The following is a 72,089-nucleotide window of genomic DNA, read 5'->3' as shown; positions in this document are numbered from 1 at the left end:
TCCACATCCTTTCCAGCATGTGTTGTCACTTGAGTTTTTTATCTTAGCCATCATGATAGGTGCAAGATGGAATCCCAGAGTTGTTTTGATTTGCATTTTCTGCTGGTAAAGGATGTTGAGAATTTCTTTAATTGTTTCTCTGCCATTCTATATTTCTCTGTTGAGAATCTCTACTTAGCTCTGTAATTCATGTTTAATTGAATTATTTTGTTTGTTGGTTTCTAACTGGGTATTGTTCATTGTGTGCAAGACTAGGGAAATCATCAAAATATGTAGTGTTATCTGCCATAGGAAGTGAACAGTTTGTGTACAGAGATGTAATTATAGCCAAAAATCTCGGATTTTAAGCACTAGTAGGGGTATAAAAATTTCTGAAGTACAAATGAAAGTATTAAAGAAGGATCTACAAAAGAAAATGTCAGTCTGTAACAGGATTAGTGTTACTCTGGAGTCACACACATGTACATAGGGTCTCCAATTTTTCTAGGCTCTCATTTCTGCACATGTCAAGTGGATATCACTCTGTTATCTGCAAAACTTATAGGAAAGGTGGGGAAAGAGGGGGAGAAAGAGAGGGAGAGGAGGAAAGTTGATTTTGCACTGTGGCAAGACACTAAGATACTCACCTTTCTAATTTAGGAAAATCCTTAGTCTTCAAAGTTCTTAGGAAATTCACTGGAAAATCTGAAATTTGAAACAAACAAAATGTCATCTATTTTGAAAAAACAAAAATTCTAGTTATAGTGTACACTTATCACTATGGCAACATACTAACATAGATCATCATCAAGACCTGCAGAGACTGAACTTGAACATAATCTAAGAGGTCACTAAACTAACCTAGGGAAACAAGATAAAAACTGTCAACAAGAAATAAAATTAATAATTGTGAGGATTATGATATAACAGAAACATGAAAAGAAATAAGATACAATGTGGAGATCACTGAGTAGAGAGTTATTCAGCTTTCCCTAAGGTTTGTATGCTTTCTATTGTTTTTATTGTTGTTGATATACAGCTTTCATCCCTGGTTCTTTGATACTATGAGGTAACCCAGTCACAGAAAAACAAATATGGTACATATTCACTTATATGTGGATGTTAGCTGTTAAGACTTCAAGCAAGACCCAATCTATATAACAATAAAGATTAGGTTTAGAGTAAGAGAATCAAACATGGGCATCCCTAGGAAGAGGAAATAGAATAGATAGTTATTCATAAATGAGGAAGGTGACTGTAACAGAAGAATCTAATACAGATGGGGGGAGAAAAAGGGACTCAAGAAAGAAAATACTGGGACTAAAAAATATTTGAGAAATCATATGGAAATATAGTAGAACCTTTCTAAATTAAAAACATGTATGAGGGTAACCTAAATGAATTTGCCAAATACTAAGAGCTATAGCATCAACTAGAGATCTCTCACCACCAATTGAGGCCTTAAGTGATGTGAATGGGTTGCATTTAATCCAGTTGTTGGTCAAATGGTTCCCATGGGAACCCAGAAACACCTCAGGATATTTCCAAGACCATTGGTTGCTGTTTAGAAACTGACAGTAGGTATCAACTGTTGGGAGAATATCTTGTGTCTGTGTGGCAATTTCATCTGTCAATAATAAATCTGATGACCAATAGCTGAGCCAGGAAATAGGAGGTGGGACAGCTGGCAGCAGAAAGGATTCTGGAAAGAGCCAGGCATGGGAGATTCAGCCAGCAAGATGTGAGGAGGATGAATACCTGAGCACAGGTAACCAGCCATGTGGCAGAACGTAAGATTAGTATAAATGGGTTATTAAGTTATGAGCTCATCATAGAAGAGTCTAGACATATGGCCTAATACTTATAAATAATATTTTGAGTCCTGTGAGTCATAATTCTGGGAACTTGAGGACGGGAGGGAAAAAGAAAACCTACAACAACTAACTGCTGAAGACAGTATCTACACAATTCATTGAACATGGAAAAATCAAGCTGGTGCCTACCTAGAGCCTTTATCCCTATGGAACAGTATTTATGGTACTGGGAGATACTATGCATGCTACCAAAGGAGAAATGTAAACACTCAATAAAGCTACAGACTCTTTTTATTTATGGTGATGACATGCTTGCAGTACAGACTTACTTAAGCTTATAAGAGTAACTGACCAGTATCTGATTGAATGTAAGGCTTGAATGTAAGGCTTACTCTATGAGAATGAACCCATTCATCATACTACTGTGGTGATCAAGCACCTGAGACCCAGTAGGCCTTGTACCTAGAAGAAAATCAAATTCTACTACTGTTCTGCTGAAACAATGTAGCAACAAAATGACCCCAAGTACATTCTGCTATATTCGTAGATCAGTCAGTGCCTTGCTTAGCTCTCATTGGGAAACTTCATCCTGCAGTAGATGGATCTGAATTCAAAGAACCACAGCCAAACAATAATCAAAGCATGGAAGACATGGAAACATTCAGCCCTAAATGGGATCACTCAAATCACTCCTGTAAGGACTTAGAGAACCCTGTAAAAGAGGAAACAGAAATGTTTTATGAGCCAGAGGGGATGAAGGACACCATGTATACAGAGCCTTCTAAATATAGCGGACCAAAATATAGATGAACTCACAGAGACTGCAGCAGCATGCACAAGGCCTGCATGGGAATAAGATAGATGAGGTTCCAGTGTGAGAGGGGAAGAGGACAGGAGCACACATCTTTAAGTCAGAAACTATCTCCAACTGATAACCACTCACAAATGAAAAATTAGTTCTCTCCAGCAGATTATCTGTAGGGAAACCAACCACTCTTGTGAGAAGTGTATGGCCAACACAAAGCTATCTCACTGGCATCTTTGTAGGTTCTTTGTCTCATACTGTTATTGTCAGGCCATATTATTTTTAACCTTCTAGCTTCTTAGCCTGTGTATTATGGCTGCAGGTTTTGTGATTTTAAGTGATTCCTGTGAGTATAAATCCATATTTCTGTATTTATGTTTCTCATGCTTTTTCTTTGGCTCTTTTTCTTCCATTTGTTTGGTTGATTGCCTATTCATTTTTTTTGTCTTATTTGATTTTATCATTCCTTAGATGCCTGTTTGTTTTTCAGTGAGAAGGGAAAAGGGTGTGGATTCAGATGGGAGATGAAGTGGGGAAGATCTCAGATTTCAGGGAGGAGAAACCACAACCAGAATATATTGTATAAAACACTATTTTCAATAAAAGAAAATTCAGTGTGTCATAGATAAAAGCATAGGGGTTAGGAAGTCAAATATTTCTTATAATTTTTTTTCAGAGACAATTGCAGGACTCACAGTTTATACTATTGACATGTTTATACCATTTGGCTTTTCAAAGTCTAGAGTGATGAATTTTAATGAATTGTTTCTAGGAATTATGGTATTATTATACAATGTTATTTTCTCAATTGGAGGTCCTTCCCTATCAGTGGACTTGGAAAGGGGCAGGGAGGAGACCAGGGAGGGAGTTGGGGAGGGGGAGGGAATGAGGGAGCGGGATACAGCTGGGACACAGAGTTAACAAATTGTAACTAAAAATAAAAATAAAATAAAATAAAATAAAATAAAATAAAGAAATCAAATCTGTAGCTTCGGATCATCAGTTAGAATAGTTCACTAAAAAAGGGTCTTAAAAGTGAAACACGTGGTCAAATGCATAACTGAGAGTCTTGTGAGACAATATTTCTAAATATGGTTCCACAGAGCTCAAAAATTAATCAGTATTATTCTATATGATCCTTCAGTAAATTGTGTCTATTTTTGAAGTGCTAGATACATCATTGTTATAGAAGAAGAAGATGCTTTTTCAGATATTTGAATTCTATAAGACATAGTGAATTTACTAGAAAATGAAATATCAAATTGCTGTGTCCATTTGGCTGCTACTTGAGGGCACATACTGTATATACTGATCAAGGAGGTTAGGTTAAACGTTGGTAGTCTTCATCTTTTAAGTGTTTCCTATGGCCAAACACTGTCTCCATACTGGTTATATATTCTGCACCCTAAGTGCAGGAACGTTCACTCATTTACCAACTAATGTACGGTGAGAAATAACAATGACTACATTAAGCAAAAACTCTTCTGCTTGTGGGACATAGAATGTAGTAAAGAAAAAACAATAACTAAAACAAAGTCAACTGATATATTTTGCAAGTATTTTGTACAATGTGATTGTGCTAAAAATTGAGTTTGTTACTATAATTTTTTTAACTTTAGCAAACGTATGAATTTACGACTTCAATAATAATATATTCTTAGATTCATTTTTTGTTCATGAATGCACATGAAAACTGAACATCCACCATATTTTTAAATCAAATTTTAGAGTACTTTTCCATATCCTTAAAGTTGATTTGATATTTATTTTCCCAGGTTTTGATTCCTTTTCATAGATACATTAGCAAGCATTGCAACTGTCAAAGGTGCCTAAATTTAGTACTTACATGAAAGCCTGAAACTAAACTTTAGCTATAATTCTCAGATCCCTCTAATGAAAATTATCTTGGAAGCTCATTTTTTGTAGTTATTTGGTATTTGAAAGATGAATGCATTCACTGCTTCCCACTGTGCTCCAATGCAGAGATGAGAATATACCAAATAAAGTTAGCCCCTGGATGCTAATACACATTTTTCAGTATTTCATAGAATTCTTTGTTAGTGTCCCCTGAAGAAATGCGGAAGGCAAGCAAAGAAGCAATCAGCTAAAAGCCTTATTAAGCAAGTGAGGTTTGAGCAAGCATTTCAAACACTCAAGATTGATCCCTGAAGTTTCTCAGAATGGGAAGCTGCCTACAAACAATAAGCCCGTAGAGACAGACTCAAATATCAAATGGAAAATTGGGACTATCAATATGCCAGAAACGCAAGAGGAAGGCATGATTCCAACAGTCTGAACAATGGAGTGCATGATTTAGAAGCCTTGCCTCTGCCCTAGGAGTAACTCGCGCCTTTTCTGTACCATCTGTGCACCCTAGGGCCATCCAAAACCAGTAAGGTACGAGCAGACTCTCAGACACAGTAAGAAATCACGAAGTGTGCTCTCTCTCAACTAGATCAGCAGACTTCAGAAATAACCATATTATCTACATATCTAAATACATGGGGGAGATTTTGAGGCTATACTGCAAAATTTTAAAAATAATAAAATATTTTCTCATGCTCTTAACTTTCAAAATCATTAAATTTTTCCAATTTCACCACACTCGAAACCATGCCCTCCCCACAGGTGAGTGCACTCAGAAAAAAAATAAATAAATAAAAAATATATATATATATATATTTAATTTTTAATTTAATTTTTGTACCACATTATACTTGAACAAGTTATTGAAGAAAATGCTGAGTAAGACAATTTTAGATAAACTGAGAAAGATGCCTACTGAAAATCAAAACATATATTTTGGTGATGAAAGTTATAATGAATGTGTTTTCCATCTTTGTGGTTTAGTTAATCATTACAAAAATCATTATGCAATTTTAAAATAGACATGTGCACCTTTACCAGTAAATGAACCCCATACCTGCACTTGTAATACAAAAGTTAATATCTACATAATTCACTGAAAGATAAAAAAGAGAAGTCTCTTCTGTACTTATTTATATTTGTCCCTGAGAAATATAACTGTAATTTTCGGAAGACATTTTCTTAAACAAGTTAAGCCACTCGAAAAAGATGTTTTCAAGTTGTGGACGAGGCGACATGTCCCCAAATGGAAGACTGGCAGTTTTTCCTATCCACATTCAACTAATGGCTCAACAGCATCTGTTGATTCTCTATTGCTCAACAGAGAGATGGCAACTGTGATAACAACTGGTGTTTGGTTCTGATGTGTCAGAATTCTGCCTAGTATCACTAATGTCATAGAATTCTGTCATTAGGATACAAGTCCCTTATGTCAACACTGTTACTTTCTCCGCTTCACAGAGGAAGAGAACCATGCCTTGATGACACTAAGCTGTTCAATAATAAAAAGCCAACAAGGAGTATATTTGAATGCAATTGCAGACATTGTCTAGAGAACTTCTGCCCATTGTGCATATAAACACAATTTTAATTTGGAGGTGTTCTTTTTTAGATAAAGTCTCAAATACAATCTGTCTGAGCTGTTCTACTCTTACGTTATATGTAGCTCAGTGAATCTGGAACTCTGCAATTCTTCTATTTCTGGCTAGTTTGACCATGGCTTACAGATAACTAGTTTTTAGATAACTAGTTATTTTCTGTCTTTACAGTTTTCTCTGGACAAATGAAGAAGACAATTATTTATAGTCTATTTGATTTTTGGTGGATTACAATTTTACGTTTAGAATTAAACTTTCAACTGGAACTTTATAAAAATTATTCCGATATCAGTTTTCATTATTATCATAAATACACATGTGTTTGCCTCCAGGTATGAAAAAGGACACAGGATGATTTAAAAGTAACTAGGCTATTCTTTCTCTTTCTGGGAGTGGAATATATAATAAGGGAATTTCTTCAATGTTGAAAGAAATGAAATGGTCAATTATTTTTACGTAATGAGGGTAAAATTCTATACCAGATGAAGTTTCCAGATGGCAAATAAAACAAGAAGCCAAAGGTAGGCTGGCCCAGAATATGTCTTTGAAGTAGTTATATGGGAATAGAGTTGGAGGAAAATGGCCATGTCAGCACTGAGGTTAGAGAAAATATGCCTGGGCTTATGGGGCTCTTAACCTAACCAGGAAAACTAGGAATAATAATTACAACTATATGAGGATATCTGTAAGTCTTTAACTACAAATACTGTGGTTTGAGCTTCATTCAAAATTGCATGCCTGTTTGAGAGGTTATAAACACAAATAAATAATACAGTATAAGTTAGTATTATTTCTTTCAATAGCATTCATATATGTAACATTTCAAGGGCACATAAAGATCAAAGCAACCATAGAATCTGCCTTTTTTTTTTTACAGATGGACAAATTGACACAAATCACGACTTAAATACAGCATATAGGAGTAACTATATCTGTAAAATTTTGCTATAAACTAGACAATGAGAAACTATGTTTATAGTTTTCTTTCTTCTTTAAGGCTCACTGCTTCTCCGTTGTTCTCCCCTCCCACCTCTATCATATAGTTATTAAACCCAATAACTGAAACTAGCAGGTCTTGTTGATTAAATTTATTTGTATTCATTGATTTCTTACATATTTCTATGTGCTATTTGAGAGTCATAACTATGTGTTTGCATGTCTCCTTTTTCTATCCCAATTAGTGACACATCCTATGAATTTCCAATTGAGTGTGCGTGCACGAGTGTGTGTGTGTGTGTGTGTGTGTGTGTGTGTGTGTGTGTTGACACATTTAAAGAACAGAGGTCAATATACCACAATTTCTGCATCCATTCCTCAACTGAGGAGCATCTGGATTGTTTCCAGCTTCTGGCTATTACAAATAAAGCTGCTACAAACATGGTTGAGCAAATGTCCTTATTGTGTACTTGAGCCTCTTTTGGGTATATGCCTAGGAGTGGTATGGCTGGATCTTGAGGAAGCACTATTCCTAGTTGTCTGAGAAAGCGCCAGATTGATTTCCAGAGTGGTTGTATAAGTTTACATTCCCACCAACAATGGAGGAGGGTTCCTCTTTCTCTACATCCTCTCAGCATGTGTTGTTACTTGAGGGAAGAGCAGCCTTGCTAGGCCACAGAGAAAGACAAGGAAGCCAGTCCTGATGAAACCTGATAGACTAAGGTTAGATGGAAAGGAGGAAGGGTGAGGGGTGTAGGAGATGAAGAGGGAAGATGGGACTGGGAGGGTATAGGGGAAGGGGCCACAGCTGTGATACAAAGTGAATAAACTGTAATTAACAAAATAAAATAAAGTAAAAATAAAACAACTGAGGTCAAGTATTTTCAGTATTTGTCCTTTAATTAGTGTTTCTATGAGGAGTTCTTATACTGGGTTTAAACTTGTAGATGACTGGAAATTATGACCCCAGGTAACTTTTTTTTTCCATCCCTGCTTTAGCCACAGTGTTCTTGCAGAGTTCTACTGGGCTGTTAATATATTTTATTTTTTACTTTTTGGCTTGCGTGAGACATCTCCCCCCACCCCCATGGTGTTGATAAACTACTAAAGTATAGAAATATGCTGGCCACCTTGGCCAGGGAATCAAGTAAGGTATTTTTAACTCTCATTCTCATACTTTAATTTCAATTCCCAAGTCTTATTCCCAACTTGGTAGCAGATCACGTCCAGCAGCCTCTCCTTCATCTCTGCTCCCATACCCAAGAAACTATAGAAGTATAAAATTAATACGCAAAAAATTAGTATCCTTCCTTTATACAAATGACAAAAGACTGAGAAAGAAACCAAGAGGAAAAACACTAGACCCAATAACCAAAAAAGTATACACTGAGTATGAGTCAAGAAAAACCGAGTTTGGGGAAAGTCAAGACATTTATTAAAGCCCATGCAAATTAGCTAGAAAAATGTATCCATCATGCATCCTGTGTTCAATCATATCATCAAAATAATATACTATGACAGAAAAATTTCAATTAGAATGAGCAAAATTCCCAATGGTGAGCATCAGCTTCTTATTTCCACCTGCACCTGAACTTCTCACAGTTTACAAAACTACTGAACTAGAAAAATACTGAGAAGAAAAACTGAACTCAAAATCCCCCCTGTTTTTTTTTTTTTTTTTTTTTTTTTTTTTTGTATCCTATACTGGTGAGCATCATCATTATTTCTCTTGTTGTTGGATATACATTACAGGTATAAACTCCAAAAAAAAATCAAAAGGATGAAATGTCCTTTAAAGATATTGTATATTAAATAGAATTTAAATAGTATTGGACAGACAGAGAATTGCATATGCGCCATAGAGTTCTATCCTCAGCTTGTCCTGTGTTATCCCCTTCCATCTCCATCATATAGTTATTATCCCAGGAACTGACATTGGCAGGTCCTCTAGATTAGATTCATCCAGATTCATTGATTTCCTATATGCGTCTTTCAGATTAAATTTAACCTTATCAATTCCACTCCAGAAATACTCCAGGGAAAGGATGGAAGCAGAAAAACCAGATAGGGGTGTTGCCAAAAAGACCAGACAAAAAAAAAAAGACCCTGGCCTCCTTCATAATTGTAGAAGTGAAGACACAGACTTAAAATCTAGAAATACTATGAGTTAGTAGCATCTGCCTCCAGAAATAATATATGACACATGATTATGGTCAGGAAAACAGAGTAAAGAGTGATATCTAAACACCTAAAAGATATACCTAACAGTAACTCAGAAGGATATGAATGGAATAAATTTCAGAGGAAAAATTAGGTGTTCTCTTGGGACATGTTAAGCGGAAGTATCAGTAATGTACTCAGAGGAAATAGTGAATAATACATGCCAATAAATGAATTGTCCCCCTATAAACCACACAAAGAAAATATAAAAATACTTTGAAAAGTAGTTTTTTGATCTTAATATCTTAGAATTATTTGTGGCATAATAGAGATTATCTACTGGAAACATTCTTAGTTTCTAGGAGTGTATATCAGTGAAATAATTAATAAAATGAAGAGTATATCTTAGTGATAATATAAATTAATTAACAAGTATTTAAGAAGGTAATGGCTGCATTAAAAGGGCTACAGGCAAATATCCGATTCTGTAACTAAGGCTAATTTCTGTAACTAAGGCTAATGAAAGCCATTTCTGCCATTCATATTTGATCTTGTCAGTGCTTATTGGTGGCCTGTTATAGTAAAAGCATCAATATTTAAGATTTTGTAGTTCCCTATGACATAAGAGATAAAATAGGAAGTTGAAGATAAGAGCCTTAGAGAAAAAAAAAAGTGGTAGGTAACCAAAAAAAAAAAAAAAAAAAAAAAACAAACCCAAAAAGGATCATTGGCTTAGGTTGAAATTTTGTAAATGGTGGGTATTAACATGTATTGAGATGTGCTCGTTCTGGTGATTGTTGTAAATGCTTTATATCATTAACTCATTAATCAACATAATAGCTCTAAGAAATATATGCCTATTTTATTACCACTCTATAGATACAGAAATTGGACCCAAGGAATTTAAAGATGATAATTCAAGCAGCTAGTAGTCTGTGGAGCTATGGAATACTGTTACTTACCAAAGACCGAAGAACATCTAACTTTCAGATGAGAAAGCCAGCATTTCTATATAAGATTCTTGTGTCAGGCTCCTGCCTTGTTCCCTCTTTTCTCCTTCTGATGTCCATCCTCTTTGCCTTTCTTAATAGACAAAGTTTTATTTATGGCACACAACATAACATAACATGTTGATATATGTAATATGACATGAGTTAATCAAGTCAATCATTAATTATTTGCTTTATCTTGACACTGATAGTTTGAAGTGATAATTCTTTTTTTCTGTGTATATATGTATTTTATTTTTTATTAATTACAGTTTATTCACTTTGCATCCCAGCTGTAGCCTCCTCCATCATTTCTTCACAATTCCACCCTCCCTCCCTCTTCTTCTCCTATGCCCCTCCCCTATTCAAATGATAGGGGAGGTCCTCTCCCCTTCCATCTGACCCTAGTTTATTGGATCTCATCAGGACTGGCTTCATTTTCTTCATCTGTGGACTAGTAAGGCTGCTACCCCCTCAGGTGGAGGTGATCAAAAGCCAGCCACTGAGTTCATGTCAGAGACAGTCCCCCTGTTCCTATTACTATGTTTTATAAATGTCTATTCACTGTTTGGATAGACATCTTATAAATGTGTATGCACATTTGCATATCTCTAACACTTTACTAAATCTGTAAAATTCTGAGAAAAACTTACTACATTTGTGTATTATTTAATAAATTTGACTCCACAAGACCACTGTGACAAAGTTGTCTTTGTGTTTTAAGGAAGTGATGGCCGTTTGTTCATAAGCAGCTGTGACTGAATTTTCTGGAACTGCCCTCTTTGGGTGACTGCTTATACAGTGTCATCCACAGCATTTTTCTTCATTGTTTGCTTATATAGTTTAACTTATTAAGAAAAATAAATTATAGAATGCTCTGTCATGTTTTAAAGATTTTAACGAATAAACTTCCTTTTCTGTTTTTTTTTAATTTTTGTCCACAATTTATTCAGTATATATCCTGATTGAAGCCTCCCACTCAATTCCTTCAGTCTCACCCTCCTTCCATCTTCCCCTCATCCCCTTCCCATAGTCCACTGAAGGGAGTACTCCACTATTATTACCAGCCCATAGCTTGTTAAGTCTCATCAGACTCCTTCGATCCTCTTCCTCCTTGGCCTGGAAAAGCTGTATCATCAGGGAAGAGTGATCAGAGAGCAGTCAAGTTCATAACAGAGGCAGCCCCGCTCCCCTCATTCTGAGATCCACAGGGATACTGAACTGCCAATTTGCCACATCTGAGCAGGGGCCTAGTTCTTCTCCATGCATGGTCCTCCATTGGTGCATCAGTCTCTGCAGAACCCCCTGGGCACAGATCTTTTAGTTTTGTTGACCTTGTGGGGCTCCTATCTCCTCCATGTCCCTCTAATCCCACCCCTCTCTTCCTCCATAAGACTCCCTGTGCTCTGCCCAAAGTTTGGCCCTGAGTCTCAGTATCTGCTTTGATCCCCAGTTGTATGAATCCTTTCAGAGGACCCTCTATAGTAGACATCCTCCCTGTTTCCTCTCTTCCATCTCTTCTTGTGTCTAGCCTGTTTGACATTCTGAATGAGATAGAAGCATGGTCCCTAGGGCCCTCCTCAGCGTTTAGCCTCTCTAGGTCTGTAGATGGCTGCCTTATATTATACTGCTAACATCTGCTTATTAGTGAGTGTGTACCATGCCTGTCTTTCTGTTTCTGGGTTACCTCATTCAGGATAATCTCTTTTAGTTCCATCCATTTGCCTGCAAATTTCATGATTTCCTTGTTTTTAATAGCTGAGTAGTATTCCATTGTGTAGATGTACCACAATTTCTGTATCCATTCCTCCATTGAGGCACATCTAGGTTGTTTCCAGATTCTGGTTACTACAAATAAAGCTGCTATAGTTGAGCTAATGTCCTTATTGAATGTTGGGGCATCTTTCGGGTATATGCCCAGGAAAAGTATAGCTGGATCTTGAAGTACTACTTTTCCCAATTTTCTGAGAAAGCACCAGATTGATTTCCAAAGTGGTTATATGAGTTTGTTCTCCCACCAGCAATGGAGGAGGGTTCAAAAATATTTTAAGTTTTAGATTGTTTTGTCTAGGATCATACTTTCTGAATTTTGGATTTCTAAGAGTTTACCCTCAGGGTTTTGATTTTTCTAGATTTCTTTTTTACTAGTTATTTAAAATTTTCTTTTTTTTTATGGAGAACTTTTTTATATGCTCATATGTTCATAAACAAAATAATAAATAAAAGCAGTGTGAACAAATCATTGCATATCTAAAAACAGTGTGCAAAAGCTATCGTAAATTATTTTTGTTAAAGAAAAAAGGTTACATTTCACAATCTTTGAAGTATGATACCAACATAAGACTCAAGATGCCAAGGCCAGGCGTGGTGGCATATGCCTTTTATACCAACACTCTGGAGGCCAAGGCAAGCAGATCTCACTGAGTTCAAGACTGACCTTGTCAACATAGTATGCTCCAGAACATCCAAGGATACATAGAGAGACCCTGTGTCAACACACCCTCCCATCAGCTCTTTCTTCTTTAGACCTTTCAGTCATGCACACTCTTTCTGTAACCTCTTTTCTTAGTCTAGGCATCAGAAATTAATTTCATCAGAAAATTCAATCCCCTTTTTCGTATACAATAGGCTGTAAGTCAACAGAAGAAAGACAGTTCAAAGTACCAGCAAACATGCACAGCGTATGTATACCTGTGATTCCAAAACAGCAGGTTGTAGAATGAAGCTCTCCCTCCTACTTGCTTGGAAATTTTCACTAGTTTATTTAAAATTTTCATACAATATGTTCTTATTTTATTCATATCACTATTCTCCCCATTTCAAATCCCTTCCCTTTCCTACTCACCTACTCAGCTTCCTCTCATTTTTACATTTCTAAAAATATATGAATTACCTGCAAACTAAAAATATTGCACAACAAAATTAGTCAGAAACAACCTCTGTCCATCTCAATTAATTTCTGTACAACTAGAATGAGTATTCTGAAGCTATGGAGCTTGACATTTGGTTTTGCACATTAAACATAAAATATACTTTATGCATTTTATCTATCACCAAAATAAAAATCTAAATTAGAGTTAAAACTAAAAACAAAAATTAGCCTTATAATCCTCTTTTATGACTCAGTTGTCCCTTGTATACATTCAGTTCTTTCACATTTAACCTTCCTTGCTCTTATTCTGCATGTTTTGTTTGTTGGATTCATACCTATCAATTTCAAGTTGTTCTTGTATAGAATCTTGGATATGTGGTTTTCCACTAGGCTTTTAAAGAAAAGAATGATTCTGCTTTTCCAAGTAAGTATCAATTGTCAATTGCTCCTCTCCTATGCTGGAGGAATATATACTCACCACAGCTCTCCATGCTGGGATTTTGTCTGCGTTGGACTTGCACAGTACTGATGCACGCTGTCAAAACAGCTCTGGGTTCATATGTACCACTGCCCTGCTGTGCCCAGAAGATGATAGTTCCTTGTAGTTATCTACTTTCTCTGACTCTCACACTCATTCTGTGCCTTCTTCCTTGAGATTCAGGAAAAGGTTTGTGATGTGTGGATGTATGGATGATGGATGGTTGGCAACTTCACAGTCTCTTATTCTCTGTTCCACATACATTTATGGGTCTCTGTTAATTACTATATTGTAAATAGAAATTTCTTTGATAGATATTGGCAGATTCATTAATCTATGGATATAAAGATAAGTAATTAGGAATCAATTTAATACTCTTTATCTAGCAGAATAATAGTATTTGATTCTTCTACAGGACCTATGGAGAACCTGTCTACCTAGGAGTTTCTGACACACAAACTAGTGCCAGCTACTGAATTCACTTTGTGAATCTGGACTTAAATCCAATCAGAAAATTATTGCTTAATTCAATGATGTTCAAGCCTTTGTGGCAAAAAGTAGGCAGGTTTTGCAAGTACCTCATGAGATTTGGGACAATCATAGAAGATTCAAAGATTCTGTGTTTAATATTCCCTTGAGATTTTCAGAAATCCAAGAAATGGATAATTTTGCTTTGAAAAGTGAGAGAAAAATTTCTAGGCTTGATGCTTTTGCTTGGTTAAGTAAGATGAATACTGGATCAAAGCCAGTTCACTCAGTCTTGTTCCTCCTCACATTGTGTTCTGACATCATGCAGAAATAGATTGCCTGCAATACTCATGCATGAAAGAAAGTATTTTGCTGTGCCTAGAACTTTTATCTCTGCCACCTATTCACAACTCAGTGTCAATTCTGAGAAGTAACCTAATTAATCTAATGAATGTAAAAGAACAAACCAGAAAAAAAAAGAAAAAAATGCAGAGGCTTCTTTAAACATGTTGAAATTGTTCTGTCTACAATGTGGATTAAATGTCAAAAGCAGATATGTGTAATGCAATTGTAAACTGTCTTATAGAAAGTGACCTTAGGGGTACAGAAAGTGCTGTTCCAAAAAATGGACCTGACTTTATGATCTAAAGGGTGACTGTTGCTTTATTTTCTCTACACTTTTGCATTAAGATTCATTTAAGGTTGTAGAAGTATTGGATATCTGTTCAAGATAAGTAGCATCCATAGTTTAATACATACAAAGCAGTTACTCTATCAGGATCTGATTTAGTTGGTGACATTCTTAAGTACCATGCACTTAATAGTGTTACTCCAAAATATCCCCCTTTTGTACTGTGGATCAGGATCATCTTTAAAGCATTCCAAATGCTATTATTGATAACATAAATTTAAAAGCACTTTAGAAACTAACATGTCACAAAGAGAATGTATACAGGGAGATCAGAATAAAGAAAATGGAAGATGTTGTATTTAAACTGTATGCCGAGTACAGTGTCTCATCCACCCAGTACTTGTCACCAATGATTTTTCCAAATAGAATCAACTTTATTCTCCATTAAACACTGGATGTGATGGTTTCATTAAAATGGCTTGTGAAATTCCTTGCGAAATCTTTCAGACCCCCGAATGAATAGGCAATCTCTTAAATTATAGATATGTAGCGTTGATAAGTTCACTTTCCCAAGCACTAACCCTTTTGGTCCCATGATAGAAACTTAGCTTAAGGCACTTAAAGCTAACATGGCAGAAAAAATAATGGAATTTATAAAATGTAACAATAGATTGTAGTTGACTACAGGCTGAGAAGGAACATTTATTCATAGGGAAACATGAGCACGCTTCATTTCATTGAATGACTGAGAAGAGGGAAAGATGCAGATATGTGAGCTGATAGCACAGCAGGAAGAGAAATAAACTAAAAAATCATTGGGGATAAAGTCCAGAGCACTGTGGTGTGAGCCATGATGAGAGATTGAGAACTGCCAGGTAAAAGTTGATCCTAAGAGTACTGCCTGTGCCTTGCAGAATGCTTAGTAGAGAACAGTGAAAATCTATGGTGTCACCACAGTGTGCTCCTTAACTTCCACAAGCAGTTACACAAAGAAAAGTAAGGTCATATTGTAGAAAATTGGGGCTGACATATTAAATCCAACATTTTTATTCAGTCACATCAGTAAAGAGTATGTGTCCATAATTCAGTAAAAACATTAAGATGACAGGGAGATGTTGATTTTAAATATGAAGTCTATCTCTTCTCTAAAAGAAGAGACAATTTTAAAATCTCAACATACCATTTTCTAAAATGAGTGCAGCTTATGACTCTATTTTTCTCCACTCTAATAATGGCTTACAAAATAATATAATTATTTGCATCAAGTTTCTGGATAGACGATTCCAGAATACAAAGGAAGAGACTTTATTGTAGGAAACAGAAAGAATAATAAGTAAATAATTTATGAAATGCATTTTGTGTGGACTGAAAAGTAGAATAGTTCAATATGAAATTGGGAATAGATAAAAAGCAGGTTAGACTTAACCATTCCATATAGTTTGCAGGCATGAAAATACCACATCAAACTGCATTAAAACATAGATGGAATATGAACAAACAAGCAGCTAGAACTTTAGATTAGAATAGAACCACATTAGAGGAAGTGGTCACTAAAGAGCTGGAGTGATGGCTCAGAGGTTAAGAGCACTGGCTGCTTTTCTAAAGGTCCTGAGTTCAATTCTCAGCAACCCACATGGTGACATGGAGACTCACAATCATCTATGATAAGATCTCGTGCCCTCTTCTTCCATGTAGGCATACATGTAGGCAGAACACACACACACACACACATATGTGTGTGTGTATGTATCTATTCAATAAATAAATTTTAAAAAGAAAATAAAATTAAAAAAATAAAATGCAATTGTATTCTCAATACTCACCAAGGAAGGGGCAATACAATCAGGTAAAGAAAAAGAGACAGAGGCTGCTAGTCAAAAAGACATACCAGATATAACAAATTCATAAAAATGTTTCACCTCATTATCTATTAAAGAGATGCAAATTACAGCTATCACATCCTACCTATGGTAGTCAAGAGGCTAAGCTAAGAATATGTATAGTCCGTTGTGGCAAGGATTTTGATCAACTGCTTCACTCATTCAATGATGAAGAGACTATAAAGTGGTACAAACATTGTGACAAATATGTTGGCAATTATGATGGTTACTTTTGGCCGTCAACCTGAAGGCATAGAGAACAGTGTAGCAGACAGGCCTCTGAATGTGAGTGACACAGTCTCCTTGGCTGGGGTCCAGGGGAAAGAACTGGGAGAAGCCAGCAGTGCCTTTTCTTTCTGCTTCCTGCAGTATGTGAGTAGCAATCTCACACTACTGTCACTGTAACCAAAGCTGTTCTCCCTCCCATGGCCATGGTTGCAAAACAGAGACACCCATGATTGTTTCAAGTTTGGACTGTTATAGGAACCAAACCCATACTAAAGATTTGTGAAAAGTTTTTATTTTTATTTTTTTTTAACAGGAACACATACTTTTATTTTTATGGGATATGGTGAGCTTTGTGGTACCTTAGTGTTAAACTTTAGGAAAACTTTTATATTATTTGAATTAAATTTGTTATTTATATCACAAATAAATAAATGGTTGTCTTTTGAAGGTGTATGTGTAGAACATTTTCAACTATGTAAAGAGGATTTCAGCTTATTTGACTAGTGGCAGTTAATAAAATTTTATTGAAATGGATGTTGGAATGAGCATGCACTTCCTTAAATTTGATTCGTCAGGTATGTTTAAATTATAAATCATTAAAAATTAAATAGTATTTAAATAGTATTGGACAGCCGTAGATGAGTTTTATATCCCTCTTGCTCAGGCTCAGGGAATGTTGTGGAAAAGGGAAAAGAAAAAAAAATAGACAAACAAAAACATAAAATCTGGAAGATGAGAAGAGCTGGGAAAGGCTACCGACTGAAAATTATAGAGCCATTTTAATCACGATCGTGTAGCAAACAAGTTTCTCCGCACAGGGCCTGATTAGAACTGTGCCTGTCCACAGCCAATCATGGATTGGAGAAGAGCTCACAGGGCCTACCACTCTGTACTGAACAATTAGTTGCTGATGGTTCCTGGGAAAAAGGACAGTCATTGTTTTCAGTTTTATATTCCCTAATGACCTCTATTACAAATGTATGACCACACTGACTACCTTGGTTAAATCAGCTAATTGCAAAAACAGAAAATTTGATGGAAGGAGCAGAGATTGACTGAGGTGGGAGTGATGTAACAGATGACTGAATGATCAACAAAATCAAAAGACATTGCATGCAAATTGTATCCAAATTGTCAAAGGGGCACATTTATTAAAAGTTATTTTTACATAAAATTTCATTCACTCTGCCCATCAGTTGTCCATCAGGCTCAGCATCTGCTTTGACAATCTATACTGCAGAGGTGGGAAATAGTAAGAGCTGGAAGGGACGGGAACTCCACAAGCAGAGCAACAGAACAAGATAATTTGAACACAGGGAACTTCCCAGAAAATCATACTCCAACAAAGGACTATTCATGGAGATAACCTAGAACCCCTGCACAGATGTAGCCCATTGCAGTTCAGTGTCCAAGTGGGTTCCATAGTAATGGGAAGAGGGACTGCCTCTGACATAATCTGATTGGCCTGCTCTTTGATCACCTCCCCCTGAGGGGGGAGCAGCCTTACCAGGCCACAGTAGAGGACAATGCAGCCACTTTTGATGAGAACTGATAGACTAAGATCAGAAAGGAGAGGAGAACCTCCCCTATCAGTGGACTTGGGGAGTGGCATGGGTGCAGAAAGGGGAGGGAGGGTGGGATCAGTAGGGGAGGAGGGAGGGGCTTATGGGGGGATACAAAATGAATAAAGTGTAATTAATAAAATAAAATAAATGCAAAAAAAGTTATTTTTACAATTGTGTATTCAGCTCCATGATAATTATAATGACCAGTAGATTTCTTAAATATGCACACATGAACTAAAAGAAAATAGCTTAATAGTCTTATATTCTAAGTCAAATGGCCACTCTGAAAAGATGTATTTCACTATAACAATGATTTCTTCAGTCTTATGATATGTTTTTGTGATGTGTTTGTTATGCGTGAGAAGAGTGTTCAGTTCTTGAAACTGCAAACCTCCAAGGGCTTGAGTTATTATTTGAAGACTTCACAGTCTACCAGAAATATGATTTCAGAGACCTTGTGGAGATGTTTTCAAAGGCATCTTGTCTGAACTTTAATATAAATGGAAATATTTTATCATTGATTTGACATTTAAAATACATCTTAGCTGGATATAAAATGTACTGAATTACAAACTTTTCTCTGTCAAAACTATAAATCTTTCCCTACAAAATCCTTATATTTGTTATAAAAGACAAGACTAGGTTTAAGATGATTTGTATTCTTGTAGAGATAAGCAGAATTTTCTACCTGAATGAATATGAGTTGGTTTTTGTTTTTCACTAAAATAGAAAATATCTCAAGTGTTTGCTAGCTGTAGGTCTCATCTCATGATTTTTTATTTTACAACAATGTAATTTTTATCTGTATCCTGAGTTCTATAACAGATTACAAACAGATCAGTTTTGTATTACTGCTTCTGTGATTATTTTGGTATTATCTCAGGGACTCTGGCAACTCATAGATTAAATCTTTCTTTCAGACTCCATATAGGCCGTATCATCTGTCATTGTTTTGATATTTTTTCTCATCCATTCTGGAGGAGTGATGCTGGGAGGAAGATTTGCCATTCCTTGCACAATATCAGTATGATTTGCTGTCTCTACTCTGCTTCTGAACTCATTTCCGTAAAAACATCTGAGCTGATATCTCACTGAGCTACATTTCCTAGCCCTTAAGTTCTAATCGGCAAATTGCCAATGGGTAGCTTCAAGAAAATGATTAGTTAAATTTCTTAAATCGATTTGGGAAAGACTACATGGGAGACAAAGCAAAAAGCTTCCTTATTATCACTTAAAGCCTATGATTTGTGAGTCTCAACATCTGTCCTAATACCTGTTGGGTGGAGCCTCTCAGAGGACTCACAGCCAAAGACTGGACAGAGCAGAGGAATTTTGTGGAGGAGTGGGAGGAAGGATAGAAGGACCTGAGGAGGCAAGAGCTGCACAAGAGAACCAACGAAGCCAACTACCCAGGGCTCATAGAGGTTTGTGGATGATGCATGGAGTGAACCTAGCCTCAAGACACTTATGAACCCAATGGCTGGGTTGGTCTTCATGAGGGTACCTAGTAAGTGGTGCAGGCACTGTCTCTGACACGGACTCTGTTGCTTGCTTTTAGTTCACTTACTCCCCCTCACCAGGCCACAGCAGAGGAGGATGCTCTAAGTCCTGATGCCACGTGATATGCCGGGGTGGATTGTTGGGGAGAGATACATCCCTTTTTTGAGGAGTGGGAAAAAGAGAAGGGGGAATAGGGAAAAAAGGTGGGACTGAGAGGAAAGTATGGAAGAGGCTAAGATCGAGATGTAAAGTGAATAAATAAATAAGAATTTTAAATAAGGCTGTATTTGTTACTGCAAAATAGTTTTAGAAAGAGGCACAGAGGATCAGGTTTCTATTATTGATCATGAATATCCGGAGGAATAAAAAGGATAGTGAAAACTTATCAAGTACTTATTAATTTAAATTTATATCTGATATTCCTATATTATATATAGTATATATTATCCTTTGAAATATATATTTCATGCAAAATACATACCATTCTCTGATCAAGTCTCCGCATTTTCCTTTTATCTCTTTCCCAATAGTACCTAATAGCTCTTCCCAGTTCCCCTCCTACTTACATGCTTGATTTTGTGACCAACTTTGAAGTCACAAATTATGGTAATATGAACGATGGCCACATAGGATCATATATTTGACTGCTTGTTGCCCAGTTTATAGAATGCTTATGAAGAATTAGGATGCATGGCCTTATTGAAGAAGGTTTGTCACTGAGTGTCACTGAACATGTCATGCCCAGTCTCAGTCTCTGATTCCAACTCCAGGTCAGATGTGAATTCTCAGCTGCTGCTCTGACAGCATGCCTGCTTGCACGGTTTCACAATCCTGAGCCTGATGATCACGAACTTCAACTCCAAAACTGTAAGCATGTCCCAGTTAAATGTCTTTGTTTATAAGTTGTTTTAGTCATGGTGTCTCTTCACAGCAATAGAATTGTAACTGAGACACACCAGAATCACATTCCTATGTAACACTGAGCATGGCTTCTGCTGAATCCTGGTGATTTCCTGCCATACATATTTCTCAGCTAACAACTTCTCCTGTGAATCTTTCTTGGACAAGCTGCATCATATGTTGCAAGAACAGAGACTTTGGGAGAATATATTATATCTTTAGTTCACTTCTGCTTACCTCAAGACTACGATTGTCTTGAGGTCAAAAGCCTTGATCCCTCCTTGAGAAAACACATTGGTGTGTTCCAGAAGTCCATAGTGGTTCAAGCAGCTTCTAGATTTCTCTTGAGGTTTGTGTCTAGACATTCAGTTGGAATTCCTGTTTCTTGGTCTATACTTCTGTAATAAGTCACTTCCCTAATCTATGACATATCAGGTCTTTTGGACAGACCCTAATAAAGAGATTAAAAATATTTTGGACTTGGGCTTAAAAGAAAAGCAGAAATACAGTTCACAGCATGGTCTTTGCCTTCAGAACACCTGGAGAAAATTTTTAGAATGTCTGTCAAGAAGCAGCTCAAATAAATGATGAAACTCCACATTTAAGAATAAAGTAACATCAACAGGATTGTTTTAGCTAGCCTGGGTTTTTGGTTTTTCCAAATGAAGTTGAGTGTTTCTTTCAAGGTCTGTAACGAACTGCATTGGGATTTTGATGGGAATGAATCTGTAGTTGCTTAGGGAAGATGACCATTTTTGCTTTGTTAATGCTACCTATACAAGATCATGGGAGATATTTCCGTCTTCTAATATCTTCTCCACTTTCTTTCTTCAAAGACTTGAAATTCCTGCCATACAGACCTTTCACTTGCTTGGTTAGAGTTTCACTAAAATATGTTACATTATTTGTAGCTATGTGAAGGGTATTTTTCCCTAATTTCTATCTCAGCTTGTTTACTGCTTGTTTAAAGTAAGGCTACTGATCTTTTTAGTTAATTTGTATCCAGCCACTTTGCTGAAGGTGTTTATCAAGTGTGGAGTCCTCTGGTAGAATTTTGGGGTCACTCATACATACTATCATATCATCTGCAAATAGTGATACCTTGATTTCTTCTTTTCCAATTTGTAATCTTTTTATCTCCATTAGTTGTCTTATTCCTCTAGCTAAAAATTCATATCTATATTGTATAGATATAAAGAGAATGGACAGTCTTGTTTTGTCACTGATTTTAATGGAATTGCTTTGGTTTCTCTTGATTTAATTTGATGTTTGCTATCAATTTATTGATATTGTTTTGGTATGCACCTTCTTGTGGTACTCTTAACAGCAGGAGCAGGGGCTGTCTAACTCTGTTGCCTGCCTTTGGGACTCTTTACCCTAACTGGGCTGCCTCATCTAGTGTCAATAGGAGAAGATGCACCTAGTCTTACTGCAACTTGATATGCCAAGGCTGGTTGATATCCATGGGATGCATCCCTTTTCTGAAAAGAAAGGGAGGAGGAGTAGAAGTGGGAGAGGTGGGAGTTGGGAGAAGAACTGAGAAAAGAGCTGAGAGGGAATGTAAAGTAAATGAATAAATTAATTAATAAAACAAAATAAAATAACATGCTTCCCCCCTATTGCCCTCCTTTTTACCTAACCACTCTGGGTCTGTGGATTGTAGCTTGATTATCATTTACTTAACAGTTAATATCCACTTATAAGACATATGTGTCTTTCTGGGTCTGGGTTATCTCACTCAGGATGATTTTTTTTCTAGTTGCTGCATTTGCCTGCAAACTTTCTTATGCCATTTTTTAACAGCTGAGTAATACTCCATTGTGTAAATGTACCACATTTTTAAAAATCAATTCTTCAGCTGAGAGACATATAGATTATTTACAGGTTCTGGCTATAATGAATAGAACCACATTGAACATAGCTGAGCAATTGTCCTTGTGGTAGGTTGGAACATCCTTTGACTATATGCCCAAGAGTGGTATAGCTAGGTCTTGAGGTAGATTAATTCCAATTAACTGAGGAACATTGGTTTCCACAATGGCTGAACAAGTTTGTACTCCAACCAGCAATGGGCAAGTGTTTGCTTTGCTCCATACCCATGCCAGCATGAGGTGTCACTTGTTTAGTTGATCTTAGCCATTGTGAAAGTTGTAAGATAGAACCTCAAAGAAGTTTGAATTCACATTTCCCTGGTGATTAAGTTTAAGGAGCATTACTTAAGTGTTTCTCTGCCATTTGGGATTCCTATATTGAGAATTCTCTCTTAGATGTGGCCCCCATTTTAATTGAGTTATTTAGTATTTTAATATCTAGTTTCTTCTATTCTTTATGTATTTTGTAAATTGGTCCTTTACCTGATGTGGAGTTGGTCACAATCTTTTCGCATTCTGTAGGCTGTCTCTTTGCTGAATTGATGGTGTCCTTCCTTTGCCTTCAAAAAGTTTTCAGTTTCATGAGGTATCATTTATTATTATATTTTTACCTTAGTGCCTGCACCATCAGTGTTCTGTTTCAGGAAGTTGTCTCTTATGTCAATGTATTCAAGGCTGTTTCCCACTTTCTTTTCTATCATACTCAGTATGTCTGGTTAATGCTGAGGTCTTTGATTCACTTGTACTTGGGTTTTTGCAGGGTAATAAATATGGTTCTTTTTGCGTTTTTCTACGCAGATATCCAGTATGACCAGTACCATTTGTTGAAGATGTTTTCTATTTTCCAGTACATATTTTTGCTTTACTTTTTAATAAAATATTAGGTGTCCATAGGTGTATGAATTTATGTCTAGGTCTTCAATTTGATTACATTGATCAAAATGTCTTTTTTAATATAATATTTTGTTTGTTACAATTTATTCACTTTGTATCCCAGCTGTAATCTCACCCTCTTCTCCTCCTAACCCCATTTCCCCTCCCTCCCTAATCTCCTTCCATGCCCCTTACCCAGTGCATTGATAGGGGAGGACCTCCTCCCCTTCCATCTGACCATAGCCTATCAGGTCACATAAGGACTGTCTTTCATAGTCTTTCTCTGTGGCCTGGCCATGATACTCATTGCTCAGGAGGAGGTGATCAAAGAGCCAACCATTAAGTTCATGTCAGAGACAGCCCCTGCTCCCCTTACTAGGGAGCCCATTTAGAGACTGAGCTGCCAAGGGCTACCTCTGTACAGGGGGTCTAGGTTATCTCCATGAATGGTCCTTGGTTGGGGTGTCCGTCTCAGAAAAGACCCCTAGGCCCAGATTTATTGGTTCTATTGTTCTCCTTGTGGATCTCCAGGCCCTTCCAGGTTTTTCTTTTTCTCCCTTCTTTCATAAGATTTCCTGCACTCTGCCCACAGTTTGGCTATCCTGAGACTTCAGGATCTGCTTTAATACCCTGTGGGTAGTCTTTCAGAGGTGCTGTGTGGTAGACTCCTGCCTTGTTCCTTATTTTCACCTTCTTCCGATGTCTATCCCATTTGCTTTTTTGAATGAAGATTGAACATCTTACCCAGAGTTCTCCTGCTTGATTAGCTTCTTTAGGTATACAGATTTTAGTATGATGATCATATATTATATGGCTAATATCCACTTATAAGTGAGCATATACCATGTGTATTTTTCTGTTTCTGGGATACCTCACTCAGAATGATCTTTTCTAATTCTCACAATTTGCCAGTAAATTTCATGTTTTCCTTGTTCTTAATTGCTGAGCAGCATGCCATTGTGTAAACGTACCACAATTTCTGTATCCATTCCTTAATTGAGGGATATCTGGGTTATTTCCAGGTTATGGCTATTACAAATAAAGCTGCTACAAACATGGTTGAGCAAATGTCCTTGTTGTATACTTGAACGTCTTTTGGATATATGCCTAGGAGTGCTATAGCTGGATCTTGAGGTAGCACTATTCCCAAGTGTCTGAGAAAGTGCCAGATTGATATTGGTTGTACAAGTTTACCTTCCCTCCAGCAATGGAGCAGGGTTCCTCTTTCTCCATATCTTTGCCTGCCGATCAACATGTCTTTTATGTCAATACCATGTAGATTTTTATTACCATAGCTCTGCAGTTCGATTTAAAATTAGTAATGATGCTCCCTGGTAAGGGAAAATAGAATACTTTCTCTGCAGCAAAAGTGAATGGGTGCAGGAACTCATGGCCAGATAGTATGTGGAAAGAGTCTAAATTGAAGGCCTAAATTGAAAGTTTAAATTGTGTCATTCTCCTGGATATCAGGGAACTCAGTGGAAGAGTGGAGAGGAAAGATGGTAGGAGTCAGAAAGCACCAGGAGAATATGACCCATCAAATCAACTACACATGGCTCATATTCGTTCACAGAGGCTGAAACAGCAATCATAGTGTGTACTGGCCAGTTTTGTGTGTTAACTTGACACATGTTAAAATCATCAGCATGCCCACTCTCTCTATATCTCTTCATCATTGTAATTTATGTCTTAGCTAGAGCAATAAGACACCTAAAGGAGATCAAGGGGATACAAATAGGGTAGAAAGAAGTCAAAGTGTGACTATTCACAGATGATATGACAGTATACAAGAGTGACCCCAAAAATTATTCTAGGGAACTCCTACAGCTGACAAATGTGTTCAGCCAAGTAGCTGATACAAAATTAACTCCAAAAAAAAAAAAAAAAAAGTAGCCCTCCTGTATACAAAAGACAAACAATCTGAGAAAGAAATTAGGGAAACAACAATCTTCACAGTAGTCACAAAAAACATAGTGTATCTTGTGTAACTCTAACCAAGCAAGTGAAAGACTTGTATGAAGAGAAAAAAAAATCAACTCCCTGAGTAAAGAAATTGAAGAAGATATCAGAAGATGGAAAGATCTCTCATGCTCATGGATCTGTAGGATTAACATAATAAAAATAGTCATACCTAAAGCAATCTACAGATTCATTGTAATTTCCATCAAAATACCAACATAATTCTTTACATTGAAAGAACAATTCTAAACTTCCTATGGAAAAACAAAAAACCCAGAATAGCTAAAACAACCCTGTATAACAACAGATCGTCTGGAGGTATCTCCATCCCTGATCTCAAGCTGTTCTATAAAGCAACAGTATAGGCTTAGATATTTCACCAAATGTACATTATTTAAATATCTCTACCACCTTTCCAATCCCTGCCCCAAACTTTGGTAGGAGATTAGTAGGAAAAAGGGCTCTAGACTCTTTTTATCTACTTCCTGCTGATTAGGGTCAATGGGTCTTTAGGGGATTACCAAACTCAATTCCAGGAGTCTAGTCTGAAGGCCAACACCAAGTAGCAACAGGATTCAGATATCAGGATAAGTCAGCAAAAGCCACAACACTCAGTTGAATTGCCGCAAAAAGTTCTCTGGAATATCCCTTTCTGCAAAGTTAAATGTTGAAGCACAAAAATCAGCAAAGTGATGTTGATCCAAAAAGTGATGCTTCACTGTCCGTGGACCTCTACATATCGCCTCCTCTCAGAGTTCGCCCACAGATGTTCTCAGCTGGCCAAAGTCACATCCCTCGCATGTGAGAGTTCACAGCAAAATATCATGTGTTCTCTCACCAGTCAAACTCAAGCAAAACATCATGTGCCCAGCTTGTAGCAAAACATCACATGACAAAACAGAGTCTTCAAGGAAACCAGAAATTTCCACTTCACAACAGTAATAAAACTGCATTTTACGGGCATAGAAACAGACTGGTTGAGCAATGGAATGGAATCAAAGACCCAGAAATTAATCCATGCACCTAAGGACACCTGATTTTTTACAAAGAAGCCAAATCCATAAATGGTAATAAAGATAGCCCCTTCAACAGATATTGCTGGTCTAATTTGATGTCTACATTCAGAAAAATGCAAATAGACTGATATTTATGTCACCCTGCACAAAATTAAAGTCCAAGTGGATCAAAGACTGAAACATAAAACCAGACACATTAAATTGTTAAGAGAAAAACTAGGGAAAAGCCTTGAATTCATTCTCACAGGAGACAACTTCCTGAACAGAACACCAAAAGCTCTGACTCTAAGATCAACAATTTCATGGAACCTCATGAAACTGAAAAACTTCTGTAAAGCAAAGGACACTGTATACAGAACAAAATGACAGCCTACAGACTGTGAAAAGATCTTTACCAACCTTACATTTCACAAAGGAATAATATCCAGAACCTAAAAAATAAAAAAATAAAAACAAAAAATTAAACACCAAAAAAACTCAATAATCCAATTTAAAAACTGGATACAGAGCTAAACATAGAATTCTCAACTGAAGGATATCAAATGGCTAAGAAACACTTTAAGAAATGCTGGAAACAGCCCAGATGCCCCTCAACTGAAGAATGGATGCAGAAATTGTGGTACATCTATACAATGGAGTATTACTCAGCAGTGAAAAATAAGGAAATCATGAAATTTGCAGGTAATAGGTGGGAATTGGAAAGGATCATCCTGAGTGAGTTGTCCCAGAAGCAAAAAGACACACACGGTATATGCTCACTCATATAGGCATACAACATAGGACAAAACTACTAAAATCTGTGCATCTAAAGAAACGAAGCAAGAGAGAGGACCCTAACTAAAACAGTCAATCCCCATCCTGAAAGACAAAGAGGATGGACATCAGAAGAAGAAAACAGGAAACAACCTAGTAACCTGCTACAGAGGGCTTCTGAAAGCCAGAAGAAGAAAACAGGAAACAAACTAGGAACCTGCCACAGAGGGCCCCTGAAAGCCTCTGCCCTGCAGACTATCAAAGCAGATGCTGAGCCTGATGGCCAACTGTCAGGCAGAGTGAATGGAATTTTATGTAAGAAGTGGGAAATAGTAAGAGCTGGAGAGGACAGGGTCTCCACAAGGAGAGCATCAAAACAAGAAAATTTGAACACAGGGAACTTCCCAGTCTCATACTCCAACCAAAGACTATTCATGGAGATAACCTAGAACCCCTGCACAGATGTAGCCCATGGCAGGTCAGTGTCCAAGTGGGTTACATAGTAATGGGAAGAGGGACTGCCTCTGACATAATCTGATTGGCCTGCTCTTTGATCACCTCCCCCTGAGGGGGGAGCAGCCTTACCAGGCCACAGTAGAGGACAATGCAGCCACTTTCGATGAGAACTGAAAGACTAAGATCAGAAAGGAGAGGAAGACCTCCCCTATCAGTGGACTTGGGGAGGGGCATGCATGCAGAAAGAGGAGGGAGGGTGGGATCAGGAGGGGAGGAGGGTGGGGCTTATGGGGGATACAGAATGAATAAAGTTTAATTAATAAAAAATAAAAAAAAGAAATGCTCAATATCTTCTGAAAGGGTCCACCCAACACGGGTTCAAAGCAGATGCAAAGACTCATAGGCAAACTTTGAGAGGAAGGCAAGGATTCTTAAGGAAGAAGGGGGTTGGGTTGGGAATAGGAGGACCAGGAGGAGACAGAAGCTCCACAAGGAGACAACAAAGCCCAAAAATCTGGGTTCAGGGGGCTCTGCAGAGACTGATGCACCAAGCACCATGCAAGGAGAGGACCTAGAACCCCTTCTCAGATGTAGCCCATATGCAACTCAGTTTCCATGTGGGTTCCGAGAAAGGGGACTGAATCTGACATACACTCGGTTGCCTGCTCTTGATCACTTCTCTCTGGTGGGGTGACCTTTCCAGTCCACAGAGGAAGATGTTTCAGGCAGCCCTGATAAAATCTGATAGGCTAATGTCAGATGACAAAGGAAGAGGGCACCCCCTTTCAGTGAACTAGGGGATGGAAATGACAAGTAGGGGAGAGGGTAGAGGCACCAGGAGATGAGAGAGGGGACTACAATTAGGATACAAAGTGACTAAATTGTAATAAATGAAAAAATAGATAAATAAATAGATAAAAAAGCCACCATCAGAGAGGAAAAAGCCTCAGTTGAGGAAATGCCTCCGTGTTATCCGGCTGAAAGGCATTTTATCAATTAGTGTTCAATGGTGCAGGGCTCTGTTCAGTGTGGTACCATTCCTGGGCAGGTGGTCGTGGGGTCTATAAGAAATCTCCCTGAGCAGGCCAGTGGAAGCAAACCAGTAAGCCACATCTTTATGTCCTCTGCATAATTTCCTTCTTTCAGGTTCCTACCCTGCTTGTGTGTGGGTTTTTTTTTGTTGTTGTTGTTGTTTTGTTTTTTGTCCTGACTTCCTATGGTGATGGAAAAAATGTGTGGAAGTATAACCCTTTCCTCCCCAAATCGCTTTCTGGTTATGGTGTTTTTGTTTTTGTTTCTTTCAGCAATAGAAACCTTAACTAATACAACCTTTATCTATGACTCTTTGCCTGCTCTTGGGACTCTTTTTCTTATGTTGGGTTGCCTTGTCAAAGCTTGAAATGAAAGCATTTGCCTTGTATTGTATCTTGTTTTGTACTGTTTGATTGTAGTCTTTTGATTTTTTCTGAAAGAAAATAGATTGAGACTGGTTCCTGGGAATAGTTGGTAGGGGTATCTAAGAGGAGTGGGTGGAGGGGAAATTATAGTTGGGATGTACCATATAAGAGAAGAATCTATTTTTCAATAAAAATTATTTATTAATCATAAAATAATAAATTATCAAATAACTATGAAGTTCAACTAAGTATGTGCTGAGAAAGAAAGATTTCCCATATATCCCGCTAGCTTTGACCACTAGGCTGACATTCTTCAGATATTCTCCTGTGCATTTTTGGAAGACTTATTTATGCTAAGCAGTCATTTCAGAAAAGTTTCTTTACCAAGAAAAAAATATACTTAACTTGTTGGCATTTCATATAGTTCAACAGAGCCAAGGGAAGGTTTAATGTTAAGTTACCACACTCCAGCCATTTCCAGATTAAATAGATAGATAGATAGATAGATAGATAGATAGATAGATAGATAGATAAACTTATGGGACAAATCATGGCTCATGGCCAAACAGCCACCTAAAAACCTTTAAGTCTCTAACTCCGAATCCTCACATAAACGTCATACCTTAATTCTGTAGGTATTATGTGAATTAGAATACATTATATTTCTGGAGTGTTTATTTTAGCTGTTTCTTCACGAAAATGTGATCACTGCTATACCAAGATGTGTTATTTAGCATTCTAAAAATCTACAAATTGAAACTGATTTTTCTATTTATCTTGATTGAGTGGAAGAGAGAAGAAATATCTTAAAATTCATATATGCAGCAAAATGCAGTGAAAATTGCTAATAACTTTCCTAATTTCACTTTAAATTTTCTAGCTATTATGAAATTCTTTATGATATTGGCCTAAAATTGAATGAGCAAAGTTCTTTGTTCAAACAGTTCTTGTTTTAAGTATTTAGAAGAAATAAAAGTCAAAATTATGCAATGCTTCTATTACCATAAAGGTTTAGAAAAAGCTGTTGTTGGTAATTATGCTATACATGTGCTGGCAGATTAAGATCTGTGCTCATCCTTTCTTAGCCAGCTTTCATTGAAAACCCTGGATGCAACAGAATGATGGATCCTGTTTCCTCAACCATTCTGTTAGTCTGTGTCTTTTAATTGGGGAGTTGAGTCCGTTGATGTTGATAGAAACTAGTGACCAACAATTGTTACTTACTTTAGATGTGGTGTTGGTGGTGTCACTGAGTTTCATTGCTTGTCTTCTTTTGTTGTTGTTTTTTTGTTGTTGTTGTTGTTGTTCTGTAGTTATCTATTTCCTCTGTTTCCTTCGATGTAGTTGTTTTCTTTGGTTTGGAGTTTCCCTTCTAGTAACTTCTGTAGAGCTGGGTTACTATGTAGATATTGTTTAAATTTGGTTTTGTCTTGGAATATTTTGAATTCTCCGTCTATATTGATTGAAAGTTTTGCTGGGTATAATAGTCTGGGTTGGAATCTGTGGTCCCTTAAGGACTGTATGATTTCTGTCCAGGCCCTTCAGGCTTTCGTAGTTTCTGCTGAGAAATCTGGTGTGATTTTGATAGGTCTACCTTCATATGTTACTTGGCCTTTTTCCCTTGATGCTTTTAGAATTTTTTCTTTGTTTTGTAGTTTCAGTGTTTTGACTATGATGTGACTTGAAGAATTTCTTTTCTGGTCTAGTCTACTTGGTGTTCTGTAGGCCTCTTGTATGTTTATGGCCATCTCCTTCTTTAAGTTGGGAAAGTTTTCTTCTATAATTTTCTTGAATATATTTTCCAGACCTTTGAGCCTGATGTCTTCTTTTTCTTCTACTCCTATTACTCTTAGGTTTTGTCTTTTCATGGTGTCCTTGATTTCTTGGATGTTTTGTGTTTGGAACTTTTCTGATTTTATTTTTTCTTTGAGAGATGTGTCAATTTCTGCAAGTGTATCTTCGGCTCCTGAGATTCTCTCTTCCATCTCTTGTATTCTGTTGGTGATGCTTACCTTTGTAGTACCTGATCTTTTCTCTATGTTCTCCAGCTCCTGGTTTATCTCTATTTGTGTTAGAACCGCATAGAAGACCCAGAAATAAACCCACACACCTATGAATACTCGATTTTTGACAAAGAAGCCAAAACCATTCAATGGAAAAAAGACAGCATCTTCAACAAATGGTGCTGGTCCAACTGGATGTCCACATGCAGAAAAATGAAAATAGATCTATATTTATCACCCTGCACAAAACTAAAGTCCAAGTGGATCAAAGACCTCAACATAAAACCAGATACTCTAAATCTGTTAGAAGAAAAAGTGGGGAACAGCCTAGAACTCATTGGCACAGGAGACAACTTCCTGAACAGAACACCAACAGCACAGGCTCTAAGAGCAACAATCAATAAATGGGACCTCATGAAACTGAAAAGCTTCTGTAAAGCAAAGAACACTGTCATCAAAACAAAACGCCTGCCTACAGATTAGGAAAGAATCTTCACTAACCCTTTATCTGACAGAGGACTAATATCCAGTATATACAAAGAACTAAAGAAGCTGAAAAGCAGCAAACCAAGTAATCCAATTAAAAAATGGGGAACAGAGCTAAACAGAGAATTCTTGACAGAGGAATATCGAATGGCAGAGAAAAACTTAAAGAAATGCTCATCCTCATTAGCCATCAGAGAAATGCAAATCAAAACGACCCTGAGATATCACCTTACACCCATCAGAATGGCCAAGATGAAAAACTCAAGGGACAACACATGCTGGAGAGGTGTGGAGAAATGGGAACCCTCCTCCACTGCTGGTGGGAATATAAGCTGGTACAACCACTCTGAAAATCTATCTGGCCCTTTCTAAGACAATTAGGAATAGTGCTTCCTCAAGACCCAGCTATACCACTAGTAGGTATATACCCAAAGTTTGCTCAAGTACACAAAAGGGATATTTGCTCAACCATGTTTATAGCAGCATTATTTGTAATAGCCAGAACCTGGAAACAACCCAGATGTCCATCAACGGAGGAATGGGTACAGAAATTGTGGTATTTTTACACAATGGAATACTACTCAGCAATCAAAAAGGAGGAAATCATGAAATTTGCAGGCAAATGGTGGGATCTAGAAAAGATCATCCTGAGTGAAATATCCCAGAAGGAAAAAGACAAGCACGGTATATACTCACTTAAAAAGACCTATAAGATATGATAAACATGATGAAATCTGTACACCTAAAAAAGATAATCAAGGGAGCAGACATGGGATAAGATGATCAATCCTTGTTTAGAAAGGCAGATGGGATGCGCATTGAACATATGACAGGAGTCTACTGAGCGCATTTGAAAGACTCTAACTAGCAGTGTTTTCAAAGCAAAGACTCATGACCAAACCTTTGGCAGAGTACAGGGAATCATAAAAAAGAAGGGGAGTTAGTCTGATGAGGAAAGGATAGGAGCTTCACAAGGACCAAATATACCTGGGCACAGGGTCTTTTCTGAGACTGACATACAACCAAGGACCATGTATGAATGTAACCTAGATCCTCTGCTCAGATGTAGCCTGTGATAGCTCAGTAACCAATTGGCTTCCCATAGTGAGGGGAACAAGGACTATTTCTAACAGGAACTCAATGACTGGCTGTTTGGCCTCCCCACCCCCCAAGGGAGGAGCAGTCCTGTTAGGCCACAGAGGAGAGCTTTGCAGCTAGTCCTGAAGATACCTGATAAAACAGGATCAGATGAATGGGGAGGAGGTCCCCCCTATCAGTGGACTTGGCAAGGTGCACAGTGGAGATGAGGGAGGGAGGGAGGGACTGGGAGGGAATGAGGGATCAGGACACGGGGCTGTGATACAGAGTTAATAAAATGTAACTGATAAGAAAAAAATAAAATTCAAAAAAAAAAAAGAAAGAAAAAGAAAACCCTGTCCTGCAAATGGAGACCTTGTTCATCTTGTCACAGAAAATTCTTCTTTAGAGAAGTGGGTGCCACTGTCCTTGGCCCTTCTCTCTGCTATATGTTATTATCTATCTATCTATCTATCTATCTATCTATCTATCTATCTATCTATCTCATCAAACATTTTCTATCTATCTCAATGTTATCTGTCTATCTCTCTATCAATCAATAAATCTATTTACCTACCTACCTATCTACTATTTCTATCTCTCTGCCCATTTCTGTCTCTGTATCTGTATATCTCTCACTGTCTCTTCAAAATATGTAGACTAATTCAGAATTTATTGTTGGTATCCATGAAATGTTATATTTAGACTATGTTAGAACAATTATATATATATATATATATACATATATATATATATATATATATATATATTCTACTAACAGATTTTAATATCAAATTCCCAGTAAAGAAAAATTAAAAACATCTTTCAGGTGTTTAGTTCCCAAATACAACTTATATTTAAAAAATGATAATGAATACATGTTTGCTATAAACATTAAAGAGTTTTAGAGATATTGTCTGAAAGGTCAAAGTTTGTAGGCATATGATTTAAAACCTTCCTAATACATTTTACATTTCTTCTCAGGAACCAAAGTCAATATCAATGATTGGCAACAAGTCAGATCACACCTTTGTCTTCTTTTACTCTTTCTGCAATCTAAATTAATTCTAATACCCAATGATTCTTCTAATTATATCAATGAATTATATTAATGAATATTAATGTCAGTGTAAATATTAGAAAAGATAATATACAATGCTAAAAGAAAAAATGCGAATTTTCTTTCTTACAATCGCAATTCCAGCATTGAAATATTTATTACTACTGGTAATACCAGCCTCTCTATTTCTGTTGTGAAATTCTGTTCTATCTGGTGACACACATAGTCTGTAGTAGCAAATGTATACATGCAGTTATAGGTGCTGAGACATTTGTCTCACTTCAACTATTTAAGAACTTTTAAAAAACATTTTTATTTCATCTCATATATTTGTGGCTGTGTGTATGAATATGCTCTGTATGAATACAGGAGACCATGAAGGTCAGACGATGCATCAAATCCCCTGGAACTGGAGTTACAGATGATTATGAGATGCAGTTTGGGGGCTAGGAATCAAACTCAAGTCTTCTGCAAGAGCAGTAATCATTCTTAACCAATGGGCTGTCTCTCCATCTTCTTAGGGCTAACCCCGAATAGTAGAGCACTTAGAAATCTTACTAAGCACTTTCTGATGTCTACAGGAGCCAAAGACACAATGTAGAATACATTCACTTTGAAACAGTTGTTTTTCCATATTCCAGAGGAGGTGGAATTAGCTCTGTGAAAGAAAACTTGTCAAGTACTAAAATTGATTTCTTTAATATTTCATGTTAAAAGTATAATTAGATAATTCAAAAGTTCTTAATTTTCAGGTGTCCACATATTTACGATGAAGAAGGACATTGGAGATATTTAATAATATAGAACAAGTGTTGTTTTAGATAATTTCGTGTTGAAGCTATTGCACTCTGTAAATAGTTCTGGTGGGAAGAAACCGCTTGTTTTACTGATAACACCAGCTGACAGATGTTCAAGAATTTTCCCATCATGCATTAGCTCTCACAGTGGCCAATCTGTGACCCACATAATTTCTAATACACCAGGAGACTCGGAACTTTATCACAGCAAAGCACACAATTGGCGTCAATCATTCTTATATGTAAATGTAGTGAACAAACCTTTTCTCAAAATTCTTTGGATTGGATGAAGTACTTATGAGAACTCTTTATTAGCCACCAGATACTATTAATATGTATGATGTTTAGTCTTTTCTTGAATGAAATGAAAATGTTGATTGGAATTCCCAGTTCTGAAATTCTGTTTCGACAAAATGACAAATCATTTGCATGACAGACCATGCCAAAACCTCAGATATTTAAACATTCACTTGAATAATGAAGGTATCAAAAAATAAAAAGTGACATCAGCAAAAAACTCTGTTTTAATATTTTCTATATGTTAATGATGTATTAATAAAAGTCTCAGCCTTAATAACTCGCTGAAGACCATCAACACAACGAGTGCAGCTTTTATTCAATGTGAACATGTACAGGGTTAGGAAGTTATTACCTCCATTTCCTTGTCAGAAATGGGACCTTATTAATTTTAAAGTATTTACGTAGATTTAAAACTATTCAGACAGTAAACCATTTAATTTCACACCGTTCAGTTTTCCACTATAAAACTTAATAATTTGCAGTTCACAAAGCATGCTGAGTAGAAGTAAAGAATAGTGATTAGCACTCAGAGAGGGGTGAATGCAAATAGGATCAGGACTTAAAATGACAGCTTTATAGAAAAAAAGAAATGGTGACAGGTGAAAATAAAAACGTGCTATATATATTTCTGAAATTGAGAAAACTGATAGGAAATAGAGTGTCCTTCATAGCCTCCAAAGAATAAGTCGTGCATCTAGACACTTTCCCTGAGGATGTGAAAGGCCTGAGGGAAACTGTTGTGTGCTTATCTGCACTCTGAGTCACTTTGTAGAAATACATTGGTACTTCTGCACACTTGAAGAAATAGTCTATAAACTCCACTACCTTTTCAATCTTTGTGTTGTTGTTTTAAAGTTTAATGATAAAATCTTAAAGTCCTCTTTTTACTTTTGATCCATACCACCTAAAGTCATTTTTAGCCATATAGACCCCATCACAGGCATTTGGCAGACATTCTGTTGATTCTTGTCATACACTCTGCTTTTATTCTTTCACCTTGTGTGATCCAGTTTACTTCCCTGATGCTATGATAAAGACCCACCAATACCAATTCACAGGAGGAAAGGGTTTATTGGTTTATGAGTTACAATCCGCCATCAAGAAAATATAGGGCAGGGATTAAGGAAGATCCTGTATAAATATCTGAAACAGAGATTATGGGAGAGTGCTGCCTAGGAAATGGCTTGTTCAGGCACCTTTCTTCTATGGCATAGGAATAGCATCATGGGCAGGGTACTCATACATCACTCAGTGATTATTAAAACACAGACATGCCCACTGTATATTGAATGGAGGCAATTCCTCACTTGAGTTTCTCTTTTCCCAAGTATCAAGTTGACAGTTAAACTTAACCATCCCAAGTCAACCCATGTCAACTCAACACACAGACTCATAGGTTGAACCACAGCCTATCCTTGTCCCCAAGAACTCATGTTACCTTCACAATATAAACAACACAGAAACTGTGAGTCTAATAGTCCTTAAAAAGTCAACATTTAAAAAACTCAAGGACCCTTTTTAAAATCTAATCATTTAACTGTGAGCTATTATAAAAATCCAAAATAAGTTACATTCTTGTACTAGTTAGTTTCTTTGTAAATTTGACACTAAGTAGAGTCATCTGGGATGAGGTTACTTCGATTGAGAAAACGCCTTTATCAGATTTGCCTGGGAGGGCTTGGGCTACTGTTGGCCTTGCTAACCCTGGTTAAGTGGTCCTGGGAGGTTTAAGAAAGCTAGCTGAACTTAAGCGTGGAGAGCAATTCAGTAAGTAGCTTTTCCAATGTTTCCTACCCTTGATCCTGCTTGAGTTCTTGTCCTGACTCTCCTAAATGGGTTGGTACATGTAAGCCCAATAAACCCTCTCCTCAAATTGTTTTTGCTCAGTGTTTTATCACATCAACAGGGTGCAAACTATCACAATACTCTTTATCCCAAAGATGGGACAGAGTTACAGTCATATCGATGAAAAAATAAATATAGCACAACATTTTTGGGAGAAAGCTGCATCTCACATATATAAATACATGTAAATAGCTCAATATCCATAACCAGCATTCACCCACCTTATGCACTCTAAGGGACTGAATAGCCCTGTATCTCCAGCTCTGCCATCCACAACACACATAGTTTGTCTTGTAGGTTCAATTCAGCCCCAATCCAGTGCTGCTGCTGTTCTTAACAGATGCCTCTCACTCCTGGCATCTTTGATATCCTGTGGTCTCCACCTAATTTCAAAATACATCCTCAGGAATTACTTCCCTTGGCCTTTTATGTTCTCTGTAGGCAGAACTTGAGAGAAGCAGAAATGCAAACTAGAGGGTGCTTCAATGAAAGAGCAAAAAAAAAAAAAAAACATTTAAACCAGACAAGTAGACAAGTATAAGCTTCAAAATCAGAGCTCACTTTAAACACTCAATGGCCTTTGTACTTCAGAGTTCCAAAAACTTTCACTGACCTCCCCTGGAACAAGTCATTAAGTCCTTCACAGCAACACCTTCCGTCCAGTACCAGCTTCTACTCTAATTTGCTTTGGCGTTGCTGCGATAAGCACATGGATGTAACCCTCTGGCTCTCATCTTTGCTGACTGTCTTGGTAGAAAAGACGTTCATGACAGGAGTCTACTGAGCGCTTTTGAAAGACTCTAACTAGCAGTGTTTTCAAAGCAAAGACTCATGACCAAAGCTTTGGCAGAGTACAGGGAATCATAAGAAAGAAGGGGAGTTAGTCTGATGAGGAAAGGATAGGAGCTCCACAGGGACCAAATGTATCTGGGCACAGGGTCTTTTCTGAGACTGACATACAACCAAGGACCATGTATGAATGTAACCTAGAACCTCTGCTCAGATGTAGCCTATGGTAGCTCAGTAACCAATTGGTTTCCCATAGTGAGGGGAACAAGGACTATTTCTAACAGGAACTCAATGACTGGCTGTTTGGCCTCCCCACCCCCCAAGGGAGGAGCAGTCCTGTTAGGCCACAGAGGAGAGCTTTGCAGCCAGTCCTGAAGATACCTGATAAAACAGGATCAGATGAATGGGGAGGAGGTCCCCCCCTATCAGTGAACTTGGAAAGGGGCATGGTGGAGATGAGGGAGGGAGGGAGGGACTGGGAGGGAATGAGGGATCTGAGGGATCAGGACACAGCTGGGATACAGAGTTAATAAAATGTAACTGATAAGAAAAAATAAAATTCAAAAAAAAAAAAAAAACAAAAACAAAAACAAAAAAAAAAAAAAGAAAAGACGTTCATGTTCTTGAAAGTTTCATTGTCAGCATTTGAAATGTTGCAGGCATGCTAATTATACTTGGGTAATAATTGAACTTCTAAACAGTAAATGATGCACTTTATTTTAATTCATTAACATAATTCTGAATTTTTTTTATTTTCTTACTAGGACTTCTCCATTTTATATCACTGCATTCTAATCTTAAATAAAAAGGCATAACACTGATGTCCAAGTCCTTAGCAGCTGTACGTTCAAATATATGGTAAAGATATTTTGTATATTTTTTGAGAATGGAAAGGAAGTGATATAATATCCTTTGAAAGTCCATGAAAGGTGATGGAGAGAAGGCTCAGAGCTGAAGAGCACTTACTAGCTTTGCAGAGAACCAGGGTAGAGTTCTGAGCACCCACATGAGGAAGCTCACAAACACCTTTAACTCCATGTTCAGGGTATCTGACACATTATCCTGACTTATTTTAACACCTGCAAGCACATCCTGCACATGAAGAGAAATGGACAAACACATGCATGTGCTCACACACAAACGAACACAGAGATGCACATTCACTCACACCACAGGCACAGACACACACACATGCACACAGACACACGGAAAGACGTATGCATACATATTGATACATATTGCAGATCCCCAACTACTATCAAAACTTTTGTTTGCTGTTACTCTTTGTCAAACTACTGAAAAACTGATAATACCACACAAAGAAATATGTTCAACACATAGTAAACTGTCAGAATAATGACCAAGGTAGAAGAAGTCATATTTTTAAACTGGTAAAGAGTTTAAGAAGACTGCTGTGTAGAATTTTAAGACTATTTGAAAGAAAATTATCGTATTTGACTGATATTAAATACTTTACAGTTGCTTTCATAAGATTTCTCAACACTGTGCTAACCCAAACTGGAAGACAATGTGGAAAATATAGATACAAAGCATTGGCAATAAAGGGAAATTCATTTGAAAGCAGTCTGGACTAATATGTAGAAATTTTCATTTATTATAACTTTTTTAATTTTTATTTTTTAACATTAATTACACTTTATTTACTTTGTACCCCAGCTGTAGCCCCCTCCCTCATTCATACCCAATCTCGCCCTCCCTCCCTCCTCTCCTCCCTGCCCCTTTCTAAGTCCACTGATAGGTGAGGTCCCCCTCCCCTTCCATCTGACCCTAGCTTATCAGGTCTCATCAGGATTGGATGCAATGTCCTCCTTTGTGGCCTAGCAAGGTTGCTCCTTTATTATATCTTTAGAAGATTAAAAAAACTACATCTTCTTCTGTATTTTCTCTCATTTCTAATTTTCTACAAATGGGAATTATTAATTTAGTAATAAAACTTTAAAATATTTCAAATCAGAAAAGCAGTTGCTCCTGTGATGCTATGAAGCATATTGTATTCTATGCATTAAACTGAATGTATTGAAATAATAAACAGGTAGAAAGAATAAATAATATCCTCAGTGTGCTTTAAAACTATTTGGATTGCTATAAATTAAGAAAAGAGATAAACATTTTATAAGGAATATTTTGTATTTTCTTTTATGAAAAACCAGAAAATGCGAATTAGCTGTCATCTGAACACCGCTTAATGCAATTTTAACTGTCCAGATATCACTGATAAATGAGTGGACGATTACTGACACAAGAAAAAAGTTTCAGAATTCCTGGTAATTTAATGGGCTCCTCTTCTCACACAGTAACTGCCTGCTTATTTTTCTTCCTTTCTAGCTGTGTATTTGTGAACAATGCCTGGGCACTGCTTACTTTCTTCTACAAGAGCAACCCTGCTTATCTGTTCTTTTATTCTCTCCATTTCTATACCACACACTTTTGGAAATGACAGCCGTGAATGATAGTTATTATTGTTTTTATCATGATTATTGATTACTAATTAAAGCCATAGATTTGCCAAGCTTTTAAGCTCTCGTCATCGATCTTCCACAGAAAATTTTGTGGATGCTTAACATGTAGTTATGATGACATATAGGTTTTCTAACCTCTTTGATTTTATAGTTATAGTTAGTATATAAAAATATATAAACCTGATTTTTTTATTGAATTGATTTGTAGACAATTTCTGAATATGTAGTAACATACAAAACCTAAATGAAATATTATGGGCTTTAAACTAAGTGCTTAGAGTTGACAAGATGATCTATTTTGGTAACAATTTTAAAATTTAAATTGCATTGTGCATTGATAAGTTACAAAAACCAAAGCTCAAGATTACAGCAATCATTATTGATCCAAATAAAATGTGAAATACAGGGAACTTGTGATAACTTTATAGGATATTAAAAATTGTTGAACAATGATACTAAATTATCCAGCACTGGATACATCCTCTCATAAAATAACTTGATAATTTAAAAAAAAATTATCTACATCATAATGTTGTTGAGAAAATTCAGTCTCCATTTCCAAAAATATTTCTGAGAGTGGATCTGATATTTAAACTCAGTGCTATAAAGTAGAAATTTTCCCAAGGTTACATTAACACTAAAAACCTTTATGAATCTTACAAATCAAAACTGGGACTGAGGAAAGGGAACACATAGTGAGAAAACACAGCAGTAAGTAGGAGCTGGTGAAACCGCTTATTCACACACAAACCCTCTCCACCTCTGACTCTGCTCACAGGTTTAAAATTTGATTCTTGTATTAAGCAGATAATCTTTTACTGCCTTCCTAGAGTCATCATGATCCCATCCTTGTAATAAATAAGCAAAAATGGAAACCACACAGAAGTCATGCTTGCTCATTTTCCTCTAGTCCTATTTACATTTCCATGTAAGAGTTGAAAATAAAATTACAGGCAGCATTAAAAATAAACTTTGCAATGTCAAAGGGTTATACTGGCAATTTAATAATTAAGAAATAGTTTTATAGTTTAATCATCTCATCATCCCAGATGGACAAATATGCACTGTCAATGTTGGGCTGTGCTTTGGTTGTTACTATAGCATGGGAGCCAAGCCAGTGACACTGGAGGGATGCTTGAAGGGCAAAAGAACCCCATCTGAGAGCGAGGTGACTCAGTGTGATGGGGATAAAGAACAAGAATGGTCTCCCTGCCTGCTCGTTATAGCCCTTATCTTGCCCATTAGAGCCAAGTGTCTTAAATGTTTTCCAGACTAGTAATCTGATATGTGCCTGTAATCAGCCTAGGTTAGGCTTAAGAAAAAGAAATTATAATTTTCTGTTTGCAGCATTCGTATTTGAGTCAAAGATTACCTTTGGAAATGTACTTTGTGTGAATTTATTAACTTCTAGTCCTGCCTGCATTATTCATGCTGTTATAAGAGTGTTTTACAGTTGTCCTTTTATTGTTAACCCAAGTTCAAGTTCTGAACTGTGTCCAGAAATGAGAGTAAAGAGTATCATGTGTTTCCATGTCAACTTAAATACGTGCAGCTATTACCAAGAAAAGCTTGGGTTTGAACAATAGAGATTGGTGACAGACTTTATTTTCTTTTACTTGTGTTCTGAATTTTCAAATCTTTCACATTGACAATACATTGCACATACTATTACAGAGGACAACACAAACTATATTATCAGGATCCTGTCCCTAAAATTAAACAAAAAAATGGGCTTTATTGAAATATATCCCAGTTATGCAAAAAAAAAGATACATTAATTTAAGTCCGCATATTTGTGTATCCTTAAGAGCTAAAATCCTTGAGCTGGAGAAGTGGCTCTGCAGTTAAGGGTACTGACTGCTTTTCGAGAGGACTTGGTTCAAATCTCACCACCTACATGAAAACATACAAATGTCTGTAATTCCAAGATCTGAACTTTATTCATATAGACATAAGGCAAAATAGCAATGCATATAAAATAAAGGTAAATAAAATGTTTTTTAATAAAGAGATAACAATTTCATGATTCCTTTGTTTTTAATTGCTGAGTAGTATTCTTCTTGTAAATGTACCCCAATTTTTATATCCATTCCTCTTTTCTGAGACTGATACTCCAACCAAAGACCATTCAAGGATATAAGCTACAACCCCTGGTCAGATGTAGCCCTTGGAAGCTCGGTATCCAAGTCGGTTTCCTAGTAAAGGGAACAGGGACTGTCTCTGACATGAACTAAGTGGCTGGCTGTTTGACCCCCTCCCTCTGAGGAGGGTGGGGAAGCAGCCTTTCCAGGCCACAAAGGAAGACAATGCAGCTAGTCCTGATGAGACCTGATAGGGTAGGGTAAGATGGAAGAAGAGGGGCATGGGAGGATATGAGGAAAGGAGGGTGGGATTCAGAGGGAATGAGAGAGGGGGCTACAGCTGGGATACAAAGTGAATAAACTAATTAATATACAAAAATAAAAAGAAAAAAGCTAAAATTCTTTAGTAAATAAGATATAAATAGATACTTATGTTACAACATTTAATTTTATATGGTTTAAAAATCAAATACAAACAACTGCCTCAGAGGACTAACAATAGTATGAAAGTAATGATATAGGATAAGTAGTAGCTGCTGGGGACCAGCCTCGGCCAATTGCGGGTCTCGAGATTAGGAGGAATGGATCAGTGTGATAGAAAATCACATTACACAGGGAGCAGCTGATGACAACTCATTTCAAGAGACTGTTCTTGAAAGGCCATTTCTCTGCTCATTTTTTCCCTCCTTTTTCTTTCTTGTTTTCTTAGAGCAGAGAGTTAATCCCCGTTTTTTTTTTTTTATTGTTAAATCATTTCTTATACATATTTTTTTCTAAATGATCAAAACCCTTTTTGTCTTTTCCCCAATTATTGGCATTTCCCCCAAAGACCTCCAAATGAGAATAAAGAGAGTCTAGCATACTATACTCTACATACATGGTATCGTGGTTGTACCCCAAAACTCACAGAACAGAATAAATCAAGCTGTCTCTGCGTACATGGTACAGTAAATACATGGCAAACAAGCAGCCATATTTAATCATTACTCAGTGCTTTTCTCAGACAAACCTCCACATCATACATCATCTGGGCAAAATTTTGCTATTACAGTAAGTGGCATAAGAACAAAAAGGTGCTAAACAAACTGGACTATTCTTAATTCTTAGCTGCTGTTTGTAGCTGAAGAGGTTCTTTCTGAGCCCTTTCTAAACATCTTTTGTAATAGGAGTGATCTTTCAGAGGGTTTCTAGCTCCTTCCTCATAAACTATACAAAGTTCCTGTAATCTCCTTATCCTATGCCAAGGAGTCATGTCCATGAGACCAATCTTTCTAAAGTTGTATGAAGCTAGTAGTTTCTCTAGGGTCTAATTTCTTTCTGACTGCAACAATCTGGGGACTGAGTGGAAACTCAATTTCTGATACTGTTTGATATATATAAGGTGACTAAAGTTTTTCAGGGAACAAGTAGCACAGAAAGCCTCTATGAATTAAATTTCTTATTCATGTAATTCAGAGTTCACTTCCTTTACAGCCAAGAGGAATGCTTCCGCCATAGAGGTTGTTTCTGAGCCATTTCCTTCCTTCCCATTTCCCCTAGAAATCTTACCAGTTGCAGTGACTAGGGTTGAATTAGAGAAAAAATATGGAGTCACAGTAAGAAACAAAGCAGGCAGACATAGAGGAAAAACACAACACATGTGTAGGCTGGTGATCCAGAGATGTTTTCTCCAGGGCTGTAGTGCCCTCGCAGCTGGAACTGTGTCAAGTAGCTGCTTCTTCAACCATGTCATACCTGGGCAGCTGTAGCACATAGCCACCAAGGCATTTATGTACTATTGCCTGAATCAAGTGATGGCTCTTCACTGATAAAAAAGGATGTAGTAGGTTAAAAAGCTCACTTTTTCAGTTTTAGGACTGGCAGGTAATTCTCCTTTATGTGAAGCATAAGTGCAATTATATCTTCACTAAAAAGAGCAGAGGAAGCGTTCAAAGAGAAGAGTTGAGACTGATGTGAGCATAAGGCAGAGTTTGGAGTCATGAGGTCATAACTTCAAAAAGCTCTGATAGGCAAGGAACAGAATTCTGTGCCATTTCATCAATGAACACAGCAGTCTTGGACAACAATGGCTCCTGAAACATCTGATTGGGTATTTTGGCTTTTAAATCTCTAAGAATAACACATACTGAATGATAACTCATTAAAAGGAAGAACTAAAAGATATATACCTAATAATAAATTGTTTTTTTTAAATTCATGTAGGATTTATTAGTTGGTTGCTGTGTTATTCCCAGACTGATAACACTGTGCGAATATAAACCATTTCATTCCACCTCTAGCTATAATCAGTTCAGAGGCCTTCATTTACATAGTTTGTGTTGACAGTAGTAAGTAAGAAATCAAGAGTCCAGAATTTTCTGGGCAATAAGGTGTTTGATGGTTTTACTTGCCATAATGTTGCAAAGAAGATTTCTGAATTATCTTTTGACAAAGACTTTTTACCTGTACTATCATCTACTACTACCACACTCAGTCCAAATGCTTTTGTTTTCTCCTTTACAGAGAAAAAAAATATGAAAAAAATATATATAAATATATGCATATATAATATATATATTGGGGGGGCTGAAAAGATGGCTCAGGAGTTAAGAATGCATACTGCTCTTGTAGAAGACCCAAGTGTCTTCCTAGTATCCATCTCTGGTGGCTCACAGCTGACCATAACTCCAGATCCAGGGAATCAAATTATCTTCTGGCCACTGCAGAAGACTACATTCAATTGCATATGCACGCACACACACACACACACACAAACACACACACACATACACAGAGAGAGAGAAAGAGAGAGGTAATTGAAAGAAAAACATATCCAAAGATTCATTAAAATATATTTAATTCTATAATATCTTTGCAAGCTTAATTATCATTATAAAACGATTATAATTAGAACACAAATACAATGCAAACAACCATATATCTCACACACACCATTTTAATTAAAAACTTATGATTATTAAATGTCAAGAAACATGACTCTCTATCTCAATCAAAAAATCCAACTTTGCCTTTAATATTTTGATAAGTTCGGTATCAAAGTTGTCTATCCAATATTGAATTCCTGAATAATTAATGATATTTATGTTGACTCAGGAAGAAAATAACTGAAAGGTGATGGATTATGATTGGAAAATTTAGGATAATTACCAAATAATTATTGTGGTAATAAACAAATATAAGGCTAGAAATTAAATCCAGTTAATCACTAGTACTCACAATCATTTTCTAAATTATTTTAGCTTAATATGGAAAATTTAGGCAATAGTCCAAGGTTTAATATTTTTCTTGATATAATTCTCAAAGAACAAAATACTGTTTAGATTTGCATAATAACACAATAAATTCTGCGTGCTTCATGTCTTAGCCAAACTAAGGAAAATTAGAATGTGCACAACACTGCAGCATATCTGCTCATCAACATCTGGGAGTTCAAAGAAAGTAGTAGCCACCTTCCATGTTTGTAACAGCATGTGAAATTAAGGGCAACATCTCAGGAATGCAGATGTTTAGCATAGTAATTCCTCATAGGCTTTGGATCATAACTAAATAATTTTGCTTATGTTAAGTGCTCTAAAATAATGCATGGAGCATACAAAATGATGCATGGAGGTTAAGAAACATTAGAAAGTACTAAAACATACTAAATTGTAATTTAATGTTCACTGTTGAAAATGCTACCTGACCTCATTAACCACTCTGTGGCTCATCCACTATAATTCCACAGTAGTGTTAGTATGGGTTAAATTGTTCTCTAATGGGCCATCTGGCTCCTTTCCAAGTGTCATGACTTTTGGGAATAGTTGGGTCGAGTTTAAAAACCTAATTGGTTAACTTACTATGTAAAATTGGGCAACTTAATTTTTTTTCTAATTTAATTTGATAGCAGTGGGCGATTATTGTTAATTTTATAAAATAAGAAGAGTCCACTGGAGTTCCAAACCCTTATATTTTCTAATGGTTTTATTTTTAATAAATACAAGTTAACTTTTTGGTTATAACATTAGCAACATTATATTTAAAATATAATATATAGTATATATAGTAATATATATAGTATATAATATATTATATATATATATAATATAATATATAGTACTCTAAGAGTACTATATAATTTTTCTTATAACCAAAAACAACCATAAAACTTTTTTTCTAACAGTAAAAAATGTCAAAATATTTTATGTCAACAAAGAAGCGATGATTTTCGAAGATAGTTCAGTTATGTAGAGCCCCTTTCCAATTATTATGTAAGGAGTAGCACAAAAAGGAAGACCAATAATAACGAATTAACTCTGAATGTGACCAAATGAACTAGTATTTTATAAGAATTTCTTTGAGTTTCATACTTAAAACAGTAACAAGAACTAAGTTCAACTGATTACATACAGCATATGGAGCTGATTCTGCTTCTCAAATAATTGGAAAAAATTATTTCCCTTTACACCCTTATGACTAATCTAGACTACTAATGAAATACTTTCACCTAAAAAAACACACATTATGACACAACTTTGCTTTAACATGAATATCACAGACATAAATCATTTTATTCCAAAAGACACACGGTTTTCGATAAAACAGAGTTCTAGTTACAGTTTGAAAATGTAGACAGATATAAAAATCTTTTGTGAAATATTAACAAAATAAAATTCCACAGTATGTCAAAAATTATACACCTAGGTCAGATGAGGGGGGAGGGGAATCCAGAGTAAATGACTAACAGAGGTGGCTATTACCATATAAAAGCAGTTGCTGACTTCATTAGCCATTAGGGAAATGCAAGTCAAAACGACCCTGAGATTTCACCTTACACCCAACAGATAAGCCAAGATGAAAAACTCAAGGGACAACACATGCTGGAGAGGTTGTGGAGAAAGGGGAACGCTCTTCCACTGCTGGTGGGAATGTAAACTTGTACAACCATTATGGAAATCAATCTGGTGCTTTCTCAGACAACTAGGAAAAGTGCTTCCTCAAGATCCAGCCATACCACTCCTAGGCATATATCAAAAGAGGCTCAAGTACACCAAAAGGACATTTGCTCAACCATGTTTGTAGCAGCTTTATTTGTAATAGCCAGAAGCTGGAAACAGCCCAGATGCACCTCAACTGAAGAATGGATGCAGAAATTGTGGTACATCTACACAATGGAGTATTACTCAGCAATGAAAAATAAGGAAATCATGAAATTTGCAAGTAAATGATGGGACCTGGAAAGTATCATCCTGAGTGAGCTGTCCCAGAAGCAGAAAGACACACACGGTATATACTTACTTATATAGACATATAACATAGGATAAACCTAGTAAAATCTGCACATCTAAAGAAACTAAGCAAGAGAGAGGACCCTGACTAAAATGCTCAATCCTCATCCTGAAAGGCAAAGAGGATGGACATCAGAAGAAGAAGAAAACAGGAAACAACCTAGGAACCTGCCACAGAGGGCCTCTGAAAACCTCTGTCCTGCAGACTATCAAAACAGACGCTGAGACTTATGGCCAACTGTTGGGCATAGTGCATGGAATTTTATGTAAGATGTGGGAAATAGTAAGAGCTGGAGAGGATGGGAACTCCACAAGGAGAGCAACAGAACCAGAAAATTTGAACACAGGAAACTTCCCAGAGACTCATACTCCAACTAAGGACTATTCATGGAGATAACCTAGAACCCCTGCACAGATGTAGCCCATGGCAGTTCAGTGCCCAAGTGGGTTACATAGTAATGGGAAGAGGGACTGCCTCTGACATAATCTAATTGGCCTCCACTTTGATCACCTCCTCCAGAGGGAGGAGCAGCCTTACCAGGCCACAGAAGATGACAATGTAGCCACTCCTGATGTGATCTGACAGACTAAGATCAGAAGGAAGGAGAAGAGGTCCTTCCCTATCAGTGGACTTGGGGAGGAACATGCGTGAAGAAGGAGGAGGGAGGGTGGGATCGGGAGGGGAGGAGGGAGAGGCTTATGGGGGGATACAAAGTGAATAAAGTGTAATTAATTTTAAAAAAAGCAGTTGCTGGTGTCCAGGCACACTCACTGCATGTGATTCCTCTCACGTCTTCTCCTCTCACCCCTACCCCAAACTTCTCCCAGCTTGTCATTCCTATATAACCCTGACATTTTAGCCACATACTCTCTTAGTCTGCTTGTCCCCTTGTCTCTTGCCCCTCTTCTTGCTTTTTTGTTCTTCCCCATCAGGGTCTGGTCCATTCTGCTGGCCCTGTCTAGTCTACTACTTTCTTTCCCAGGTCTGTTCCAGACTCCTTTTGCTTTTCTCTCCCAAATATCTAAAATAAAAACCTTCTACTCAGTCATACTGTGGAAAACTCCACTCCATTCATCTGGTGCTCAAAAACTGGGAGGAGTATATTCTGAACCCTCTTCTAAAAGAGCTCAGGCTTTCCAATCTGAACTAGGCTGCTGATTTGACTCTCCAAGAGTATAGACAGATCATTTGTCTCTGAGTTTCTGTCACTCATCTTGTTTGACTCCAAATTCTACAGTCTGACTCTTCAGCCACTGTAAATATAATGTTCTTTTGGAATGCATACAATTTACCCTTGTTCATTCAAATGCTGATGTCTCTACCCCACTATCTGCTTTCAATCCAGACATTGCATTGGGATGCTTGTTCTAAGCATTGCCTGTCTCAAGTTTGTGTAAACATGACACCATTTGTTCTCTATATTGTCAGTTAAACAACCAGCTCCAATGCTGAGCAATAGAGAGAATAGGGTGGGACATACTGGTCTGGAGGGAAGAGAGAGGAAGCAGGAGAGAGGAAGCAGGAATTAGGAGCAGAGGTCAGCAAGCCAAGACTTGGAACCATGAGGAGGGTCTTTGAATCAGGAGAAAGGATGAATCGGACCTAAGATATGACAAAAGGCAAGTATAATGTGTAAAATCTGGATGGTAGGAAACTATGAAGGCTTGGCGGTTTAGGATGGAGTAACTATTGCCCAGCATTGTGCTCTAGGTTAATTAAATAAACTAGTCTCTGTGTGGTGATTTGGATATTCAGCTGGATCAGGAATAACCGCTGATTAACTAAAAGATAATTCAATAGTAAATATTAATACCCACAACAAGCCACTTCTTCCCTCCACCTGCTATACCTTTCCACTGAGATTCAAGGCATCTCTGAATATCTCTGGTTCCTGAGGCTTGCCACATCTGCCTAGGCATATGCCACATGGAAAGGCTCCTTCTCTCCCTTCTCCTGATTTCTCATTGTCTACTCAGTAGTTGTTCTCTCAGTCTCTCCGTCTCCTGTAGTCTAATAGACCTTCATGGGCACCCACCATGCATTTTTCAGTCTTTGGTTAGTGGACCAGCTCTTACAAACTCTTGCAGTGCTACTCAATTCTACATGCTCACTGCTAGCTACTAAGATGCTTACACTTGCCACTGTTAAGGGAAGCAGGGTCTGTCTCTGATATGAACTCAGTGTCTGGTTCTTTGATCACCTCCCCCTGAGGAAGGGGCAGCCTGACCAGGCCACAGAGGAAGATTATAAAAGACTGTCCTGATGAGACCTGATAGGCTAGGGTCAGGTGAAAGGAAAGGAGGTCCTCCACTATCAGTGGACTGGGGAAGGTAGTGAGTGCCTGCAGAGCCCCAGATCCAGGGTCCCTCTAAGCCAGCAGTCAGACATCAGATCTCTCCTACCCACAAACCAACTGTAGGCAACATAGGGATTCTTGGGACAGTGTCCTCAACATTGAAGCCCCTGTTGTTGAGTGGAGGGGCAGCTGAAGCTAGAACATCAACATTGAGGCTTCCTTGGACAGAGGGGACAACAAGTGAGCTGAGACCATTTAGATGCAGATCACCCACAGACTTCTCTGTGGGTGGAGAGTGGTGAAAATTCAATCCCCCTGCACTTTCCCTTGTTGGGCATCCTTCCTCCTCAGCGGAGCCAGTCCACAGTTCCCATGTCTCATAGCACAGAACCCCCTGCCTGGGGACTGAGACAGCAGAGGTGGGCCTCCTAGTTCCTCAGCAGCAGCAGCAGCAGGAGCTGTCAGCTGTACCAGCCTTCTGGGTCCCAGATCCTGTACCAGCCTTCCAGGTCCCAGATCTGAAAGCAGCTGTACAGCCCCACAGGGCCTCTCCACCAGTAACTGTGCCAGCCACCCAGTCCTTCAGTGGCAGACAGCCAGATGTACTGAACACCTAAGTCAACCAGGCCCACCAGGCCACCAAGATCTGTGGACCACTATAGGGACTTCTCAGAACTTCCCAGGGGGCATCTGTACTGGCCTCCCAGTTCTGCTGCTATGACTGGACTCACAGTGGGCCCTTTAACAGCCTAAGTTCTGCAGCTGGAGCACCACTGAGCTGACTACACCTGCATTTGCCCCAGCAGGCCCAATCTGACAGTAGAAAATAGGGGGAACGGCTGTGCTTTCTGATTAGACCTACTAGAGAATGAGTGTCCCTTCAAGTGAGTGCCTGCAGAGCCCCAGATCCAGGGTCTCTCTAAGCCAGCAGCCAGACATCAGATCTCTCCCACCCACATACCCACTGTAGGCAACATAGGGATTCTTGGGACACTGTCCTCAACATTGAAGACCCTGTTCTGTGGGTTTACCACTTGAGTCTAGGCAAACAACTCCTGGAGCTCAGACAGAGCTAAATACCAGTGGCCTGAAGGCCACTGCAGTATTCAGGGAATTTGTGCATGGTCATTGCACCAGCGAAACAGCAACAGTGCCCGCAAACCCTCCCACCACCCCTTTTCCCACATTCCAGGCATCTACACTCTCTAGTACACACCTCTGCAACAAAGATAAACACTACCTCAGAGTAAAGGGCTGGAAAAAAGTTTCTCAAGCAAATGGATCCAGAAAACAACCTGGGGTAGCTATCCTAATGTCTAATAAAATAGACTTTCAACCAAAATTAATCAAAAAAGATGAGGAAGGGCACTTCATTCTCATCAAAGGAAAAATCCACCAGGAGGACATCACAATTCTGAACATCGATGCTCCAAATACAAGACCACCTACATTTGTAAATGAAACATTATTAAAGCTGAAATAACATATTGATCCCAACACCTTAAAAGTACTGGGAAACTTGAACACTCCACTCTCACCAAGGGACAGATCGTCTAGACAGAAGTTAAATAGGGAAATAAAGGCACTTACAGAGATCTTAAATCAAATGGACCTAATAGATGTCTACAGAAAATTTACCAAAATTCAAAGGAGTATACCTTCTTTTCAGCAACTCATGGAACCTTCTCTAAGATAGGCAATATAGTTGGTCACAAAGCAAGCCTCAAATGACACAAGAAATTTGAAATAATCCCTTGTATCCCATCTGACCACCATCCATGGACTAAAGCTGGACCTCAACAACAGAAACAGCAAAAAGCCAACACACACATGGAAACTGAACAACTTGCTACTCAATGACACCTGGGTTAAGAAAGAAACAAAGAAAGAAATCAAAGACTTCCTAAAATTCAATGAAAATGGAAGCAAAACATGCCCAAACTATGGGACACAATGAAAGCCATGTTATGAGGAAAATTCATAGCAATAAGTGCCTTCAAGAAGCAACTTGAAACATCTCATACAAGCTATTTAATGGCTCACCTGGAAGCCCTAGAATAAAAAAGAAACAGAAACAACAAAGTGTAGTATACCAAGTAGGCTTCATTCCAGGCATGCAGGGGTGGTTCAATATATAAAAATCCATCAATGTAATCCATCACATAAACAAACTGAAGAAGAAAAAACAAATGATCATCTTCTTTGATGTTGAAAAAGCACTTGACTAAATCCAACACCCATTCGTGTTTAAAGTCTTGGAGAGATCAGGGATACAAGGCACATACCTAAACATAGTAAAGACAATATACAGCAAGCCTATAGCCAACATCAAATTAAACAGAAAGAAAATTAAATCAATATTATTGAAATCAGGGACAAGGCAAGACTGCCCACTTTCTCTGTATCTCTTCAACATAGTGCTTGAAGTCCTAGCTAGAGCAAGAAGACAACTAAAGGAGATCAAGAGGATACAAATCAGAAATAAAGAAGTCAAAGCATCACTATCCACAGATGATATGATAGTAAAAAAAGCAACCCCAAAAATTCAACCAGAGAACACCTTCAGCTGATAAACACCTTCAGCAAATGGCAAGACACAAAATTAAATAAAAAAAATCAGAAGCCCTTCTGAATACCAAAGAAAAAAGGGCTGAAAAAGAAATTAGGGAAACAACACCTTTCACAATAGCCACTAATAATATAAAGTACCTTGGTGTGGCTCTAACCAAGCAAGTGAAAGACCTGTTTAAATTAATTAATTAATTAATTAATTAATAAGTGAATGAATAGATAGATAAATAAATAAATAGATAAATAAATAAAACGTCAAATCTCTCAAGAAAGTAATTGAAGAAGATATCAGAAGATAGAAGATCTCCCGTCCTTATGGATTGGTAGGATTAACATAGTAAAAATGACCATCCTACCAAAAGCAATTTACAGATTCAATGCAATTCTCATCAAAATACCAACACAATTCTTTACAGCACTTGAAAGAACAATTCTTAACTTCATATGGAAAAACAAAAATCTAGAATTGACAAAACGATCCTGTCAAACAACAGATAGTCTGGAGGTATCTCCATCCCCAATCTCAAGCTGTACTACAGAGCAATAGTAATAAAATCTGCATGGTATTGGCATAGAAACAGAATGGTGGGTCAGTGGAACCTAAAAGAAGACCCAGAAATAAACCCACATAACTACAGATACTTGATTTTTGACAAAGAAGCCAAAACCGTACAATGGAAAAAAGACAGCATCTTCAACAAATGGTGCTGGTCCAACTGGATGTCTACATGCAGACAAATGAAAATATATTTATATTTATTACCCTGCACAAAACTAAAAGTCCAAGTTGATAAAAGACCTCAACATAAAACCAGATAAACTAAATCAGTTAGAAGAAAAAGTGGGGAAAAGCCTAGAACTCACTGGCACAGGAGACAACTTCTTGAACAGAACACCAACAGGATAAGCTCTAAGAGCAACAATCAATAAATGGGCCCTCATGAAACTGAAAACTTCTGGAAAGCAAAGGATAATGTCAAAACGAAATGACTGCCCACAGACTAGGAAACTGTCTTCACCAACTCTATATTTGACAGAGGTCTAATATCCAGAATATATAAAGAACTAAACAAGTTAAACAGCAATGAATCAAGTAATCCAGTTAAAAAATGGGTACAGAGCTAAACAGAGAATTCTCTGTAGAGAAATGTAGAATGGCAGAGAAATACTTAAAGAAATGGTCAAAGTCCTTAGTCATCAGGGAGATGCAAATCAAAACAACCCTGAGATTTCAACTTACATCCATCAGAATGGCTGAGATCAAACACTCAAGTGACAATACATGCTGGAGAGGATGTGGAGAAAGGGGAACCATCCTCCATTGCTGGTGGGAATGTCAACTTGTCCAACCACTTCATCAATAAATCTGGCACTTTCTCAGAAAATTAAGAATACTGCTTCCTCAAGATCCAGTTATACCGCTCCTAGGCATATATCCAAAATATGCTCAAGCACACAACAAGGATATTTGTTCAACCATGTTCGTAGCAGCTTTATTTGTAATAGCTAGAACCTAGAAAAAACCCAGATGTCCCTCAATGGAGGAATGGATACAGAAATTGTGGTACATTTACACAATCAAATTTTACTCAGCAATTAAAAACAAGGAAATCATAAAAATTACAGGGAAATAGTGGGAACTAGAAAAGATCATTCTGAGTGAGGTATCCCAGAAGCAGAAAGACATAAATGGTATATATGCACTCATAAGTGGATACTAGACCTATAATATAGGATAAATATACTGAAAACTGTACACCTAAAGAAGCTAAGTAAGAAGGAGTTCCCTGGGTAAGATGATCAATCTTCACTCAGAAAGACAAACAGGTTGGACATTGAATGAAGGAAAAAACAGGAAACAGGACAGGAGCCTACCACAGAGGCTCTGAAAGACTCTACCCAGCAGTGTATCAAAGCAGATGCTGAGACTCTTAACCAAACTTTTGTCACAGTGCAGGGAATCCTATGAAATAAGGGGAAGATAGTGGACAAAGGAGAGGACTGGAGCTCCACAAGGAGAGCAACACAACTGAAATATTTGGGCACAGGGGCCTTCTCTGAGATTGATACTCCAACCAAGGACCATTCATGGATATAACCTAGAACCCCTGCTCAAATTGAGCCCATGGCAGCTGAGTATCCAGTGGGTTACCTTGTAAGAGAAACAGGGACTGTCTCTGACATGAACTCAGTAGTGGGCTCTTTGATCAATCCCCCCCTGAGGCTTGAGCTTCCTTGCCAGGCCATAGAGGAGGACAATGCAGCCAGTCCTGATAAGACCTGATAAGCTAGGGAGAGATGAAAGGGGAGGAGGACCGCCCATATCAGTGGACTTGGAGAGGGGCATGGGAGGAGTTGAAACTGGGAGGGTGGAATTGGGAGAGAATCAGGGAGGGGGCTACAGCTGATATACATAGTGAATAAACTGTAATTAATATAAAAAGTAAAAATGTATTTAATAATAATAATAATAATTGAAATCAACAAATGTGATTCATCGAAAATGTCCTAATCAATGGTCTCAATTCCCAAGTAAAGAGTCACAGACAAACAAAATACTTTTGAAAAAAGGAGACATCCTTCTTCAGAATCCAAGAAACATACATTACAATTAAGAATGGAAATCACTTCAGGCTAAAAGGATGGAATAGTGTATTAGAAAGAAGCAGTCCTAAGACTGGTATATTCATTTTAATATTTAGCAAAAATAAAAATTACTTACAAGAGATAGGGAAAAACACTACTTACTCATCAAGCAAAAATCCACTGATAGGAAACTGCAATTCTTAACACCTATGCAACAAATGCAAGAGCACCCAATGTTCATAAAGGATATAAAGCATATATATCATTCACACATTGATAGAGGGAGATTTTAATACATCACTCTCACCCAATGACAAGTCATCAAGACAAAAACTAAACAGAAATGCAGCAGCTAAAAATAACATAATCTAAATAGACCTAGCAAAGGTTTACAGAATATTTCACTCAAACAAAAAAGAATATATCTTCTCAACAGCACATGGGACTTTTTCCCTGGACACATATATAAACACAAAGCCATTTCAACAGATACAAGAAAATTAAAATAACATCCTGCAGATAGATCTCCCTGGGAAGGAGGAAGAGTATCAATGTTTATGGATGGAGTAGAATGGTTGGAATGAATGATATGAGTGAGAAAGGGGAATGAAGAGAGGGAAGAGGGAGGGGATACAAAAAGAATTCTAAAACTAAGGGCTATTTGAGAGAAAGCATGGAAACTTGCTTAGGATTTCTATTGCTATGAAGAGATACCATGACCAAGGCAACTCTTATGAAGAAAAACCTATAATTGGGGCTGGCCTACAGTTTGTGGATTAGTCTATTATCACCATGGAGGGAAGAAGTATGGCAGAATGCAAACAGACATGCTGGAAAAGGAACTGAGAGTTCTACAGCTTGATCTGCAGTCAGCAAAAGAAAGACTGAGACACACTAGCCAGCCTTGATCTTCTGAGATCTCAACTCTTGTCCCCCATGATTCACTTCCTTCAACAACCCCACACCTATAATAAGAAAGCCACATCTCTCAACAGTGCTGCTCCCTATAGCCTATGGGAGCCATTTTCTTTCAAACCACCAAAGAAATAGAATACAGACACACATACACATATAAATGAAATTGCCAAGTAATGCAAAACACAGTGTCCCAAGTGGACATCTCATGTCACAAAATGAAGCTTCCAGTACTGGGATTAGGCTACATCTAAGTGAGTGGTTGGCCAAAGGGTTTCCATGGGAATCCTAGACAACAAAATCTGGTGCCATGGCTATAGTTTGCTCTCTCCATACAGATGCAAAGGCCCTATTGCTGAAGAAAATACTCATTGAACATGGGGAAATCAAGCTGGCACTTACACAGAGCCTTCACCCATATGTCCTACCTTCTTTCTCTGCATGCTACCACAGGAGAAACATAAACACCAATCCAGCTAAAACCACTATGATCTGCCTGCAAATTATTGTCGTGCAATGGTGGCACAATACTTGTAGGAGCAAGCATCCAATATCTGATTTGTCTTAAGGCAAATGTCCGGGATATGAAGCCCATGCCAAACACTACTTGGATGACCAAGAACCAGAGACTAGATAGCCTAGAAATCTAGGATATAACCAAATACTACTGTTCTAATAACTAAGCAAATAAGCATAGCAATAAAATTACTGCTAATGGGATTTTGCTATACTTATAAATCAGTACCTTGTTCAACCATCTTCAGAGAAGCTTCGTCCTACAGCAGGTAGGAACAAATACAGAGACTCATAGCTAGGAATATGTAGAGTGTCAGAGATCTTGGAGTCCTTAGTGATAAGGAGAACCTATCCACTAATACCCACTCACCTTGCTTCCTGTCCTTTTGGCTCTGGAATCCCTGTGGAAGAGGAGGCAGAAAGATTGTAAGAGCTAGAGGGAATGGAGGACACCAAGGAAATAAGAATGCACAGAATCAATATCAACAGGATCAATGCACAAATAAACTCACAGCGACTGAGGCAGTATGAACAGAGCCTGAAACAGGTCTATACCACTGAAAATCCTAAAGCTGAAAGAAGTAGACACGTGCCCCCGTACCTAATCCAGAAGCAATATCCAGTTTATAAGCACTTGAAAAATGAAAATTTAGTCTTCTCCAAGAATAACTCATAAGGGTAGGCCACATGCCCATCTGCAGATGGCTAAAAGAAAGTAAACTCAAAGGAGTCTTTGCAGGTTCCTTGTCTCAAAACATCATGACAGTAGTTTTTTTTCCTGTTTATAAATTGTTATTATTTTTATATTTATATGTTTCTCCTTTTACTTTTATCATAGAAGTCCTTTGTACACACACACACACGTACACACTGTTAAAATCATAAGACATTTGCTACACCCATATTTCTCTAATTTAAAGGTCTAACGAGAGGGGAAATTATTTCTAAGTTAGAACAGATAATTCTATAAATCTGTAAAATCTATTAAAATAGCTCTTACAGAATAAAAGTATGTACTATGAATGAAAAATGGTTCATGAATTCTCTGCAAACTGTCATGCATAAATACTAATATTTTTTCTGAGTTGCATTTTATCCAACTTACTTGAAGACTAAAACGTATTTCATTCACTGTGCAGTTCATGGTCATATAGACAGAAGTCTCTATTTTTCACAAGTAGCACAGTTTTCCTTACTACATATTTTCTCTTGTATAATACATAAAAATATTCATTTCTCATCTTTTCAGTTTATATGCTTTTTATATCTATATCACCAGTTGTTCTCCATGGACATTCTTTCATCCTTTTGGGAAATACATTTGTAAACAGGGTTCTTGGAAAATAAAGAGGTAAGTGGCATGCATGCAGAAAGGGGAGGGAGGGTGGGATCGGGAGGGGAAGAGGGAGGGGCTTATGGGGGGATACAAAATGAATAAAGTATAATTAATAAAAAAAATTAAAAAAGAAAAAAAGAAAAAAAATATATAACAACATTTGCCTAACTATACAAGATTAAAACCAAGTATTAATTTGAAAAATTAAGTCTTATGACTTAGATTTTCCTTAATGCACTTAATTTGGGTATCTTGTACTCTTATCTTTAGGGACTTAATTTTCTCTTTGAGAAATTTAGTACTAGAAGAAATTTAGGAGCAATGGTCATCATTAAATTCTGATAAGCACAATTGAGAACAAAGAGTAATATCAGTAAGAAAATAAAATACAAATATAAATTTAAAACAATAGTTCTGAATTTTTCTGATGAAATAGATTCTCTCATAGCTTCACAACAATTAAAACAGATAATTTCAATTTTTACATCTCATTTTTAAATTTGTATTTATTTATAAGTTATTACAATTTATTCACTTTGTATACCAGCTGTAGTCCCCTCCTTCATCTCATCCCAGTCCCACCCTCCCTCTCCCTTCTCTGCCCACGTTCCTCCCCTAGTCCACTGATCTGACCCCTCTATGACCCTAGCCTATCACGTCTCATTGGGACTGGCTGCATCTTCTTCTGGAGACTGAGCTGCTTATGGGCTACATCTGAGCAGGGGTTCTAGTCCTTTCCATTCATGGTCCACAGTTGGAGCATCAGTCCCTGCAGGCCCCCCTTGGGCCCAGATATTTTGACATTGTTGGTCTCCTTTCAGAGCTCCTGTCCTTTCCAGGTCTTTCTATCTCCCCCTTAAAAATGCTTTTGCAGCTGGCATTATACTTCAATTCATTCCTCAAAATCTCAAAGGGAGAAATAGGAAATCTGCTTGGAGGATAGTGTTTCCAGCAAAATGCCAAGGGAGTTCTCATCTGTTCACCAGCAGTCGCTTGCCTACAAAGCACGTTTGCAAGCATAGCATTATTATTTTGGGTGTGGTTTTATGCCGTTACTGGAATTCTCCTCATTTAATAAGATCATGACCTATTGCCACGCCATCCGTCTATTATTAGGGGTGACTCTAATCTGTCCAGTTTCAAAATGTTTCCACGCATCTAGCCAAACTGTGTCTTAAAAGATCGTGCTTTGTGTGTAGGTATTTGTGATTCTATTTAATAAATACAAAGGATGTTTAAAATGGCTCAGTCAGCTTGTCTGGCCTTACTTTTGATTTGCTTTTAAATTGCTATAATAGCAAGGAAAAATGTTATATGAACCATGACCCTCCTATCTTCTTCCAATTTATGGAGGAAAGATGAAAATTGTGTGAGGAGTGACTTTAAAGTTATCCTTTGTCAAAAAGGGGTGCATACTGTATGGTGTAGAGCTGAAAACACTAGTTGCCATTCCTTCTCATTTATCCACTTATTCTCTTGCTCACATATTGTCTTCCAAGATAATTCTCAGAAAGTAATGTAATTCACACTTGTACAGGAAAAAACCAGAACCCTACAGTTTATCTCTTGCAATCTTCTCTTCAGAAAATTTGGCACTTTCAAATTTTTCAATGGCAGCTCAAAAACTAGAATAATAACCAGAAAACATCATGAATTCAAATCAGCTTTTATTATGCTATAAAGGGAGAAAGAACAAGACATGAGAATGAGACAGAATGAAAATATCCTAAATGTATAGATGGTACACAAATTATAAGATGAAGAGAAGAATGGCAGCAAAGAAAACGAGAGTCAGAGAAAGTGAGAGGCAGGAATTCTTCCCCCTCTGAGATAGACTATTCTTCCGGAAGCCAGAAAAATCAAAAGCCTTGAATTATCAACCTCACTGAACCCCTGAAATGGAGACAGGAAATTCAAAGAGTTTTTACTCAATCACATTCTGAGTTTTACTCTCTACATTGACCAGATCACCAAAGGAACTTGATCAATCTGACTCATTCAACTTTAAACTTCTTTTGCCCTCTTTTATAAACTATGTTTGTCCCTTCCTAGATGACTAGAGTGAAGCCTGATGACTCTGTTCCCTTCCCCTCATTATGAACTCTTCTTCCTCCCTAGAAGTCACTTGTGCTGATTCACACCTTTTGATTTTTGTTGTTGTAATTGCCCATTTAGTTTAACCAGGGATACCTGTATGGTGGTTGGATAGGAGCTATCTATTACACACTTTTGTTGGAGTTACCAGTATGTACAAAACTAAAGGCAATAACTCCCTTTGTCCCTGAATATATTAGCAGTAAGTAGTTCAATATTAAGGGGTAAGAACTCTTAAATTTTGAGGCAGACCAGTGAAGGCATCAGCCACTGGTTTGAGTTCCTGATTATAATGGCTATGTTTTGCCTCTAGAACATGGCAATTTTAGCCCTTCTCCTATCTTTTAGCTTCAAAATACTTTCTGATCCTCTTCCACTATATTTTCAGAGCCTTAGAGGAAATAGTATAATTATACTATGTAGGGATAATTACTTATTTCTTTATTCTCAGTACCTTGTTCAACCATAAATTTCTTTACTCACCACTGTTCAATGGTGCTCGCCATCTTTACTCTCATATATCCCCTATTCAATTATCCCTCCTCTCTTACAGCATCCTGCTTAATTTTCTGACTATTGAAGAACCCCAAGTAGAATGCATATTAGAACCACAAGTAGAATGATTTGGGATCATTAATTCCAAAAAAGCATTCACACGAGAAAGAATGTGTCATTTGTTTTCTTGTCTATGTAACTCACTTGATATAATTTTTTTTCAGTTCCATACATTTACATTAACAAAATTTAGCCATGTCTATGGATCATCCATCAATTTATGGACATTCTTTAAAATTCCTAAAATGTACAGTGAACTTTCTTTGTTGGCACATAGTCATTTCCTTTCATTCTTTTTCTTAAATAAAAAAAAAAACAAAAACAAAAACAAAAAAACAGTACAACGTGCTTCATGGTTAGCAGAGATGAACACAGAGGATATTTTGAATACAAGGATATTTTGAAATGACTTAACATAATGCACCCCTACTGTTCTTCACTTGTTTAGTCCCCATTGCTGCGCCTGTGATGAGGACTTGAAACTGCATCACAGGGAAACTGTACTTTTCCTAGGTAAGAATTTTGTTTTCACTGGTTGAATTCTAAAATCCAGGAACTCACTGTATAATGTAGTACTACCAATGGTAAAAAAAAAAAATTATATCATAAATCAACAAATATATTTCATATCAGAGTAAATGTTGTGGGCCATAATCTTACTGCTGCCTTCAAGCACTCAATTTCAAGCTAATTTTTTTTAATTTTTTTTAATTGTGTGATATTGCAAAGAATATCACACAATTTAGTAGAATGTAAACGGATAGCAATAAGTAATTAATTTGTGAAAGCAGAAAATGAAACTGGGAAAGAGTATTTGGGTTACTTTTTCTGAACTAATCATGTTAATTTTTTAAGACTTATTTCATTTAAACCCAACTTAAATTGATTCACGTTATGAAATCATTACTTCCACACCAGTTAATATTGAATTGGACTAAAAACAAGGAAATGTCATATAGATATGGCTTTTTAATACATTTTATGGGAAATATGTTTTCTCATGTAACATACTCATTAGATTTCCCTCTCCTTCTACCACTCCTGGTTCGCTCACCTCTTCCATCAAGATTCACTCCCTTTCTGTCTCTCATTATAAAACAAACAGGCTTCTGAGGGATAATAATAATATATAACAAACTATAATAAGACAAAGATAAGATAAAAAAGAAGGCACAAGGATAAGAGAACAGCTAATGCACACATTAAGAATCCTATAAAAACACTAAATTGAAAGCATATATATGCATACATATGTTAAATGCAAATATGCATATTATATATGTATATGTGTGTACGTATATAGATATATAGTATACATGTATATGCATATATATGCCATTAATATATTTATGCGTTCACACATATACATATACATATGATTCTAATTTAGTGTTTGGTATGGGTTCAACCTCCTGGAGTAGACCTTATTGACAAAAAATATATCGATTGGTTATTCCCACTAGCTTTGTGCCACCAATGCCCTAGCATTTCTTAAAGGAGAACACCATTGTAGATTGAAGAGTTTGTGACTGGGTTGTTGTTTATGTTTCTCTTTGGTAGGGTACAGGTAAGTTTCCATATCGAAGACTCTAGAAGTTAAGGATGATGTCTCTATCTATGTGCTAGTTTGACTTCTCCATATTCAATGTGTTGTGTCAGCACTGTCTTCAGCAACGGACCTTGTTATCTTCTTGTGTGGAGCAACCTATTGTCTCAGTAACAGCCTAGATTGTTTGGGAATTCCCATGGGAGCCCTTTAAAAGTACATTTCTTACCTGCTTTTAACAAGAGAAGAAAGAAAGAAAGGAAGAAATACAGATGGCTAACCTTTCATAAGAAATTCTTTGTTTACTTTAGAGAACTATGTCATTAGGCACACATAGTTGTATAAACAGAAACCTAAAAAATCAAGTAGCTTAAATGTTTCATTCCCATAAATGGAGATAAATAAAAAGAATCTCGGACTAATATAAAATATGCAAAATATGCAGGACGCTACATTAACATGGACATTGTAGGAAATTTTATAAAAGGCGATTTTTAATAGTGCATGCTGTAAAATAAGTCATCAAATAAAAAACAAAAATATAAATAAAAATTTTATCAGTGAGATTAAATTCATCAATACTCAGCATTATTTTAATAATTCCTTTCTAATTTTCTCTTTAAATACTCATGTTGCCTACCTCCAAAAGAAAATGTATTCATGAAGGAAAATCACTTATTCTGCCATCAAGAACATCTGCAACAAAAACTGGCCACTGAGTTTAAACAATAGGTTTTCATTTGACTAAATCACTGATGACATAAATGATCTGGGCCACAGGTCATGATGGAGCCTTTTATTTTCTCTTCGGCAAAGGCCATTTTAATATAGTACAATGTGTACAATGTGTACTGAGTAGTATGGGCAATCAACAACATGAAATATACTTACCTTATAATCTTTCAAACATAAAAATCACACAAATCATATCTGTGGATTTTCTCTTAACTTGTCAGAGGTCTAATATAACAATGGCACAATATTCCTTTTTTTCATTGTTATTTCTTCATTTCAGTTGTTGATAGCTGTGCCATGCCCTCTGGGAGGAGGAGAAATTCTAAATAGAATGTCTTGACATACAGTTTCAGACAAGAAAAATCGTTTCCTGAAAGGATATCATGAAATCAATATATTTTCACAAGTGACCAGTTTAATCATTCGGCCTTTTACTCATTCAGCCTTTTACCCAGTTGAACTGCTACACTGCCTCTCTGTCTTTGAAATTCAGAGACTACACAGCAATGCATTGACCACCCCACAGAAGAAAGTAGATTTGGAGAATTATATATTGACTTGAATGTAGGGTGTTGAAGGTCTCACCAGAAGGTGATAACACATCTGTTTTTAATGTAATCAATAAAAAGAAAAACTTCCAGTCATACTTCTGTTTATTTAGATTCAGTGTGTTATGATCATTTATAACCTATAAATTAGAATAAATGCAACAAAAAATAATTTTCTATGGGATAAAATGCTACTGGCTTGTACAACACTTCAAATATTTCTGTAGAAAACTTTTTCTACTTTAATAGTTTCCCTGGACTCCAGGCAAACATATATATAGAAATATGAGATTATCTTAAGTGCCTTTTACAGAAGATCTGATCTACTTACCGTGCTACAATCGACTACCTGTTAGAAATGAAAATATCATTTTGCTGTTCTTCTTTTATCCACCCCAAAACCTGGAATAATGACTAGTGTGTTTAGCTAAGATTCAGATAAAACTGTCATTTTCCCTGTTCTCCTGGACCTGCTGACATGCATCCACAGGTTTATTATGAATGGGAAAGACACTCATTTCACTTTTTCAGTGATATGAATAGTTACTGTTGTTGAAATTGACCCAGGAATATGTAGCTATTTCAGCTGGGAGACTCTTTTCTAGGATAGTGCTGTATGATCTGCAGTATCTTCTGTGTGGAACTTCTGTTCTGATGAGGAAGATAATTGTGACAATAACTCCTCCTGGTTTTTTATCAGTGTTGTGTCTCCACAAACAGTCAGCTACTTCGATGATGCCATATACTGGTAGCCGAACTGAGCCCATTTATTAGTCCATTTATTTTAAATTAAGCAATTGTTTGTCAATCTCTCACTCAAAGACTAAGTTTCCCAAACAACTACACAAATAATTATAAACACATTCCAAACATTCTATACATTTAGTGGATGCTCCCTGTTGTCTCTTGTTGTTTATGGCTGTTAGGAAGTGACTCTCTTCACTCTTTCCTGCCATCCACACCTCATCCCTGAAATCATGGAGCCAATCAACCATGAAGACCTCTGAAACTGAGAGTCAAAATAAATCTTGATCCTTTTAACATTGTTTATGCATTTTTCTGTCACTTTGGCAGAAGTTTTAACTAATAGAAATGTCAAGAATTTAAAATAAATAGGATAATCCAACAATACAAGTTCAGAAAAACACTATAAACTAAGTGTATAGAATGCAAATTTGTTTGTAATAGCCAGAACCTGGAAACAACCCAGATGTCCCTCAACTGAGGAATGGATACAGAAATTGTTGTATGTCTACAGAATGGAATAATACTCAGCAATAAAAAAACAAAGAAATCATGAAATTTGCAGGTAAATGTTGGGAACTGGAAAAGATCATCTTGAGTGAGGTATCCCAGAAGAAGAAAGACACACAGGGTATATACTCACACATAAGTGGATATTAGACATATAATATAGGATAAACATAATAAAATCTGTACACCTAAAGAAGATAAGCGAGAAGAAGGACCCTGGGTAAGATGATCAGTCCACACTTAGAAAGGTAAAGAGGATGGACATCAGAAGAAGGAGAAAACAGGGAACAGGACAGGAACCTGCCACAGAGGGCCAGAGGAACTTGTAGCTGAGGTGGCAAAATCGTTTTCACACTACGAGTGATGTTGGAGGTAAGAGTTAGAAAATTTCAGACACTGGAGCTTATTACTATGTGAATGGTTAATGTGAGACGTGAAGGACCAAATAAACATCAGTGTGTGGCTTCTACCAAATGGATATTCTAATTATAATAAGAGGTCTATATCAGATATGAAATTTACTCATATCATCTAGAGAAAGAGTTTAGGAGTCAAGGCCAAAAATACTGTGCTTAGAGGAAAGAAATATATTTATTCTGCCTCTGTTATTGGATGATCCCTTAATAAAATACAAGGTCAGTGGAACAAAATAAATGAGGATGAAAAATAAATCACAAGTTAAGTCTTAGTTTGATATACTCTGTTTAAAGGAAAATGTCTCTATTAGATGTTTCTAGGATGGAGTCACCTTGAAGGTTTCAATATTTCCAAACCATCAGGACATTACTGAGTTAATACTTACTCTTTCTCTATTGCTACACAGAGGAGTGCAAAGGACATTGGAAGTGAGGCACTTACAAAAGCCACACTTCAGGTGCAACTTATAACTGTAATAGGTCAACATTATATCAACCTTTAACTGTAAGAGTCAATAAATCAATAAAAGCATAGCTATTTCTGGCTGTATTTATTCAAGTCATTTACTAAAAACTGAAGTGATGAGAAAATGAACCTAAAATTCTTGAATATCAGCAGGAATCCTACAAAGGAGAGAGTTGGCGGAGCTGACTGCCACCACTGTGTAAAAAAGAAAACAATTTAAGTGAAAAAAATTCAAATGACATATAAGTTTTAAAAGTTGCCAACAAAATTAAGAAACCTCAAACAAGGAAACTGCCAAAGTATGAATAAAGCACATAGTTTGAGAATAAGTTATAAAGAATTTGAGCAATGATAAATTAATAAATAACTATCCATTCTGTGTGCCCCCTTTGCCATTTCTCAGTAAGTTCCCTGATCTGAAATAGAAATTGTTCCTCAAAACTGAATTTTCAGTAAGGTAACATCAATGAAGAGGACTCAAGAGGATGTTAGGAAGGATGAGAAAAGTTAGAAGGAGAAAAAGAGGGAGGCAATTTTAAGCTGAGTAAGGTCAAGTTAAACAAACCAATATGTAGGCTTAGATTTTTCATCAAACCTACTTTATTTAGAATTCTTAAGCACAGTAACTTCCTTGCAACCCTTCCTCCCAACAACCTTAGGTAGATTAGTAAGGAAAAGGGCTGTAGACCTCTTTTATCTACTTCCTGCTGATTAGGGCCCATGGGTCTTTAAGGGATTATAAAGGTCAGTCGTGAGGACACCAGCAGTCCAGTCCAAAGGCCAACACCAAGCAGCAGCAGAAACTCAGAGAAAGCCACAAGACTGAGTTGGATTGTCCCAAGAAGTTCTCTGAAACGTTTCTCTCTGGAAAGTCAAGTGTTGAAGCATGAAGATCAACAAAGTGATTTCGATTGAAAACATGATGCCTCACTGTGTGTGGGTCTCTATATATCTCCTCTGCTCAGAGTCCACCCACAGATTTTTCTCAGCTGGCCAAAGTCATGCTCCTCTCACATGAGAGCTCAGAGCAAAACATCATGTGCCTTCTCACAAGCAACCTCCAGCAAAACATCACATGACAAAACTCAGTTTTCAAAGAAACCAGAAATTTCCACTTCACCAATGATTTTATGATGATGACAATTTACATCCATAGAGATAGGCATATATCTTATGAAATTTTGATTACTAAACACATCAAAAGGTTGTGGAAATAGCAACCAGTGAAACATTTTAAGCTTACTTTAGAAAAAAATAATAATTATAGATAGTGTTACCACTAACATTATTTTGTTATCTTGTATATTGGTTATTCCATAATTTTGCTTTGGATATATAGAAATACTAAAGAAAACATTATGCTTATTATTTGAAATTAATGATAAGAAAATAAATCTATGGTTAAGTTGTTTAAAAAAATCACAAAGTTTAACAATAAAAAATGGTAAGTATTAAAATTTTATTTAAATTCTCCCAGGATATTCATGATGTGTTATATTTAAACAAAAGATATAGATGGTATAGACAGCCCCCGACAGTTGGCTTTCATTTTGTGGAACTGAGAATAATACCTATGACCACAAACATGCTATCACTCAGCTATAATTGTAAACATCATTCTTCACAAAAGACCCATATCAATCTGTAGCATGAACACCCCGGTCTTTCATGCGGGTCTCCCATACAGATAATTCTGGAAGCTGATAAAAATATTGGTTCACTCTCTTATATTCACATCGTATCTCTGCAGACGCATAGAAGCCGGATGGTGTTAAGGATTACAACAACCAAAGGAATAGCACTGAAAGGGAACAGGTACCATATGTTCATTCTGTGTGGTATGTTGCAGGTAGATATAAAGTGCACTGGGGAAGATGTCACTGAAAGGTTTTAGATAATGTATCACAATCTAAGATGGATTAAAGAAGAGGAAATCAGCAACAGGAAAAATACAGAAGAGGTAAAACATCTTAAAGACCCACACTGTGGTTCATCAAAAGAAAGGGGATGGGTATAAATCTTTGTATGTAAGAAGTCAAGGGGGACCAAGATGGCAGTGCCTGGAGAACACCGTGTCTGAGAAGCGGGACAGCACTCTCTGTGCAGTGACCAGGAGACTGAACTCTGGGCCCTAAAACTACAGCAATCATGTTTCCCAGGTGAGGGGAGGCTCCAAAAGCATGGGAATCCGTGGGGTCCACTCTCAGGCCGCACAGCCAGAACCCAGAAGAGATCCTGGAAATGCAGGATTTGGGTCTCCGGGCTGGAGCCGCACGCCTGCCTGTCCTGATCACTTTCCCAGGCTGATTGGTGGGCACAAGGGTGCCAGAGACTGAGAGTCCCAGTCGCAAGAAAATCCCACAGGGAAATAAAGTTGTGAGACTGATCACGGGTCACCGAGTCTTTCCCTGGAAGTTCTCGCTGACCACGGGTATCCGCCACCATCACAACTGAGCTCCCCATGCGCAGAGAGCAGCTACACGCCCAGCTCAAAATTCCTACTCCCTCTTCATAGGAGGAAGGAGGCGTCCAGCAGAATCTGCCACAGACCACATTGTCTGTACCCCAACCTGAGATCGGGGCTGAGAAAACACAATCCTTTCGGGCACTCCCCCAAACACCACCATAACCCTGCCATGGCAGAGCAGAAGGATAAAGAGGCTCACAGCAGCTTCACAGTGCTGGGACCCCAGTGCTGCCGGCTGCTCCTAGCAAACAAACTTCAGCTCGGGATCTGGGACTGTGGTCATTCACCACATCCTGAGATTCTCCTGTGACCAGCACAATAAGGTCTAGCACCAAGTCCTATCACCAGCGTCCCCCCCCCCCGACCCCTGGCAGAGAAACCCCGGCTCAGGATCGGGACTGAGAAGTCCCAACCCCTTCTGGCACTCCCCTGAGAGCACCCCTATAAGCTTGCCCTAGCAGAGGGGAAGGAGAGAGACGCAGCCTGCCATAGGACACAGCACCCCCTCTCCAGCACACCCAGCGGCCCCTAGCAGAGAAACCCAAGCTCTGGATCTGAGGACATTCAAACCTACCTGGTACTCTCTCGGGATCAGCAAACATAGGTTCTTCCACCAGGCTGCTTCTGGCAGAGAGATCTAGGCCCGGGATGTGGGATTGAGAACACTCAACCTAACTCTTTCCCGCTCTACCCCAGGACCAGTCAACATAACCCTTCCTGTCAGAGGGAAAGGACAGAGAGGCAGCACACAGGAAAGGTGGACACCGAGTCCTGTGGCCACAGTGTCACAGAGCTGACTGTTAGCCTACCCGCACATTTTCCGCAGCAGGACCAAATCAGAGAGTAGAGAGCAAGGGGAACCCCTGTGCATTCCAACTCGTCCTGCAAGAGAGTGAGTGAGCCTTCTAGGGAGAGTTTGCCCCAGACCCAGGACCTCTCCACAGAAGCAACTAGACGAGATCCCTGCCACCCACACCCCTAGTGTGGGCATCATAGGGATTCGTGGGATAGCGACCCCAACGTTGAAGCCTCTGCCTTGTGGGTCCACCAGTGTAATCCAGGCAAATAATCCCTGGATCTCAGACAGAACTGCATAATAGTGGCCTGCAGGCCACTGCAATAGTCAGAGAATCCACGCGTGCACACTGCACCTGCTAAAAGCGCACGCAAATAGCGCCAGTGTCACATTCCTTACTTAGGCAAAACTGAAAACACAACGCATACTCCCAAACCAGCGAACCTCTCACATCTTCCTGAAAATCAGTCCAGAAAACAGAAAGAGACAATCATAGCCTGAACTACAAACTTGAGGAACAAACAGTGAGGGTTATAAATAACCAGATAGCTAGAGGCAGACCTAAGAACACTCCCAACAAAAATCAGGACATAATGACCTCACCAGCAACCCCACAAAACAATGGACACTTCAATTAACTAGATATACAAGAAAACGACCTCAAAACTATGTTTCTCCAGCTATTAGAGGCCCATAAAGATGAAATGAACAAAGCCCTCAAAGAAATAGGCAAAGAAATCGAGAAGAACCAAGAAGAAACAAATCGAGCTCTCAGAGAAATGACCACGAAAATTGAGGCAAACAAAGAAGAAATGCACAAAGCTCTCAAAGAAATATCCACACAAATAAAGGCAAATAAAGAAGAAATAAACAAAGCTCTCATAGAAATACAGGCAATTATAGCCAAAGAAGTAGAGGCACAATTAGTGATACATAGAGAGGAAACGAACAAAAAAATAGAAACTGTCATTGAAAAGCAGGATTCCACATTCAAACAGATGAAGGAAATGGTGCAAGACGTGAAAACAGAATTGGAATCAATAAAGAAAACACAAATAAAGAAAAACCAGGAGCTGGAGAACATAGAGAAAAGATCAGGAACTACAAAGGTAAGCATCACCAACACAATACAAGAGGTGGAAGAAAGAATCTCAGGAGCCGAAGATACACTTGTGGAAATTGACACGTCTCTCAAAGAAAGAAATAAAATCAGAAAAGTTCCAAACACAAAACATCCAAGAAATCAAGGACACCATGAAAAGACAAAATCTAAGAATAATAGGAGTAGAAGAAAAAGAAGACATCAGGCTCAAAGGTCCGGAAAATATTTTCAAGAAAATTATAGAAGAAACTATCCCAACTTAAAGAAGGAGATGGCCATAAACATACAAGAGGCCTACAGAACACCAACTAGACTAGACCAGAAAAGAAATTCTTCATGTCACATCATAGTCAAAATACTGAACCTACAAAACAAAGAAAAAATTCTAAAAGCATCAAGGGAAAAAGGCCAAGTAACATATGAAGGTAGACCTATCAGAATCACACCAGATTTCTCAACAGAAACTATGAAAGCCAGAAGGGCCTGGACAGAAATCATATAGTCCTTAAGGGAACCACAGATTCCAACTCAGACTACTATACCAAGCACAACTTTCAATCAACATAGACAGAGAATTCAAAATATTCCATGACAAAACTAAATTTAAACAATATCTACATAGTAACCCAGCTCTACAGAAGTTACTAGAAGGGAAACTCCAAACCAAAGGAAACAACTACATCTATGGAAACAGAGGAAGTAGATAACTACACAACAACAAAAAAATAAGAACAAAAGAATACAAGCAATGAAACTCAGTGAAACCACCAACCCCACATCAAAAGTAAGTAACAATTGTTGGTCACTAGTATTTATCAACATCAACGGACTCCACTTCCCAATAAAAAGACACAGACTAACAGAATGGTTGCAGAAACAGGATCCAACATTCTGTTGCATCCAAGAAACACACCTATGCAACAAAGATAAACACTACCTCAGAGTAAAGGGCTGGAAAAATGTTTTTCAAGCAAATAGTTCCAGAAAACAAGCTAGAGTAGCCATCCTAATATCTAATAAAATAGACTTTCAACCCAAGTTAATCAAAAAAGATAAGGAGGGCCACTATATTCTCATCAAAGGAAAAATCCACCAAGAGGACATCACAATCTTGAATATCTATGCCCCAAATACGAGAGCACATACATTCGTAAATGAAACAATATTAAAGCTTAAATCACACATTGATCCTAATACCTTAATAGTGGGAGAGTTCAACACTCCACTCTCACAAAGGGACAGATCAACTAGACAAAAAACAAATAGAAAATAAAAACACAGAGTCCGTAAAACAAATGGACCTAATAGAAGTCTACAGATCTTTTCATCCAAACTCAAAAGAGCATACCTTCTTTTCAGCACCGCATGGAACCTTCTCCAAAATAAACCATATGGTTGGTCATAAAGCAAGCCTCAACAGATACAAAAAGATTGAAATAATCCCTTGTATTCTATCTGAACACCATGGACTAAAGCTGGACATCAACAACAACAGAACAAACAAAAAGCCGACACGTACATGGAAAATGAACAACTTGTTACTCAATGACAGCTGGGTTAAGGAAGAAATAAAGAAATTAAAGACTTCCTAGAATTTAAGGAAAATGAAGGCACAACATACCCAAATTTATGGGACACATTGAAAGCAGTGCTCAGAGGAAAATTTAGAACAATAAGTGCGTGCAAGAAGAAATTTGTAACATCACATAAAAACAACTTAATGGCCCAAATGAAAACCCTAGAAAAAAAAAAAAAAGAAGCAGATACACCCAAGAGGAGCAGACGGCTGGAAATAATCAAAATCAGGGTTGAAATCAATCAATTAGAAACAAATAAAACTATTCAAAGAATCAATGAAACAAAAAGCTGGTTCTTTGAGAAAATCAACAAGATAGACAAACCCTTAGCCAAACTAACTAAAAAGCAGAGAGAAAAAATCCAAATCGACAAAATGAGAAATGAAAAGGGTGACATAATTACAGACACTGTGGAAATTCAAACAATCATTGGGTCATACTACAAAAGCCTATATGCCACAAAATTTGAAAACCTAAATGAAATGGACAATTTTCTTGATAGATTCCGTCTTCCAACATTAAGTCAAGATCAGGTAGAAAGACTGAATAGCCCTATATCCCCCAAGGAAATTGAAGCAGTCATTCAGTCTCCCCTCCAAAAAAAGCCCTGGTCCAGATGGTTTCAGCGCGGAATTCTACCAGACCTTCAAAGAAGTGCTCACACCAATTCTCCTCAAACTATTCCACAAAATAGAAACAGAAGGTACATTACCAAACTCATTCTATGAAGCGACAGTCACCCTGATACCTAAACCACACAAAGACACAACAAAAAAAAGAAAACTTCAGACCTATCTCTCTTATGAACATTGACGCAAAAATACTCAATAAAATACTTGCAAACAGAATCCAAGAACACATCAAAGATATCATCCACCATGACCAAGTAGGCTTCATCCCAGGCATGCAAGGGTGGTTCAACATACGGAAATCTATCAATGAAATCCACCACATAAACAAACTGAAGGAGAAAAGCCGCATCTCCTTAGATGCTGAAAAAGAATTTGACAAAGTCCAACACCCATTTATGTTTAAAGTCTTGGAGAGATCAGGGATACAAGGCACATATCTAAACATAGTAATGGCAATATACAGCAAGCCTATAGCCAACATCAAACTCAATGGAGAGAAACTTA

Source organism: Psammomys obesus, unplaced genomic scaffold (assembly GCF_907164565.1).
Source record: "Psammomys obesus unplaced genomic scaffold, mPsaObe1.curated_primary_1811, whole genome shotgun sequence".
Classification (NCBI taxonomy): domain Eukaryota; kingdom Metazoa; phylum Chordata; class Mammalia; order Rodentia; family Muridae; genus Psammomys; species Psammomys obesus.
Note: the sequence above shows the minus strand (reverse complement) of the source record.